The following is a 72,089-nucleotide window of genomic DNA, read 5'->3' as shown; positions in this document are numbered from 1 at the left end:
TAACCAATTTTGAGAACAGTTAGCAGAATGGCTGAATAATCAGCAACTGTGTCCAGCAGCTTTCCTGGGTTCAGAAGGAACACTGATTTAGCAGTAGAAAAGCATATGAAAATATATCTAAACAGTTGTCAGTAAAACACAGCAGGTTATGTATATGCTGTCCCAACACCCTCAAAAGATAATTGTGGTATCTGCTAACTGCTTGAAGATTACCTTTGAATGACGCTGACATTTGAGCACTGATAGAGGGGCACAAACTGAAGCTAAGCGAGGGTGAAGGTTCATCCTCTGAGCTTGTGGGTTGGTTACTGAATGTTTTCTTACCAGGCTAGATAACATCTTCAGCAGAGTTTAGGAGATGTCAGCATTCTTCTGTTTATAAGGGATTCAGGTTTGGGTGTGTCAAATGAGGGTCTGTGATGGGTCAGGTTTGAGCTGTCAGTGAGTCTTGTGATGGGTCTTGTGATGGGGAGGTTACATCAGGTCAGGGTCATTGAACTGCTGGTGATAGTGGGGGCTTCTGAAAGTTGGTTGAGGGTTGGTGCTGTATCTGGTTGGCTGTGCAGTTGATTTGTATTCTGAGGGGCTGTAGGTCAATGTGTCTGTTGATGGAATTGCTTGTGGAATGCCAGGCTTCAATGAACTTACTGACATCCCCTAAACTTTGCTGTAGATGTTACCTAGCCTGGTAACAAAACTTTCAGAAACCAACCCACACGCTCAGAGAATGAACCTTCACCTTCATCCTACACCTGAGCTACAGATGTTTTCCACAACTGCAAACAGAAAAGCTGGTGTTGTCAATAATGTTTATACTTATTCATGATTTGGGAAATTTCTCTGTCCTGGACCAAGCTGCAGTGTCCTTCAAAGATCAACAGTTGATTTTTGGGATCCTTCTGGATCAAGTATTGATGCTGAATAGACATATAACATTGGTGTCAAAAAGAATCTGTAACATTTTAGCTGATTAAAGTGTAGAGGGAAAAATAAATTTAATTTGATGTCTGTAACATCAAGATTTGATGGCTGTAATAGGATCTTCATGGAGTTGAAGATGGCCTAGTAGTTGAAGTTGGACTAGAATGAGTTGGCGCTTAATGCCCATTGTTGGACCAACTTTATTAATTGCCACTTTTCAGAGCTCAAATTATAGGGTTCATGATATTGTATAAATCCTCAAGTGTCTTAAAATCCCTGTCAAATATGTACTACAATCTTAGAGCACACACCTTTTGCAAGTTCCACCATGGATGAGGTTGACAGCAATGATTATTTTTTCCTTCTTAAGGATGGGGCCCATATTATAAAACAAATTGAAGCAAATTCCCCTGTGATTACCATGTAAGACTGCTACTTCTACAAATTTCCATCTTTCCTGGCCTTCCTTCCTTCCTTCCTTCCTTCCTTCCTTCCTTCCTTCCTTCCTTCCTTTCTTCCCCTTAGCTATTTTTTTTGCATTGACATGTATTTAGCTGCATAGATTGATCCATTATAATACATCATCTCATTTTGTGATATTTGCCATCCTTTCAAATTTCACACATTTTTAGATTTATCATAGTTATTTGAGGCACTTGCTCCAATATTAATTGTATTTTTCATTATTATTTTAGCAGCCTCCTCCACCCCAGGAGTAATTCAACAGCATATGAAGAAAATCAGAGAGTCCATAAGGAGAGGCTTTGCTAAGCTGTTTCAACAGCTTTGAAGTGAATCGTGAAATGTCAAGCTATAGAAATTTGTGCAGATAAATATGTCTTTCTCTAAATTAGTTTGCTATGCTTTTGTCCTTCCTAGACATTTTTAGTCAATCCTAAATGTGTTATGTATCTGGTTTAATACTGAACAGTTATCCTACAGCACCTGAAAGCCTAAATTAGCAGTTAGACTGAAAATGAAATATGGTAGGTATTTCCCCCTTCATTTTCTAAAAAAGGGGGGGTATTAAAGAAAAAAACTAGAAAGAGGCCATTTCTTTTCTTAGTATTTACTTTGATTCACAAAACAAATGAAAATTGTGTTGCCCATTACTATATCCTTTGATTTATTATATAATATTTGTACAGCCTTAATGTTATGCCCATTCAGAGTTATAACTGTACATTTGAGCATATTAAAATCAAGTGCCCTTAAAAAGTGTGTTTGTGTGTATGTGAGAGAGATGTTTGCAGTCCCAAAATTTTAAAATACAGAACTGCTGCTATGACATAAAAGAGGCATATGTGTTAATGAAAAAGTGAAACAACTATTAATATCAAAAGGAGATGTTATATATTTTTTCAGGTGATGTAAGATTGCTTTCATTAGATAAATAAATTTCATTGTCATGCATTTTTTTCCTGGTTTTTTTTTACTGATTTCAGTGAGTCCCCACCACAATGTTTCTTCTAAACTTTATTCAGGATCTCAGAATTACATCTTCATATTTCTAAGAATTTTATGGTTGAATGTTATACCATCCCATTTTATCAAAAGCATGGGAAGGAAATTAAGGAAATCTAAAACAGATATATACACGTTCAGAATAAATAAGTAAACCAACCGTAAAAGTAAAAATCTACTGTGAATATACGTGTCTCAGGATAATTCTGTGTTTTCCAAATAGTTGTGGCTTGCTTGCCTCCAAATTTTCAACAGACGTAGCTACGTAACCCTGGTATCTGACATATATGAACTTTTAAATAACTTTTTATTCACAGCATGTATGCAACTTTATGAAGGTAGTATTTAATCTATAATGTTTGTATTTCTTTTGTAAACTCTATTATTTGTAGTGTTCCTGCATAATGAAGGATTACATTTCAGTGATTGGAGCATATTTTTCATACAAAAGGTCATGGGTTCAAGGTCTGGAATCTCCTGCTTAAAAGGACTGATGCTATAAACATCCTGTTCTACAGATCTGCTTTAGATTTCATCTGGATTCTTGAACATCTCTCCCCTTTTAGAATAGGCAATTAAGATTTTTTCTTTTTTTAAAAAAAACATTAGACCAAAGAGTTGCGTATAAATCTGATTTCTCTCCATATAACCAATGCATATGCAGCATCTCATGGGATGCATCATAAAAGAATTATCTGTTGTTCTGGTTATTATAGGGACAGCATTTTTGGAACTGATTCCCACAATTGACAGGACAACACAACTGCACAAATGTTAGAAGTCACAATTCAAAAATTCAATCTTAAAAAAATATCAAATCAGGAATTCTTAGGGTCCCGATTTTCCATAATGTTTAAGTCTTAGGTTTTCTGATACTCCTTTCAGCCTGTGAGGCTACATTTGGCATGAAGCTTAACTCTCACACCAACATTTAAAGTTGGATGTCACTTATGTACTTCTAGTCTTCTCCTAAGGTCCCACACAATATGGAAATGGAGAAGTATGTTTGTTAATATGACAAAACATTAGTAAAGCAAGTAAGCTGTCAAGGTAGGACAATCAATGTGATACTGGAAATGAATGTGATCCTGTACTCATTTCTACATGTCCATCATCATCATCATCATCATCATCATCATCATCATCATCATCATCATCATCATCATCATCATCATTATTATTATTATTATTATTATTATTATTATTATTATTATTATTATTATTATTATTATTATTATTATTATTATTATTATTATTTCCAAAAACATAAAGTGACATTCATAACTTTCTTTGTTCCTCCTTTGGAAATTAACAGAAGACACCCCCCCCAAAAGACCCCACCTGGTGCTACACTTCATACCTCTTCTGATTTCAGATGGTATAGATCAGTAGATGTAATTTTCACAACCTCCAGAAACACTTTGTATGCTTGTGTGTTTCTTGTCATGCAGGAGCTTAGTAATGGGTCCCTAGAGTTACAGATTGTTCACATTCCATGCTTGGTGAATTAATCCCATAAATTCTAAGAAATAAAAGAGTTTTGAAATATCCAGAAAGCCACGGCTTCAACAGAGTAGCCTGTATCAAACTCTTGGGTTTTATGGTGGGGATAGTCTTAGTAGGAAAGTCTTCCGACTAGGATAATTTTGCATGAAGATGGACCAAGGCTTTAGGACAAAATGATGGGATTTTGTGCTTATTTTGCTTGATCCCATTACATTATACCATGCAATTTAATTATAACTTTTGAAGGAACTTCAGGAACAACTGTTATGCAACTTTAGTGTTCAGACTGTTTTGAAAAGAACAGATTTCACAAGCATCAAATCTGGGAAGGGAAGAGAAAGAGGAAGGTGGAAAGGGGAACTGGTGGGAAAGGGATATTAGTAGATACTTTTATCATGGTCACTGACCAGTGAATCTGAACAATCAGCATCACACAAAGATTACAAGAAGAAAGTGTGAGAAACCATGATATAGGAAAGAAAGCATAGACCTTATCTATAAAAACAGTAAAAATGAATTTATGTCTAACACATTTCTAAAACATCAACAGGAGTGTATATGATATTTGCTACAATACTGTAAGCATGGATGACCGGATATTAAAAATAGAAGCAAAGTGACTGAATTAATTTATATATTTAAGTGTAAAATATTAGAATTCTACCTATTGAGTATTATATGACACAGAAGGAAGGGAGGACCTGATTCTATGTGTTTGGAGCATATAAATTAGGTCTGCTAGAGCTGAGCTACAAAAATGTTAATTATTGCTATAGAACAGCAAAGAGACACAACAATATTTTTTTTCTAAATATAATGCATTGGAATAATACTGCATCCAGTTTTGGTCACCACGATGTAAAAAAGATGTTGAGACTCTGGAAAGAGTACAGAGAAGAGCAACAAAGATGATTAGAGGTCTGGAGCCTAAAACATATAAGGAACAGCTGCTGGAATTGGGTATGTCTAGTTTAATGAAGAGAAGGATGAAGGGTGACATGATAGCAGTGTTCCAATATCTCAGGGGCTGCCCCGAAGAAGAGGGAGTCAAGCTGTTTTCCAAAGCACCTGAAGGCAGAACAAGAAGCAATGGATGGAAACTAATGAAGGAGAGAATCAACCTAGAACTAAGGAGAAATTTCCTGACAGTTAGAACAATTAACCAGTGGAACAACCTGCCTCCAGAAGCTGTGAATGCTCCAATACTGGAAGTTTTTAAGAAGAGACTGGACAGCCATTTGTCTGAAATGGTATAGGGTTTCCTGCCTGAGCAGAGGGTTGGACTAGATGACCTCCAAGGTCCCTTCCAACTTCACTATTATGATTATGATTAATTCTAATATAAATTATTAGGGCAATGTTAGATTTTTCACAGCATCCTTGCAAATCCAATATCCTCAGTTATGACATACCGTGACACTTTTTACCTCTCAGCTACTATGCATAGCTGATTTCTGATGTCTACGCAAATGAAGGGAACAAAGTACAAAACTATGCTGTAGTAGTACTTGTTATTAACTTCATATTGTAACCATAAAGGCTTACACAAATAAAAATAAACTTGCACAAAAGGATATAATCCTATAATCACAGAGCTGGTAGGATCTTAGTGGTTACTGGGTCTAAATATATGTGCTCAGCACAGAATGCATTAAGCCCAGTGGTGGGATTTGCACCAGTTCAGCAGAACCGGCGGCCAAAATTGTGAAAACCTTTTGGGAAAAGTATACAGTAGAAATGCCACCTTTGGTTAAGTTTCCACCAATTTTTCTTCTAATTTCTTTATAACTGTAGCCTTGTTCACTTAATAATACTATTTTACATCACTTTCTGGGCAACCAGTCAACTCTTTGTACCATTACTTTAATTTTATTACATTTTACAAGAACACAAAAAACCCAACCAACTTGATAGCGATCACATAACCCACTGACAAATGTCCTCCTCTCAGCTTCAATACAAGACATCAATAACTGAGTCCTACTGTGATCTGATTGGCTCATTGCCAAAGCAAGATGACACCTGATTGGCTCTTTAAACATGTTCATTGGCTACAATCAGATGAAGGAAAGCTACCTGATATCAACCTAAGCAAGTTGTGCTTCCTTTTTCTCGTTATTTGACTATAACTTTTCATAGAATACAGTACAGATAATTGAACAAACCTTGTTGCATTGCATTCTTGATTAAATTATCTTTTCACTGATATATAATTTTATGGTACTAACTACTCCAAAAAAAAAAGTGGTGTTATTAGCCATCAAACCTCAAAAATACACTTTCCCCAAAAGGTTTCCACAATTTTGGCCACTACTGTAATTTTTTGTTGTTGTTGTTGCCCAGGCCCAGAACAGACTTCTGAAAGTGGCATCCACACAGAGAATGGGTTGTTCACATATTTTAATCCCAGGACTGATTAAGCCTCTTTGACAATATCCATCCAGCCTCTCCTTGAAAACCTCTAGTGAAAGAGAACTTAGCATGTGGTGTGTCATCCTGTTCCTCTGGCTGACAGCTTGTAGAATCACAATGTTCTTCTGGATTCCCACAAGTGAAGCATCAGTTGCTGCTGTCATCAGGAGTGCTTGAGCAGACTAAAAGATAAAGAGAGAGAGAAAAAAAAAACACACCACCCCTTTGCTAGGGAAAACAAAAAAGGGCTGTAGAGAAATTGCAGGAGAGGTTTTGCAAAACTTTACTTTAAACGTGAATGTTCCACAATTCAGTACTAAGATCAGAGGGGAATCTGAAGGATGAAAGTAGTAGTTTTGTGTCTTACATGTATCCCAAACCACAAGGTAGATACCTCTCTCACCTACCACAAAGTATTCCCAGATTTGTGACCGTTTTTGACTGCTAAATCTAGCTACTGAATCTTTTCAGAATGTTTATTAGATTTGGATTTCTTAAGAAATGGAGTCCTCTGAAAAAATGATTCTTTAGACGACATGCTGTATAGGCAAAAAACCTATTTAACATACCAAAGAGCATCTTCTCTGATAGATTCAGTTTTGTTAATGTTCAATTAATTAAAATTTGTGGGTGGAGTGGGGGGTAGATATTTTTTATTCTGCTAGCTATCAATATCCAGGCTTTTATTGCTAGTTTCATTATTATTGTTGTTGAAATACTGTGATATATATTTTTCAGAATCATTGCCTATTTTATCACGAAACATGGCCAAATCATAACCCAAACTACTATCAAAAAGGTGTCAGGCATCAGAAAATCCTGAATTGTATAGCTGGGGGAACTACTCATATCTCATAAGCTTCTTTATTTCCATAACAAAGGATTGTCTTTGCAACCGTTGCTTAACAGATGGAGAACTAATCATTTCCCACTGTGTAGAAATGCAATTTTGGCTGCAATTAAAAAAAATCTTTATGGGTTCATAATGAACAGGTTGAACATCACCCAAAAGAAAAATAACCAGTAACGGAAGGATTTCATATGCAATAATGCCATCAATTGTGATCTTCTTGTTCCAAAAAATATTTTAGCTTACACAATTCTATTACAAACACAAGCATTCATTCCTCCAATTGTGTTTCCTTTGAATTACTATAGTTTCTGCTTAATGAGTTAACTTTCCATGATGCTAAAGTAAAAAAAAAATACTAGAAAAGATAAATACAAGAAAGGGTGAAGATACATATTGTAGACCCTCCAAATCAGTTAAATATATTTCTGTTTCTATGTGGTACAGTCCTCATGTGCCATCTTTGTTGTCTGGAATGAGTTACAAAAGTGAGCAATCAGTTTTTTTATGATTTTTCATCTGCTTGAATGTCAGGAGTACAATTTATTTAACTTGACTGGCATCAAATGCCAAACCAGTTTCTAAAACAGATTGCTCGGCAAACATTAAATGAAAATTGACAATAAAAAGGCCTGTGGTTGTTTGTTTTTTCTCCTTTTCCTTTTTAAAAAAAATATGGTTATGTATATAGTTAATTTTATATTTATTTGTCCTGGAGAATTAAATATATATATATAGAGAAAAGCTTTGGAAATGCTAGGGAGGCTTTAATATAACCTTGGGCAACTATATTAAATGGTTAATTAGGAAGATGGCATCATAATCCCAAGCAAAGAATATATCATTCCAAATGGAAGCATATTTGCTGGTGGCTAGCATTTAATCATGAGAAAATGAACCGTATTTCATGAATTTACAAGCACGAGGATGGAAAATAAAAGAAAAAAAATCATAGAGAAGGAATAATTGTAATTAGCTGTATTAACACCTATATAAATTGTAAGGCCCAGTTCCCATATCAAATCCCAATTATATTTACTGTCTTGCATCTTTCACCTAGAAATTCTGCTTTGTAGAACACTCCTATTCAAGTTCAGCCAGCTGATCAACCAAGCATGTCCCCATGTCATACTTCCCATAGCCTTGATTTGCCCACTTTCCCCAAAGCAACATTCAGTAGAAATGGGTGAAAAACCGAATTTGTATTTACTATAAATTTAGTAATTCACATTTTCATTATTTTTTTACAAACTGGAATACATCAAATCCTTTCCTAGACTTTGGAGAATTGGAATTAATTGTTTATGTTCACAGGACTAGGGAACAAACCATCATATTTGATATTTGAAATATTTGGAAAAAATATAAATGATCCTAACTTTAATATCACAGATGGGCAGGAGAAAAAAAGCTACTATACAGTCATTAAAATGTTCTGCCCACTGAAATATATATGCTTTAAGGTGGCTCTCAGTAGCTTATAGCAAGATAAAACATGCAAACATCCAACTATTATAAATAAATTTAAAAAACAGATTAAAATTACAAAAAAATAAACAAACTAACAATGCATGGGTTTGAAGGGAAGAGGTGAGGGGGCCTTCTCTATTAATACACCAATCCTTTCAAGCTAGCTGCTTCTCTTTCATGACACCATGACAGCTGCAATAGCCAGGTTTTAAGACTTTTCCTAAGGGTGGCTGGGTCAGATTTTATCTCCTGTGGCAAGACGTTCCAAAGAGCAGGAACTGTGGAAGAAAAGGGTCTTCTTCGGGATCCCACCAGCCAAAGTTCTTTGACTGATGGGATCCCCAATAGGCCCTTTGTGCCAGCACAAGTGGGGCGGGCCAATCCAATTGGGGACAGACAGTTCCACAGATTTATTTATTTATTAAATTTATTTTGCCACTTATCTCATTTTAAAGCAACTCTGGGCACTTTATAGCATTAGCAGATATTCTGGACCCATGCCATTATCGGCTTTAAAGATAATAACCAACACAGCTTGAATTGGACATGGAATCAAATCATCAGCCATTGCAACTCACATGACACTGGTATTACCATGGTGGCACAGAGGTAAGAATGAAGTACTGCAGGCTACTTCTGCTGACTGATGGCTGCCTGCAGTTCAACAGTTTGATTCTCACTGGCTCAGGGTAGACTCAGCCTTCCCTCCTTCTGAGGTCACTAAAATGTGGACCCAGGTTGTTGGGGGCAATATGCTGACTCTGTAAATTGCTTAGAAAGGGCTGTAAAGCACTGTGAAGCGGTATATAAGGCTAAGTGCTATTACTATTACATGTGCCACCCTAGGTCCAGGACTTTCCACACAGTTGCATTCTGAACTAATTGTTGCTTTTGAATAATTTCAATGGCAACCCCATGTAGAGCATGTTGTAATTCCACATCCTTTCTTAAAGGGTGAAGTTAATTGAAGTTTTACTTCATGGCTTAAAGTAACAAACACACACCAAGGCCAAAGTAAACTTTGAGACAAATGTGACATTCTTTACTAAGAAAAAGCAAACAAGTTGTACACGTACAATGGGGGATAGTTATTTTGGCAACTAAGAAGGTGGAAAGCAAGTCCCCCTTGTCAAGAACCATCATGCGAATGATACAGCATCAAGAAACTGTATGTGTGTGTTCAAGACTTTAATGCCTCGAAGTAATAATGCTGTAGCTTTTTCCTCCATCCCACTTGCCAAGCTGAGGACACAACACACAGTGGTAATCAATCTTTATTAGGCGTGCCAAACATATATTCTTCTGAGGAAGCCGTGTGAATTTCCTTCAACGCAAGTAGCTAGGCCAGGCTTTCAGAATTTACTTTGTTTCAAAGTTGGATCAGAACTAGCCTTGCAACTGTGGGCATCAGCATGCTATGTGAAGAAGCCAAACATTGCTGGGGTATTCCCAGGCATCACATTGTTGGAACTGTAATATGGGAGCTGTTTGGCTGTTTTACTTGGCAGGGTAAAACATTGTCCTTATTCTAGAAAGAACATTATTGGTAGGCGCATATGGCTGGTGATGGCAGCAGTGAAGCTGGGCGGCCGATGCTTTAACTGATGCAGAGACTGAAGGAGAATAAATATCAGCTCTGTTCTTCCACGATTCTTAGCCATTGCCAAGTTTTGTTTAGTGTTAACATTGGCTTACAGCAGGCTCTTGGCACACGTGAAGTCCAGAAAATAATTTTCAGCATTAGAACTGTGATTTCAGTCATTTCTTACATGCATTATTTTTCAGCTTTCCCCCGACCATCCTTCATTTCAGCACTTTAATTGTGGTTGTTGCCGGTTTAATCATATAAAACCTTGCTGGTCTACCGGTGCCAATATTTCTGCAGATCGTGTTTTTGTCTCCTCTCTTAGTGTCTCTGAATACAAAAGAGGTCAACAGGCACTTGGCAAAGATCGTAATTCACAGGTGTCCTCTCTACATCATGGTAGGGACTGCATTCCAACAAATAGCCGGCTAAATTGCTCGGATAGCTATTGTATAGTTCTCAAAAGGCTTGTAGTTCTTCAATGAAACGTGGTGGATGATATTCTGAGAAGCCTCTATTGTGGCAGGTGGCCATTATATGTTGCACACAAAGAATATATACTGTGATCACCCACAATTTCAATAAGCAGCTGAAGTGTTTATACTGATAATATTTCTTTTCTTCTCGGGCAAGAGTTAACCCCTGTCCCTCTGCCCATGCCTCATGAGAAGAATTTCTAAGGGGGCACTATCTAGTCCTTTTGATTTATTCAATGGAGTATTTATCCAATGGAGCTAACCAAAACAGTTTTTTAAGAAAGACAGAGAAAGGGAAAGGGGAAACGAAAGAAAGAAAAAGAGAAAGAGAAAGAGAAAGAGAAAGAGAAAGAGAAAGAGAAAGAGAAAGAGAAAGAGAAAGAGAAAGAGAAAGAGAAAGAGAAAGAGAAAGAGAGAGAAAGAGAAAGAGAAAGAGAGAGAAAGAGAAAGAGAAAGAGAAAGAGAAAGAGAAAGAGAAAGAGAAAGAGAAAGAAATGCTTGAGGGATCCTTGGTGCTATCTAAGCTTGGTTGCTTTTTTGCAGACATTTCACTACCCAAATCATGTAACATCATAAGTGCCTAACAGATGATAGATCACACACACACACACACACACACACAGACACAAACACATCATTACACTGTACTTTCAAAGGCTAAGATAATTCAACATGTTTGGTGAAAATTTCAAGGACATCCTATGGTGCTAATTAGGACCTTCTGGAGAACTCTCAGTTGACTTTTGCCTTATCTTAGTTGGTAAGCAGCCTCTGATGATGGCATCCGTTCAATAAGACAGAAGCAAACTTTCCTGAAGCAACCTGGATCTGAGGTCTAGCGAAGATTAAAAGCAGGCTTAAACATTTGAACAGTGCTCTAAAATGGACGGAAAGCCTGTGAATTTCTTTCAGCACTGGCATTGTATCCACTGAACAATTTCAAAGTTATCTGATATCATCAAATAACATATTTTGCAGGGATTTTTTATTTTATTTTTATTTTAATTCCATTTATATCCCGCCCTTCTCCGAAGACTCAGGGCGGCTTACAAGCTTAGCAGTAGCCTTCATTCTATGTATATGCCTGCTTATTAGGGATTGCTCTGAAGATATTGAATGGTCCACAATACATATGAGGGGTGACACAGCAGAATTATAAAGAGACTGATAATATATATTTTTTTAATTTTTAGTTTATTTTAATTCCATTTATATCCCGCCCTTCTCCGAAGACTCAGGGCGGCTTACAAGCTTAGCAGTAGCCTTCATTCTATGTATATGCCTGCTTATTAGGGCTTTCACACACACCCCAAGCGGCATTATTACAAAGTCAGCTTAATTGCCCCCAACAATCTGGGTCCTGATGTGATACAACATCTTCTGGTGGAAAGGAAGCTACCAAATCACTCATGCCACCAGTGCACAACACCAAGAATTAGTAGATTATTCTGCCTGATGATGTTACCAACTCTCAGGAGGATCCAAAGAGTAAATCAAATAAATCAAATCAAATAGATCAAATTCAATCTGTCTTTACCTGTATGATACTGACCATATTGCTCCAGTGTAGAAAAACATAGAATCTGAAAAGAAATAGAAATAGTAAAATATAATCAATGTGGTATAAAAGTCTACATTCTTTTTGCATATATGTAAGAGGAAAATGTTACTGTATGTAAATCTAGCTCTATAATGTCTTTTTAATTTTTTCCTTTCTTTTTCTCTATATTTTTCTTTAAAAAAACAAAACCAAAGGCAAATGGACCAATAGCCACAGAATCTCAAGAAAAAACAAGTGGCAAAAGATTAAAAGCATTAGAAGACAAAAGTCTAATATGTCATTACCACAGAAAAATATTCCATTTTTTCCGGCTCTTTTTCACTCATTTTAAGCATTTTTAAATCTTGTTTGTATTTTTGTGTTTCATTCCTTTTGCCTTTTGATCTTTTTTCTGTTATTTTAAAAGAAACAATAAAAAATAATGTAAAAAGCATTAAAATATAAAACGTTCTTTGATAATTGCTAGGGATTTTATAACTATAATTATGTGTACTAAAGCAGAACTTTAAAAATCCAGGGTACCTAAAATGCTGCCTTGACATTTAAGAGCACACAATGGCAAATGAACAAATAAACTAATTTAGATCTTTGCGTGAAAAATCACTTCATGTGACACACACACACACACACACACCTCCTAATTTAAAAGAAAGAAAACAAAAGCAGAAAAGATGATTAGTATTTTCCTGTGATCAATATATAACTTTCCTCCTTCTTCCTGTTATGGAAATGGACCAAGTTGAATTGACTGGCCACAGATGGAAGGGGGGGGGGGGAAAGTTGGAATTCATTGCTGAAGTTGTGATGATGGCTACTAACCTGAGACAAGAGATTGATTCATGGAGATCTGATCTTTTTGTCACAGTAGATGAGAGGTATGTGACCTTCAATTTTTTGCAGACTGAAACTGGACTGCTGAAATTCAACAATAAATAGCCACCTTTAGTGCCATCCGGAAGCACAATATAATATATAAAATTCTTTTCTCAACATTTCCTGCTTCATTGGTACCCGCTGCTATCTTCTTGTCCTTATCTACTACCAATGTGTCTGACTGACTGCCTAATACCTGCTTGTCTGTCTGGATCTGGAACTCCCACAGGACCTTAATCCCATTCGTTAGAATAGAATAGAGCTAGAAGGGACCTTGAAGGTCTTCTAGTCTAACCCCCTGCTCGAGCAGGAGAAACTATACCATCTCAGGAAAGCCTTTTCTTAAAAACCTCCAGTGATGGAGCACCCATAATTTCTGAAGGCAAGCTGTTCCACTGGTTAATTGTCCTCACTGTCAGGAAGTTTCTCCTTAATTCCAGGTTGCTTCTCTCTTTGGTCAGTTTCCAACCATAGTTTCTTGTCCTGGCTTCAGATGCTTTGGAGAATAGCTTGACCCCCTCTTCTTTGTGGCAGCCCTTCAAATACTGGAACACTGCTATCATGTCTCCCCTATTTCTTCTTTTCTTTAGACTAGCCAAACCCAAGTCCCGCAGAGGTTCTTTGTATGTTTTAGTCTCCAGGCCTTTGATTACCTTAGTTGCTCTTCTCTGAATTTTTTCCCAAACTCTCAACATCTTTTTTGTGATATAGTGACCAAAATTGGCTCCAGTATTCCAGGCGTGGTCTTACTAGGGTTTCATAAAGCGGTATTAAAGCAATTCTCCACAATCTTCCAAGGAATCTCTCGTCTTGTCCTGTCTTGTAAAAATCTAGGTCGTACACTATGCAGATGTTCCTGTACGCAATGCCAGTCACTTGTGTATACTGTTCTTGTCTGCACCTTAGATCTTGCCACTATGTGTTGGGCTGTCTCTGGTATATCTATCTGTATATCTATATATCTATCATCTATATCTGTATGCATTATTCACTGCTTTATTTTTGGAATACAGTGCAATACGATAAAATGTACTAAAATCCATCTGAAACTCTTAAAGACCAAGTTCATAAGATTTGGTTTTCAAGGTATGTGACTTATTTCACTGGAGGTCATTTATTATTCATTATACATCTTCTGGTTTTGACATAAAAGTTGCAATCACTTAGCTAAGAAGCACGTGAGTTGTTAAGTGATATAAAACAATCCCTTTTTTGGAAGAAAGGTCTGTATTTCTTTATTTCAAAGGCATTGCAAATGAAGTTCTTCTAACATTGTTCATTATTTCTTCCTCAGCTATACAGTAAACAACATATTCACATTCAAAATCTCTCCTCAGTGTTCATCTCCCACGATCTGTGTCCAGAGGCCCTCTTTTCAAAGTAAACTTTGCATATAATAAAATATAAATTTGTTGAAAAATTGAGTTAATTTATAGGGAATTGGAACATAACAACATGAGAAAAATAATGGCCATATGCACCATTTTCACATATATAATTGGCATATGTCAAAACTTATGTCCTCTTTTTTTTTCATTTCAGTTGCCAATCAAGTTTTTTTTTCCCATTGAAAACTTTCTATTTCTAGAGTGTGTTTGTGGGAGACGGGTTGGCATTGCATAGCTGGGTGATCTCATAAATTTGTACAGTCACTGAAACAATAACAAGAAAAAGGGAGAAAATATATTTTGCAAAGAGAGACAATGAAAGAGGGTGGGGTTGGTCATTTTCTTTATTTGCATTGAATTATTTTTTTTCTTTTCTTTTCATCCATTATGTTAGTTTTAATGTGGAGCCTTGGTGGAGCAGTGGGCTAATGCCTCCTTAAGTAACCCCAGCTGCCTGCAATTAGTGCAGGTTCGCGTCCCACCAGGCTCACGGTTGACTCAGCCTTCCATCCTTCCGAGGTAGGTAAAATGAGGACCCAGATTGTTGGGGGCAATTAAGCTGACTTTGTAATAATGCCGCTTGGGGTGTGTGTGTGGAAGCCCTAATAAGCAGGCATATACATAGAATGAAGGCTACTGCTAAGCTTGTAAGCCGCCCTGAGTCTTCGGAGAAGGGCGGGATATAAATGGAATTAAAATAAATAAATAAATAAATAAAAATAATGTATTGTGTTCTTATAGCAAGTGCTATAATGTGAGTATACACTTACATTTTTCCTAAGCTCACGTTCTGCTGAGTTGTCCAGGAACGCTTATGGATTCTCTCTTTCATATAGTCACTCCAAGGATAAAATTGCAAAATTTCAATAATTAAAAATGGCCAAGAAATCAAGCTGAGAGCATTATTGGGGTTTTTATTATGTATTAATTGTTTTTTTTAGTGGGCATGTATTTAATTACTTTTTAACTTTTGTAATTCTGTGTTTTTATTCTTGCCCTGTACACCGCCCTGAGTCCTTCGGGAGAAGGGCGGTATAGAAATATTAATAAATTAAATTAAATTAAATTATAGGAGACTAAATTATATTCATTCAGAAGATGGAGCTATTCTCAAATTCAGCTCTTAAATCATTTTATAAGCATTGGATAAAACGGTATCTTACACGGACTCTTACAGAATCACAGTTGTCAAGAAATCAGAAATCTAAAGTCTGCTTAAGGTCCACGCAGGAAAGGGCAGAACAGCAATTACTCTCTCCTTTTAAACAAAGATTTATGATACCTATCTTCAAATGCTGGAGATTTTAATATTCTCATGTTTTCATGTGGTTTTAATTGCCTTGTGTTTCTGCTTGCTAATATTTAATTTCCTTGGGTCTTCTAGGTTCGGTAAATGGTGAAAAAAGTGCTCTCTCGTTTTTCTCTTTCTGTCATCTCTTTCTCATTGCTTTTTTTCCGTGTTTTCTTAATGGAGGAGATGTGGCTATTTATGGCGTAGTGATAATGAAATATTAGGGGACTTGATTTAATTTCTCTTTAGTTGATTGTAAATTTTTATTTTTCCTGTTTGCTGCCCAGAGTTCCTTAGGATATGAGGAACAGTGCCTGTTCCAGTTATAAAAATTATTTTGGAAATTTTTGTTAAACCACAAAGTCGGTAGAACTACTCAATGCTAGTAAGTTTTCTAACTTGATAAGAGAAACTTATTGGAGGGAAACTAACCATTGTGAATATAAAATAAAACTATTTTAAAGTTAGGTATTTATTAGATTTATTTTGTTACTTCTCTAGCCTACCTTTGTCATCTGACAAGCACTCAAGACAAATGGGATGGCTCTTTTACAGCATAAATAGGCATACAATTCTCTGCCTCTGAAAATGCAATTTAAAACATCTCTCAGTTAAAAACCTGGATATAAAATGTCTGTGTGCAGAGAAATTTAGATCTAGACTCTTAGAAAATAATATTTTAAATTTAAATGTAGTCTCATCTGCAACTCCTTGCTTTGAACCTAACCACTTCTTATATTATTGACAAGATATAGAATTGTTTGCTGAACCACCTAAGTCAGCAGATACAAACTTTTGTCATCTGTGTTAACACCATTGACTGTCAATGAGCTTGCTTTATTTGATTTGAAATGTTGCACCAGTTGTGACCTATGCATAACATTGCCACAAGAATAGAGTTGAGCGCTGGGTGGAATTGATTGCCCATCCTTTATAACTGTCTTTGCAGTTATAATGGCCTGATATTCTTGCAATGTGGCTTGCTTGGATGTTTTTTTTTTCCCAGGCAAAGGTTCTTATTAATTTTCTATTGATACATGGGTGGAAAAAAATTTAGCATAGGAAGAAAACATCTGAAGGTTATGATATGATGACCACCGAGAGTCTGTAGAAGTGAGGAGAAGTGGGCTTCAGATAAGGATAGCATTAAGCATGTCCTTCACTCAATGAGACCTCCTCCATTAATTTACCTGGGAACAGGTGCCGTACATTTTTGCCCACCGCCAATAAGGTCTATGTCAGTGGCCATTCTGCAAGGCTGCAGTACAAATAATAAAATAGCTTAGTCCACTCTCTTGTCTCTTTTAAGTGTTATTATTTATTAACGTAATCCTGTTGCAATTTGGATCTTCTTTATGCCATGTACAATTTTTTTCTTATTTCTTTCCTTCTTTCTTTTCTTTCAATCTTTCCTTTCTTTTTTCTTCTTTCCTTCCTTCCTTCCTTCCTTCCTTCCTCTTTCTTTCTTTCTTTCTTTCTTTCTTTCTTTCTTTCTTTCTTTCTTTCTTTCTTTCTTTCTTCCTTCCTTCCTTCCTTCCTTCCTTCCTTTCTTTCTTTCTTTCTTTCTTTCTTTCTTTCTTTCTTTCTTTCTTTCTCAGTTGCTTGCTTGCTTGCTTGCTTTCTCTCTTTCTTGCTGTCTCTCTTACTTTCTCTTTCCTCTCTGTATGTATATGTTTTTGTGTGTGTGAAGAGAGATAGAGACAGTATGTATGTATGTATGTATAAAACTCTCTCTCTCTCATCTCTCTCTCTCTTATCTATTTCATCTATCATCTATCTGTCTATCTATCTATCTATCTATCTATCTGTCTGTCTGTCTGTCTGTATCTATCTATCTATCTATCTATCTATCTATCTATCTATCTATCTATCTATCTATCTATCTATCATCTATCTATCTATCTATCATCTATCTATCTATCTATCTATCTATCTATCTATCTATCTATCTATCTATCTATCTATCTATCTATCTATCTATCTATCCATTTATCTAATCAACTAATTAATTTATATGACCACCTTGCCAAGCAAGGGTTAAAAATTCTCATTGATGAAATAAACATCCCCCCCCCCGCCACCCAGTATAACTTTAAAAACAAAGAAGACATTTTCAGGGAAGGCAGGGAAGGCATGACATCTCATAGGGAAGGCATGACTTGTTTCATTTATTTAGTTATAAGTTGGCCAAGTGCCAGTTCTCTCCAGCAGTCTACAACCTATCTGGCCTCCATTAAATCCCAGGAGGTGCTATGAGAACAAAGTTATTCTGATGGAACTTTTTCAGATAGCAAAATGTAGTCAGTCAGGGATGCTTTTCCACGATGGAAAGATGCCAACAACAAAATCAGCAGTTGCTCCTTCTACCACTTTCCAGCAATAAAGAGGTCAAAAAGAAGAAGAATGTTATTCTCAGAAAATAGAAATATAGAAGCTTTTTCTTGCAAAGAAATAAAGTTGAGAAGTTTTCAACATAGTGTTAGCTTTTTTCCTTACAGAGCTATCTCACTGGGATTCATACTGATGCCAATATGTATTTATTCACGACTAAAAATACCTTAACTTACCTTACTCTACCTTACCTTGCTTCTTCAAAAATTGCTTTTCTGTCTGATTTACCATGCCATGTAATTTAAATAATAACAACAACAACAACAACAACAACAACAACAATAATAATAATAATAATAATAATAATAATAAATCAGCTGAATGCAATATATATGGTCTGATTTCTTTTCTTCCTCTTCCTCGTTTATTTGTTTGCAGGCTAATGGCTGAAATAAACTGCAGTTGAATTGTATTCCTTATCAAATTCCAGATTTCACACCTTAATCACTCTCATTAATTTCTTTTGCACTATTTTCCCTCTTTTCCCCCCTCTTCCTTTGTGCCTTCCTTCTTTACCCAAAAAAAATCGGCATCTTTTCATTCTTTAAAGTTTAAAATGGCAGCAGAAAATACTCTGAGCCTGTACGGAATGGAAGAGACTGAATGACACCTGTACAGATTTTTCTAAAAAAAAATGTTCAACATATTAAATATTGGAGATCCTGGTGGTGTAGATTCACTACAGATACTGAAATTCTGTGATCCACTCCAGAAATCTCTACTGTTCAGTCTTAATTTTGAGGATCTAACATGTGTCATGTTGGACTAGCATAAGTAAAATAAGAAAAGAATCAAATGCTGGTCCTTAGCTAAAAACCTTATAAGCATTAAAAAAATGGACAAACCTGCCAGTTCAAAAATCTAACAAACACAAAAGGGAAGGTTAATTTATTTTGCCATCATCATGTTCTGGGATGAGCTGCCTTCCAAGGGTCCTTTTGTTTCTAGCCTGTAACAGAGGGAAGGTTTTAATTTTAAATAGTTATTAGAAGTAAATGTGAATGACTGAGCAGGAGTTTAACACACTTGTGTCTGTAATTTGGACCAGAAAGGTTGAGATCAAGACAGCCACCAGTGCAAATTCATTCATTTCTTTCTTTCTTTCTTTCTTTCTTTCTTTCTTTCTTTCTTTCTTTCTTTCTTTCTTTCTTTCTTTCTTTCTTTCTTTCTTTCCAATAAGTTATATTGAATATCCAAATGGAAGGAAGGGGATCCCCTTATGGCTTTGGCAAGCACTGTGAAAGTTGAAATGATAAAGCGGAGCAAAAAGAATAATATTGAAGGGGCTCTGAGAGAATTAATAAAAAGAGAAATACCAATCTCAAGCAGTGAGCAATCATAAACTTCTTCATATCTAAGATACTTAAATTTTATTTGAACTCTAATCCTTGGTGCTTTTTTCAAATGTTTTCTGAAGCTCAGTTATATTAGAAAGTAATGCCATATTGCTATTTTCCTACTATATAAATACTAAACTAAGTTGCAGTGTTTGACAGATTTATATTTACCACAGTGTATTTTGCAAAAACCACATGGCAGCCGGCATTTTAATCTATTCGGTGTAGCATGCCCTCATAAAATAAACTGTATTAAGAACTTGGGTCGGGTAGAAGGAATGCAGAGTTGTCTGAATAAGCATTTCTCTAACTACTTCTATCCATCTGTTTTTGAAATAACATATTGGACAGTTGATTGTATCTCCTATAAAACATATGAGAGCCTTTTCTTTCTCATTGCTACAAACATTCTTGGTCTCAAGTATAAAAAAAAATCTGGATTATATTTCTTTACTAATCATTGCATTGTATTACGTCAAAGTAGAGAACGTGCTTGCCTATTTTTATCTTCATTTTTCTCTGAACCTGGGAAGTCTTCAGAAAACTGCCTGAATCATAATCTTAAGGTTGCAGGTGTTCCATATTTATTTGTGAGGTTCTTTTCAGCACCATGTGATTGGACCAGGCAGCTATCAATTTCATTGCCTTTTTTGACTTTCATTCTGGAAATGTAAGAGATGGTTCCTGTCTGAGATACTTAGAGAGAGGATATTTAATGACCTTAAAACTTTTTGGAAATGGCAATACTCTCTTTCTTGGAATCATGATCCTGCCTTCAACTGTAATTCTCCCCCAAGCTCATGAGATAGAATGACTAACAAAAGACTACTAGGAAAATTTAAAGGACTGATGTTTTGAAGATAGAAGTCTAACAAATCTACTTATAGATGATATTACATGGTTCTTTTTCAAGACTGCATTACTCATCATATAAGACAGAGGAGCTGAGACAGAGTGATTGATCCAATCTTGAATATTTGTTGTGCCTGGTTGAACAGAGTATGATGCAGTACCATGATACACATGACTGGTTCATTTACTATACCAGGAGCCTGGTGGTTTGTGTGGTTAAGATGTTGGCTTGATAAACATCAAGCCTGCTTTCAAGACCCAAGTGTTGTCATGGGACAGGGTAAACTCCTGTCTCCTTAGTTCTAGTTTGCTTTTCTCCTTGATTAGTTTCCATCCATTGCTTCTTGTCCTGCCTTCAAGTCTTTGGAAAATAAATTGACCTGCCTTCTTTGTGGCAGTCCCTTAGATATTGGAAGACTGCTATCATGTCACCCTGCGTCCTTCTTTTCATTAAACTAGACATACCCAACCATTCTTCGTATGTTTTAGCCTCCAGTCCCATAACCATCTTTGTTGCTCTTCTCTGCACTCTTTAGTATTCAGATCAGACAACACTTTTTGGTCTTGTCTGATCTGAATACTAGACAGCAATGTATTTTTCAAGTGTTTCAGGCCCACTTTTAACACCAAGATAAGATATAGAACCCATATTAATCTTTCTTTTTCTCTTGAGTGAGCAGACAGAAATGAAGGAACAATGATAGTTATATTTCTGCCATGCAGTCATGTTTCTCTTGGGATTTCCTTTGCTATGAAGTGATCTTTTTAAGTCTCTCCTTCATGTTTCTATACCCTCTTCTTTTTCTTTATCTCAGTGAATTTAGCAAATGTCATAGAAGCAGATGGGGGGATTACTCTAAAACTGAAATACATTGAAACAATGCAAGGTGCCTCTAGGAACTAGCTCAATTTCTGATTTTGAAGATTATGGCCAGGATTTGAATTGTGCTTGGTAATGAACTAGGAGCTAGTGCAGATATTAAAAAAAAACCAACAGCAACAACATACCTGGATTTTTTTTCCATATGCTTGATCACTCTCAGCTATAGAAATAAATCAAGGATGAGCAGTGTCTTTACTGAACCAATGCCTGCACTTAATTTGTGAGTAGCATACTAGAGGCCACCCACAAAAAAGTAGTGTTGCATTCCATTCAATATCTCTTTGCTTTTAATTAAAATAAAATACAGTAAATATGATTGTCACTTAACCACCTTTGTATGATATTAGACAGCAGTTCAGGTCAGACCCCTTGTGTGCAGCTGCCAAGAAAACTACAGAGCTGTGTCATGAAGTCTGTTTCATACTAATTATCTTTTCCCATCAAGTAAAAATTGATATTTTGGTAGCAATATATGGAGGTCTCTACAGGGCAAAAACAAAAGCCTGAGGTCCAGAGAGTTTATTATAGTCCATGAACAGGAAACAAAGGTAATCAAAACAAGTTCATTACTCACTGGTATTGACTGAGAAGCTTTATTATTGGACACCTATGTTACAAGAATCTTGCCTGAGTGACTGCATTCCCTTGGGAACAATCAGATAAGGTTTTGGGTATTCCAGGAGAGGTAAAATAATAATAATAAACCTTTATTGTCAAAGTACAACATGTGTACATTGAGATTAGCTGAGCCTCCCCCCGTGCTCTCTCCCCCCAACACATAGTGATAACAAACCCTCCATCCCACCACACTATGTTAACCAACTACACCACACACCAGCCTCCCAAGTCAATTCTGCATAAGATTATGTCCCATTTAAAAGCCTAACAGCCCACGGATAAAAGCTATTTTTCAGCCTGTTGGTACGGCTGGCTATATTCCTATATCTCCTACCAGATAGTAGGAGAGTAAAGAGATACCGTCCAGGGTGTGAGTCATCCCTGAGAATCTTCCTCACTCTTCCAAGGCAACGAGCCCTGGCGATGTCATCCAGTGGTGTCAGGGAACAGCCCACAATGTCTTGTGCTGTGCTCACTACCCTCTGTTATACTTTCCTATCCGCAGCTGTCAGACCAGCATACCAAACCACAATACCATACGAGAGGACGCTCTCTATAGTAGACCAGTAAGAGAGGGTCATTAGCTGTTGTTCTACCCTGTTCTTCCGCAAGACCCTAAGAAAGTGAAGCCTCTGAGTCTGTGCTTTTTACCACAATGCAAGGAATCTAAGCTCAGCCCTCTCTTAACACCTCCCTCCCATGTAGCTGGAGAATCCATCACAACAGTCACCAGTGATACCTACAACACAATGAGACTGAGCTTCATTTTACTGACTTTGAGTCAATTCAGGAGGTAGAGAAACAATAATGCTCTGATTGAACCCATCATACTCTCATTTGACAGAGCAATTTAATACTAATTGTCCAGAAGTAGAGACCAAGGTAAGGTTCATTATGAATGGCCACATTTCCTGACAAAACATAAATACTTCACACACACACACACACACACACACACACACACACACACACACACACACACATCATTTAAACTTCAGTGCCAGTGACATTGTCAAAAATCAGAAAAAGCAGCTTTATTTAACAGCTTACATCCTGAGACAATATCTTCAACAGCATTGAACAACATTTGTCTACTCCAAGTCCTTGGGAAGGAGTTGCTAAATGGCTAAAAATGCCAAATCCCGTCTAAATTTCTGGCTGACTGTCATGGATATTATTATTATTATTATTATTATTATTATTATTATTATTATTATTATTGTTGTTGTTGTTGTTGTTGTTGTTGTTGTTGTTATTTTGGTGTGAAATAAAGATTAATTCTCATGATGTGATTTTCAACCATGCTACAAATTCAGTTGAAACTAAATGAAAAAACAATAGAAAATTGGAAATGTATTTTTATTTACCTTTCCCTCCCCCTTTTAATTTGGGACTTTTTGATTATGGGGAATCAAGTTTCAAGAGCGTGAGCAGTATGCAATGTGTATGAAAATAATTAAGGCTCCATTTATTGGGAGTGAAGTAGCTTAGCTGTTTAGCAAAGAATGGAAGACACTCTTACTGTTTTGCTTTCCCCCCCCCTTCTTCTTCTTCTAGGCAGTAAGACATACATTATTTCTACACAGTCCAACAGATCATAGCCACAAATATTTTATTGGCATGCACAGAGACAGTGATCACTGGGCTCTTAGCCAAAGCAATGCAGAAGAGCTCTGAACAAAGCAAGGTTACAGGTTACATACTGTATATCTTTTGACTTGTTATACAGGAAGATAAAGAAAATATTGTAAATCATGCCGTGAGCTCTACAGCAGGAATGTCTCTGATAATACTTAGAGGACAATATTACTGCAGTGCTTTTTGGTTCCTCTAAACTAGCAGGACTGTTGCCCTGCCTTAGATACTAAGACTGTGTACTGTAAACAATGGGACTGTCCCATATACTGTCTTCTCTGAATCCATGGAAAAGGCAATAGGCTGATTTCTGCTTTATCTGTCTCCCATTGAGAACTGGAGTTTCAGATTCCTATGTTTTATGATTGTGCAGATGCTTAAACCACCTTCAAATTTTTACATATCAATAAACCTTCACAATGTATCGGAACTTGCTACACAAATTTCATGTCCACATGTTCAAAAGCATGGAGCTTTCACTGTGACTTCAGAATGCATTGTTTTGACAGCTTGACATCACGAGTTAAAGATAGACGGATCTTGTCCCTAATATACAAATTGGTCTAAATATATAAAAGCAATTATACAATCCAGCATGTATAGGAACACATTTTGACCAGTTGTTCATAAATTCTGTTTCTCTCATCTATTTTCCAAAATTGTCCTTATGGAGAGATCATCCCTACATGTAATAATGGAAAACATAGAATTTTAGTTATAATTATTGGGATAATAATTTCTGGACAGATACAGCTTTATTTTATCAATATAGTAGACGGCTATATATGAATGGATGTGTGTGTGTTTGTATGTACACACACACATACATACATACATACATCAAATTGATGCTGGAATATTATAGTATTATGAATTTGTTGTGAAAAATTCTGTTATATTGAAACACTAGATAATTAATAGGACTGTTGTTTTGTTTTATGTTCTCAGCACTGAAATATAGTTATTTTTATAATTGTGACAAGAATGGCTCACATCAGAAACTCATACATACACCTGGACATATTTCCTAGCCTTTAATCTTCTTCCTATGCTGTTTTTGCTTATGCATTTTTATTAATGGTTTTGTTACTTTGTTCTCTTTGTCAAAGCTTTTAACATATCACAATAAATGGGGAAAATAATAAAAAAAACTTGATACCGGTTGGCAAGGAAATGTAGACAGTGCAGATTCTTAAGTACTTTCCTACTGTTCAAAAAATATCCCTAATGAGACGTAGGAGTTCAAAACTTTACACGTTTGCCGATTGTTCAGGTTACACATCATATAAAATAAGCAACAGCCACCAGATAAAGCAGTTTGAGAGTGAAGGAGAGATCTTGAATGAGTTCATTACCTTCGGAGCTATGAGTCAATGCCATGGTAAAATAGTTTCCAGTCTCTAACAAGAGACATCCACCTCTTCTCTGCCTCCAACCTTATGGCATCATTTGCAGCATAGCAGGAGACAGGCAGGAGCGTACCTAAGATGTATAGTAGGAAATGAAGTTCAGCACCTAGAAGGAGTGTGCAATGACATTGGCTATGTTTCGTGCTGTAATTCTATTCACTAAAGGTTGCATTCACATGTGGATTTGTTAAAAGCACCTAAACTACATTAGCTGTGAAGTTTAACATTACATTGTCCATTACAGCCACATTTGCTTTAATTATCACATGTGTCTTTTCTTTTCCTTGCCTTCCCACGCTGTGTTTAATGTTGCTTCTAGCAGAAGTTATCACACTGTTTGCTTTGGGGTAAATGTCCAGATGTTGCATCCTTCAGAGGCATTTTACTGCGGAGCAGATAGAAGCTGCCCAGAGACTAGGCAACCTTTTCTGTTGTTATACAATACAGATTTCCCATTTGTCAATGGGTTATGTAAATTAGGTAGCCATCTCTAGCTTTTTTGTATGGTAACAATATAGCCTTTGATCTTGCTTTCTATGTTATCACTCATGCTGTAATTAAATTGCAATATTGCCATGCTATATTAATCTTACTTTTGTACTTTTTTGCCTTATGTGTATTAAGATTTACAGAAGGCTACGGTGAAGTTTCTCTTCCAATGTAGCTTTCTGAGGAGGAGGAGGAGGAGGAGGAGAAGGAGGAGGAACCAAATTAATTCAGGAAAATAATTATTGCAACCCAATTTTGTGTGTTATTATCCGCTCACCTCTTCCCGCATTTTTTTAATGGAATGCAGCTGCTTGCTGTGAGTCACACCAATAATTCTTCATCCAAAGGAGAGCTGGAAATGGAATATTGATCCCTGGAAGTAGTAGCTTCCATACTAAGAAGACGCTTGGTGTATTAAAATTGTAGGAAATTAAATAATCCAATTACAGTTCTGAGCCCACCTCTGGATCCAACACACCTCTTATTTTTCCCACAATGAGTTGGGCTGAGAGAGACTGACTGGACCAAAATCACCCACCCATGCCTAAGGCAGGACTGGAACTCAGTGTCTGTACTTATTACTGTTGTAGGAGAAAACTGGAAGTCACTCCTTTATACCCCTTTTCCTCTCTGCACTTCTGAGTTATTTCTTTACATTTTTTAAAAAAATATTATCTCAATTGTTTATATTAAGTTTTTTTAGAGTAAATTATAAACTTAGTTGTTGGCTTATATTGGTGACTAAGCCTTATGACACCTTTTAATACCCACGTTTCCTGTTTGAATGCAGTATGAATATCTTGTTCAGCTTCTCCCATTTTAAAATGATACCTGATGGACAGTGAGGCAAGTGTGAGAAAAGAAAAAGACAATAAAATAAGGAACAGAAAAGGAAAAAGAAGTAATTTTGCAGTCTCCAATACTTAGAAAAAAATTATCTGAAGCTTTGCGGGCTCAAAAAAGGTTAATAATCCTGTTCCATCATGTTCTAGTGATGCCACTCAAAGAGCAAGGAGTTAAGAATTAGTCTGAAAATTATCTTTTTCATATAGATGATGGTTATTGCATGATGCTTGCGGTTATAACTTTCCTGCTTTCATCTTTATCCTTTGTCTTACATTTTAACTTCTTTTTCCCTGTGAAATACAAGGGATCAAGTCCCAAAACACGAATAATCTAGTAATTAGAAACTTATGATACAACCCTTTTGATAGGGGTTGGCTCTGATTTCAGTCATACATCTGCAATATTTCCTGAATTTAATGTTGAAAGGCTTATTTGGAAATGTTGGTTCTTTTTTAAAAATTTTGATTGTAGAAAGATATAAATGTGGGATAACTCTAATTTGAAAGAAAAAAAAACTAGCTAAAGATTTATGAGATAGTAAGGACACTCATGAAGTTTTAATAACTGAAATTAAATAATTTTTACAATAGTCATTTGGGTTGTTTAAAGCTGCAGACTATGGAGTGATTTCATTATTTGGTCTGTAAGCATTAACAACTTCTACAATTAACGAATTACTATTAACATTGAAACATGTTCTGGGTTATACAAAATCTATAGTACTCTTAAGATAAATACAGTTATTTACAGGAATGTCTCATATCAACAAAAAGTATTTAAAAAGTATTAAAATGAAATATCTATACATACAATGGTGACTAGTTCAGAGTTCAATAACAAGAATAATACAACAAGTTCCTTTTTTGCTATGACAAAATGCTCTCAGCCCCAGCAAAAGGACTTTGACTACTAAATAGTGTGAAGAAAACAATAAAAGACAGCTTTGATGAGTACATTTGATTTGTGTTGACTTTGGAAATCAAACCAAGGGATTTCTCAGACTATCAAAGCTATCAAAGAACTGGAGAAGTGAAACAAAGATTTTTAGAGTAAAGTGTCTATAATTGAAAATCTACTCAAGATTATTTAGCAGTACAGCCACAATCATGTTAAAATGTCACCAATATAACCTAATGGTTTCCAAGTTAATAACTAGTAAAGGAAACTTTCTATGTTTAACAAATTATTTAAACAAAAAAGGGAAAAAATATTTGTAGCCTAATTGAATGACTTTTGTCCAGATTTTTTTTTTCCTTTTTAAACACCGGATCCTCAAATTATTTATTAAATGCTATTGTTATTTCTATTTTAATATTTTTATTGTTTTATATTTTCTCTGTTTTATTGTAATCATTATAATGGTTTAAGTAAACGACTCTGAAATATGTAAATAGATGCTAAATAAATAAATATCAATATCTTACTTTTCAGGAATTGTGTTAGTTTTCAGCCTGTTATTCTGTATGACAGTTCTTCCATTATTTTAAGTTTTACATGCATTCTTCCATTTTTGTTGAGGGACACAGAGCTGCCACAAACATAGGAAAAAGTAGAAAAAGGAGAAGGTAACCCTGTGATGTTAAAATGGCAAAAATAGATTAGTTCAATGGCTTCAGCTAATCACACCAACAGGCATCCATCCACACCAACATAAAGAGAGATTACAAATATCTTTCTCTATGTGTAGCTTCAAAATATGATAGAGACTCACAGAAAGATTAAAGGGTAGCCAAGTGTCCAGTATGACAGACATAAATATATTAATCCAGAATTTGACAGGTATTATATTCCTCTGTCACAAGTAAGGGAAGGAATTCCAAATTGTTCAAGATGTCCTTTAGCTGCCTCTGACTTCAGGTGATCTCTATCAGCATCCTTTGAACTCAATATTATTTTGAATCTGTTGCTGAGGCTACTGTCAAAACTCTCAGTGATTTTATGTTATGCCTGAAAGGAAAGTTCCTCTTCTATCTTCTGACTCTAGGCATTTAAAGCAATCCGAAAATATAAAACCCATGAGGGATCAGCTTTGCCAGTGTAACTAAGAAATATTAATTCAGATGCTGTCAGTAAATGCCAGGATAGATAATCACCTGACGGTTTTGTAAATGCTTCTTGCACTTTCATTGAAGAGTCTATTTTGCCATTTATTTATTTTTTATAACAGATTGCATAGCATTTTCTCCCTTCCTGGGTTATCTGAGAAAGGAATGCAGATTGCAGTTGAGACTGCAGACTTCATGGAAAGGAATTATAGATATCATTGCATATTAATGTATTTAATGCAGGTGGACTAAGGAAGTTATAGAATGGGTTCCACTTAATAAAAAGCGTCCACAAAAGAGACCTAAAATAAGATGGATCGACAAAATCAGCTTCCATCGTGGGGCCCAATTGGCAAAAGAAATTGGTTAAAAAACAAGGGTTCTGTTTTCCTACTTCATTTTCACACTTCATTTTCACTACTTATTTATAAGTGGAAGTGATTCAGTCCCAAGGACATTTTCTTTAAGACTTTACACTATTGCCATGAGTGATGAATACAACTTCTGTTTTATTTTTTTTCTTTATGCTACATAGTTTTCTATTACTGTGTAAATTCTCTGGAGATCCAGGGTTTCTTGACCTGAAAACATGCACATAGGTACGCATGTGTCCTGATGTCTTCCTTAGAAGTTTTGATATATATGAGAAGTCAGAAGGCTACAGATCACTGGAGAGATAAATGCATCACAAAAGGTAAGAAACACATACACACCTCTCAGACAACTTGCAAATATAAGAGTTTCACTTCTACCCATGAGAATTCCACAGTAAAAATCTTTTAACCAAGATTAACAGAGCTTTAAATGTAGTTTATATTGAAGAAGAGTCTGAAATAATGCAGAATAAATGTTCAGCTTACTCCTAATTTAAGTAAATGAAATAACAGATTAACAGAATAACAGAGTTGGAAGGGATCTTGGAGATCTTCTAGTTCAACCCTCTGTACAAGCAGAAGGTCCTATATCATGCTGGACAAATAGTTGTCCAATCACTTCTTAAAAACCTCCAGTGATGGAGCACCCAGAACTTCTCAAGGCAACTTGTTCCACTGGTTAATTGTTCTCACTGTCAGGAAATTTCTCCTTAGTTCTAGGTGGCTTTTCTCCTTGATTGGCTTCCATTCATTGTTTCTTGGAGGATTAATATTACTTGGCATAGTTTAGATTACAACGAGCATATATTATATACAGTATGTCAAAGGCTATGAAAAACTTGCTCTTCCAGATCAAAATCAACATCGCTGAAAATGTCAATTAACATCTGGAAAACCAGTGGAACTGTTCTATAACTGCAATCATAGTCTTGAGAGAAGAATTGTTATAATAAAGGACAAGAGAGCAAGGCAAGACGCTGGACAGACAATAATGCGTTATTGACACATTTAATTCTACTTATGAATAGAATTAGGCCCTATTTTTTTTCTGGTGATTCTTTATTGAGTCACAACTATTCTTTTGAAAGGAAAAGCACTATTTTTTAGAATGGTACTGGCTAACCACACATATTGGTAAGAATCTTTAAGGCTACAGGGATTCAGAGTTTTCCCTAACCAGGCTTCTTCAACTGACTACCAATCTTAGACAATACTAATTTTGGCATTCAGGTGAAAATGTTGGTTCCATACCAAATTTAGTTATTTGAAATAATTAGAACAGCAATTTAGTTGCAGGCAGTAAGTGTACAAATTCAATAACTAACAACAATAGCAATTATTATTGTGAAAACCATTATTTGCAGAAGTGTATACAAAAGCAGAGGATCAGAGGTGATTACAAACTCAATATGCATTAGTAGTCTAAAATGGCTATAAAGAATGTTGATCCTATGTTTAATCCTGAACCAGATCTTGAAATACATACTAACTAATATTGAGAGAAACTGGAATAGGGACCAGGAAGGGCAACAAGGATGATTAAAGAGTAGGAATTAAGGAGGAATTAATCATTAATGGTAAATTTATAAAAAGAAAATTGAACATGTTTGAGGAGGTAAACTGGGTCAATTTTAATATTTTGTGTTTCCACTCCTAGTTTTTTTTTTCTGTCTGATTTTGGTGGACAAGAAACTATGGAGAGGAAAAGAATATACAGATGATAGAACAGAACCTTTCAAGAACTCAACTGCATATTTTGTCTTAAAAAAAAAATCAAAAGACGCGGAGTCAATATTCAGTAAATAGTTATTGAAATCTGAGATCTAAAACAGGGGTGTCAAACTCGCAATGTCATGTGACGTGTCGCGACATATCGTAACTTTTTTTCCCCATTGCCAGAAATGGGGTGGGCATGGTTTCAGCATGACGCATTCAGCACGCGGGCCGGCAGTTTGACACCCCTGATTTAAAAGATGCAAAATGGTGAAGGCTATGTTTACATGGATGCCATTAACTAATTCTTAAAATTTCCATTCTTTTTTTTTGTTCTAGATAATATTTGAAATGAAGTTATAGCTGACGTGAAAGGGCATTAATTTTGACTGGAGGCATGTGGGTGGGCAGACATTTTGGGCCCATATTTATTCTGCTGCATCCTGTTGACCTAATCAGAAAGTTGTCTGGGACTTTAATAATATTTATTCCAACTAGGAGCAAGAAAGAAATCAATCCTATTCACTTGCTGAAAAGACCTTTCTGTTCAAAACCGCTATTCAGCCAGCCTAGCCTGGTTATTGTTTGTTTCTACAATAACCACCATCACCACAAAGAGTCCATCTCCTCTTTTAGAGATGTCTCATGGGATCTGGGTGTGAATTCATTCATAAAATCTGCAGATTTTCTAAATCACAAAGAAAATAATGAGGCAACTCTGAAAGCCTTCCAGGACCCTTCCAATAATGCAGCCTCTCACAATTGCTAGCACAGCTGCTTGAGAAACTTGCCAAGGAGAGCTAGAAAAGAATGATAAAGCTGCTACTGCATATTTATTTATAATTTATTTATTTATTTATTTATTTATTTATTTATGCACACACACACACTCACACACACTCACAACCGTATAGTACACAAATACATTTTTTTTACGTGTTTTGTTTCATGTACTGTACCTTCGTACATTTAATCTTGTGTTCAAAGACAAAGGAAAGAACGCCAAGCTTCTCTGCTTTTATTTTAGAAGCATTAATGCATGCAAATTAAAACAGAGTTGCTTTAGGAAAACAATAACCAAAAGGTTTATTCAGCCTAAGCTTTGTCTCAATAAATTAAGTGTGAGTGAGTCATTGATTTCAATCAAACACCTATTAATTTATAGCTAAGCCAAATTCTCTCTGAAAATGAGTCAGGCTGTGTGAGCAAAGATAAAAGAGAATTTGTGAAAAATAAAAATCTCTTTAAATGTTTATCCCAACCTTTTTTTTCCCCTAGAGACCAAGTAATGTGGGGAAGATCTTTTAAATGTGTATGCTGTGTACTATGCAGTAATTTTTAAAGATGCTTCAATAAAATTCAGATTTCTTAAATAATCTAAAACTCAAATGTCGTGTGTGCTTAGAATTGCTTTGAAGAAAGCACATTTCCATAATTTAAATTCTTCTTGTTTTTTTTTTAAAGAAGAAATTTTTCCATTGATATGGAAAGCTCCTATGCAAAACTGATTTGGTTTGACCATTCATTTATCCCTCTTCACATGAATAAAATATGATTTGCCAGCAGAAGCAGAAGGAGTGTGCAAAATGTGACGAGCTCAAAAGCAGCCATTTGGCATGTTCAACTTTAAAACAAACTTCCGGAGTTCTGCTGTGGTACAAAACACATTGCTTCTATCTGTTGTTGGTCATTTTGACTATGGTGTGTTTGACAGCCTTTTCATTACATGGGTAAGGTTTGTCCTTCTTGAAATTATGACTCCCTGTGAGGGCTAAAGGGTTTCTGTGTGTGACAGACAATCTCCTGTGATACAAAAACTGATCAAAACTGTCCACTTCAATCAATGTCTCAGTTTGCCAAGTTGAGACTCTGCCTCAAGGCTGATTACTCTGATGGTCTAGCTTGAAGTGAGGGCTTGATGTTATTTAGTTCAATTATACGAATGACCAAAGATATAGGAACGGTTGTGTTGATGTCCAATATAAGGAACGGTTTCTGGAATTGGGTATGTCTAGTTTAATGAAGAGAAGGACTAGGGGGTGACATGATGATAGCAGTCTTCCAATATCTCAGGGGTTGCCACAAAGAAGAGGGAGTCAAGCCAGTGGTGGGATTCAAATATGTGAACAACTGGTTCTCTGTGTGATTGCCGCTTCTGGAAATCCATTCTGCGCCTGGGCAACAAAAAAAATAGCTATCAGTTCTGCTGCACTGGGGTGAACTGGCTGAATCCCACCACTGAGTCAAGCTATTCTCCAAAGCACCTGAAGGCAGGACAAGAAGCAATGGATGGAAACTCATCAAGGCGAGAAGCAGTCTAGAACTAAGGAGAAACTTCCTGACAGTCAAAACAATTAATCAGTGGAACAACCTGCCTCCAGAAGTGGTGAATGCTCCAACACTGGAAGTTTTTAAGAAGAGACTGGACAGCCATTTGTCCAAAATGGTATAGGGTGTCCTGCTTGAGCATGGAGTTGGACTTGATGGCCTCCAAGGTCCCTTCCAACTTTGTTATTATTATTAAAGAGCAGCAACATGAAATAGTCCCTCATGCTATCTGAAAGGCTGATAATACAGAAGGTGGCTGAAACCTCTTATCCCATAATTCAAGATATGGCATAATGGTCTTAAATTGCAGGAAATAGGATCTCATTTCCATTTTATGCAAAACTTCAGAACAAAATAAGCCATGGAGGGAAACCCTTATCTCCCCTACATTTGCATCACAGATTTGAAATGTAAGACTCTTTTGCCTTGGAGTTGATGAACAGAATTCATTTGTCTTCTCATTTATAATCCATTCATGTCTCCTTATGATCTCCTCTTTTTAATGTAGATGTAATTTAGATGTTTATAATGTCAAGTTGTTTAATTGAAGTTTTATTCTGAGCGTTTTCTTGACACATTCCTTTCATTTTCATTTGTTTAACTGCTACATGGGGGGGGCTGAAAATATGCTAAGTTTTATAAAGTCATTATATATATATACGTATATATATATATATATATATATATATATATATATATATATATATATATATATATATATTTTCGTAGATTCTCGCGGGTGTCTGTATGTGTAGGTCTAGAGTCTCGGGTTTCTTCCCGCGTTCCTTTCATCTTCAGAAAGTTGTGGCGACGTTTCGACGAAATCCCATCCGTCATCATCAGGCCGGAGTATTCCTCCTGCTGCTTTCAGGAGCAATGCGTGGTCTGTCTGTTCCTTTCCTTCCAACTGCCGGTGGGGCTGTGTTCCAACTGGGTGGAGGCGTGGCTGCTTTCTGATTGGGTGGGGGTGTCATCCGACTGGGTGGAGGCGTGGTTGTCTTCTGATTGAGTGGAGGCGTGGCTGTCTTCTGATTGGGTGGATGTGTGGTTGTCTTCCGATTGGTTGGAGGCGTGGCTGTCTTCTGATTGGGTGGGGTGTGTTCTGAATGGGTGGGGTTTTGTGACTACACAAGTCACAAAATCATTGATATACGACATTAATGGATACCAAGTGTAGACTACCTCCATGATGGTATGCCCTAGGGAAAGTTCTGTTCTTACACACATGGGGACTGAAATGGATATTACATTTCTCATGGTCAAAAAGTGACAGAGGCGGCCATTTTAACCTCCGAAAAAGAGAGGTGTCAAGACACAGAAAAGGCAGCCTACCCTGCCCTTTAGGGAAGATGGTGGAGAATAGAATCTCCACTGATTTAAAAAAAAGAAAAGAAAATAACTATAATGCAGAGTTTGGTGAGACTTCATTGTGTATCTACCTCTTGTCATCCATTAGTAAAGCCTTTCCAATTTTCTCAGGATGCTTAAGACTGAAAATGGTGTCTTCTGCATGTAAGACTGATGGTGCACCATTGAGCTACAAGAATACTTCCTCATCGTGAATTATTATCATTTTCCACCATTCAAGTGGAACCCCAATCATTTACTGGCAGGCAGAGGTGCTGATTTATCTGGGGCTATAGGCTATATCTTATACAGCACGATGTTTAATCAGGACCTGTGCCATAATTTATACAGCTCTACTCTGATTTCTTCTCCAGCATGATCTGATGAATTAACAATTCCATTTTTTTAAAGAAATGCTTTTAAAATATTAAGCCCTCATACAACCACATGAATCTATATAAAATCCACTTTTTAAAAGTTGGTTTCATTAAAGTATTTATTGCTATAGTCATTTGCAGTGGGTAATAAAATGTAATAAAATAATGCATATACTTGGTGTATTTGGAACTGTCGCTGTTTCATTGTTAGTTTCTCGAAAAAACAAGTAGTGAATAAAAATATAAAGAACAGACAAAAATGGGCAATGGTGTTCTAGCACAATTAATTTAATACGGTTTGTAGAAGAAGCTTCTGAGATGGCGTTATGAAAACTATTAACTCTACATGGTGAATATTGGGATTAGAATGTCCCATAGCATTAGGGGCAAATACAAATTGGCTAACAATGCTGGGGAATATATATATATATATATGACCAGAACAGGATATGACCAGAACAGGAAAAATATGATCTGTTGTTGTTTTCTGCCACCAGTGAAATTTCATCTGTAAATGCTCATCTGATATTGATGGTCCTTTCTGTATTCCTACATTTATACTAGAGCTTAAGTCTCCTAGATATTTTTCAAACCTATTTTTGCATTCTGCTGCTTTAAATTATCTCCTGAGACATTAATGCAGGAGAAATCCCTGATTCCTAAATCAGACTTCATTCCCAAGGAGCACAGCTTTGGAATCCTGTAGTTACAGAGTTGTAGTATTTATCTGACATCAGTCTGAGAGACTTGGAGCCTGTCATATCTTAAAAACAGATGTGCAAGTCTTGAAGAGGTGAAAGATATTTCCTGGGTCTCTGAGAACCCAGATGGTTTTCAGACCTGAAAGAAAAGGTCCTTCTCCGGATTTAGAAACGACTCCATGTATTTTCCTCTTATTTTCTTCACAAAAAAATGTTCAAGGGGTCATGATAATCCCAAACTAATAACAACACAACAAACAATTGTTTGCAAATGTACTATGGGGAAGAGATGTTTGCCAGTTTAACAATTGTCAGGATTTGGTTGCTTTTCTTCTGATGACTAATTAATCTTGGAGCATTCACTGCTCTCTCTGAAGGAGGGTGTCTATTGCAAATTTAAAAACAGTGGTCCATTTCTCACTAACTGAAACAGAAGTGAAGAATTGTCACTGACTCCCCTTTCTCATATCATGATAAAGTAAAAACAGTGTAATCCTTGGAAACATGTATCACAGAGGAAAACAAATCTTAGCGTCTAGTGACATGCTCTCTTGTTTGTTCACGGTGGCCTCAACTGTATGGTTAATATGTACTGAAATGGAAAATGAAATATTTAGTAAAGATCAGTATGAAAAATGATTGAACTCTCTTTCCCTTCATATTCTGAGCTGGCTATATAAAATGGCTACCTAGGACTGAAAGTTTGGATGTCCCAAAGAACACAAAATTAACTGTCATACTATTCTTGCATTTTGGAGAGAGAGGGGTACTTAGGATCTTATCACTGTATCTTGATGCCAAATCCCATCTCACTGGCAAGACCAAGGAAAAAGAATGACAAAGATGACAGGAATGTTTACTTAATATGAGTATGGGATAAATTTTCCTCCTATTTAATTTTAATCATGTCCAGTTCTCCTATGGACCAACTCTCTTCACATTTTCTGATCTTTCCTAATCCATCACCTTATCCAAGCCACAGACATTGGCTCTTCTTCTCTACTTTAATAAAACATTTCAACTTTTTTTTAAAAATACCTTTGACTGGTCATTGTACTAACCTATATCCTAATTACACACCTCTACATCTGTCTGTCTGTCTGCCTTGCTTATTTTACTGACCAAATGGATAAATGTGTTTGTAGACATTTGGAATTGCATTAAGTTAGCTCAACTAGGTATAAAAGTAATGGGGCTAAGAAGTCAAAGAGTAGAACTTGTTAAGAATTGAACTTATTAAAACAATGGCAACAGGGATAAACCTAGTGGAAACGTAGAATGTACCATAGAATGCTGTCATATTTTTCCTTGGAAAATTGATATTATTTTTAATGCATTGTTAACAATATAATTTCAAAACAAATTCCATAGTCCAGTTTTCTTGAACCTAGTTTGCCTGGCTTATAGTGTTTCAAAACTGCATGGCCCCATGTAGAGATTCTCTATTATCTAACTTTGACAAAGATCTTTTAAAATGATTTTACATGCCATCTGACACAATAATTCTTCTGGAAAGTAAGAAAAGTCTTCGAGAACAATATTATCTGCAGCGGAGAATTAAGAAGATATAGGGAATCAGGAAAATGTGCAGTGCAAAAAATGTAATTAGCTGAAAGGGAATAAACTCATCATAAAGTTAAGACAGAACATTTTCATTACAGGCTTAGAGAAATATAAAAAGATGCATGGAAGAAGTCAAATATAGGTTATGTTCTAGAGATTGCCATCATAGCTCTTTATGTGCTCACGTTAATTAGAAGAGGCTAAAAGAATGGGAGAAAAGATTATAATATGACTAGAGGACAAATTGTTTGTTGCACATTCTATAGTGATGAATGGAAGTTGCCATGATAATTGAAAAATAGTCTCAAATGGCAATGCTACCTCAAGGTTCAATAGAAGCTGTATTTATTAAGTGCAAAATCTAATTAGATCCACACCATATTCCAATATAGTAATCAAGCAGGGAGGAAAAACCACATACAATTAACTGTGTATCTTATTAGAGGTGAATCAAAGTACAATTACAAATTGTACTTTGGCAAATTCACAAATTGTGGTTAGCAGAGACTCTAACAATAATATAATATGACTTCAAATAAAGGGACAGCTTTATTCACTGGATAATAAAGGAAACAAAGGGAGGAAACAAAGAAATTATAAGACTTTAAGGTCAACATTTCTACTTTATCTGTTATTGAATTCAGTAAAATTTAATTTTGAACAGATGTATTCATGTCAACACCCAATTTCCAGTCTTGGGAAATATTTTTATGTATTTAGGCTTAAGGCAAGTCACCTTTCATAAATGTTTTACTTGTCAAAGGCTCTTATTAGCAATACCTTGAGTGTTTTATATCAAGTACCTAAATTAACATTTAAAACATATTTCCCCCCTTCCCAAGGGAAAAAAAATGAGCTAAGTCCCGTTAGCTATCATGTCATTTAAGACAGCGTGCAACTTATGTGGCATTGCAGAAATATCCATTCATAAAATAGATTGAAATAAAGTTATATTTAGGGGCTGTGTAAAAGGAAACAGAATGGATGTGAAACCAATTATGGCCAACTACCCACAGAACTTAGGACTGCCCCCGACCTTCGCTCATTTCGCTGGGACCTGAAAACTTGGCTCTTCGATCTGTTTGGTCCAAACTGTGGGGTTGTTAATTTAACTGGGTTTTAGATTTACTCTTGGGGCTTGAATTTAATTTAATTGTTTTAATTGTTTTTAATTGTTTTGTATTCATGGTTTTAACTGCCCTGTAAACTGCCCTGAGTCCTACGGGAATAGGGCGGTATACAAATCCAATAAAATAAAGAAAGAAAGCCACTAGGAAAAGCTTCCCATGTTTTCTGATTGCCAGCCTGAATACTAACATTTAGCAAGACTGGTGTAAATGCTTGGACTTTCTTTGCATGTAGACCGTTCTTTAAGAAATTTAGTTCAAAATTGCCTAGTTGTTTTTTTTTGTCCACATCCTGGCCCTGGCCCTCTTTCAAGGTGCCTGCCCTTGACCATGATGCTTGTTATGGGTTAACACTGTTTCCCGACAAGAGGCTCTTTGTGTGTTCCTTTTCCAACAACTGACCAGTTTGCTAGAGTGAACGGTGTCAAGCTGTGCTCAAAAGATGCATCCAATTCCTTCTCCATTGGGTGCAGTTGCCTTGATTGAACAACATTTTGTGCAACACGTATGCGTTTAAAAAAGAAAAGAAAGGGGGAAAAATAAATAATTGGTCTATTATAATTATTTAGAAATTAGTTCCTTTATTTATGAAAGGATAAGTTAGGAAGGGTTCTTTTCGATTTTAGCCAATGAAAGCCGTTGTCACATTAATTGTTGAGGAATTTGCTCATAGAATCAGCTCTTTCAAGATTTATTTTTGGGGAAATGATCTTTTTTTTAGAGGGATGCAAATGGGCTGGGCAAAGAGCACTAATTATTTAACAGTCACTGCTTCACCCCTAATAGATAGGAAATGGAAATTTTCAAAATGAAAAAAAAAAAAATATGGAGAACCTGAATACTGCAGATTAGTATTCTATCAAGATGTTACTGCTATGGATAGAAATAAAATAGAACCTTGCAAGTTGCAAAGTACTACTACTAATAATAATAAAGTACTACTACTACTAAAAATAATAATTTTTAATTGTAGTTAATTTATTTTGGGGCTGTTATTTAATTCGTTTTTTTTTAATTTTTGTATTGTTGTTTTTATTGTTGTAAGCCACCCTGAGTCCCTTGGGAGATAGGGCGGCATATAAGTCCCAAAAATAAAATAAAATAAATAAATAAAGTTGGAAGGGACCTTGGAGGTCATCTAGTCCAACCCCCTACTCAGGCAGGAAACCCTATACCATTTCAGGCAAATGGCTGTCCAGTCTCTTCTTAAAAACTTCCAGTGTTGGAGCATTCACCACCTCTGGAGGCAGGTTGTTCCACTGGTTAATTGTTCTAACTGTCAGGAAGTTTCTCCTTAGTTCTAGGTTGCTTCTCTTCTTGACTAGTTTCCATCTGTTGCTTCTTGTCCTGCTTTCAGGTGCTTTGGAGAATAGCTTGGCTCCCTCTTCTTGGTAGCAGCCCCTGAGATATTGGAACACTGCTATCATGTCACCCCTCACCCTTCTCTTCATTAGACTAGACATTCCCAATTCCAGCAACCGTTCCCTATATGTTTTAGCCTCCAGTCCCCCAATCATCTTTGTTGCTCTTCTCTGTACTCTTTCTAGAGTCTCGACATCTTTTTTACATCGTGGTGACTAAAACTGGATGCAGTATTCCAGGTGTGGCCTTACCAAAGCATTGTAAAGTGGTATTAGTACTTCACTTGATCTTGATTCTATCCCTCTGTTAATGCAGCCTAGCACTGTGTTGGCTTTTTTTGGCAGCTGCAGCACACGGCTGACTCATATTGAAGTGATTGTCCACTAGGACTCAGAGATCCCTCTCACTACTATTGACTGTCATTCAATAGTCAGTAATGGCATCCCTGGACATTATGGAAGTATTCCACACATGGCTTTCTTTGCTATTAACCAATCATATTTTCATCTCCAGGGCAAAGTATTTGGTTCTTATTTTTTTTGGACCCAACTGGCTTTCATGGCTAAGGTAGGACTAGAACTCACAGTCTCCCACTTTTCAGTCTGATGCCCAAACTGGTATTCAAAATTATTGTTAGCTTTTTCATTTTTTTCACTACAGCTAATTTTAAAATACCACAACCCTTATGGTACACAAATGCAGCCATCAGAACTAAAGGACATAGTGTAAGAAAAGATTATAAGAAAATTAGTGGCAGAAGAGTGTATTATAGTAATGTACTTAAATCATCAGGAAACCTTTAGTTTTGCAGAATATGGCATTTCATGTTACAGAAATTCTGGATTCAGTGTTTTCACTTGGGTAATAAGAGTTCATATTAAGAGCTCATTTGGTGTGCATGCTTTTTTTTTCAAGCAGCCAGGTGTATCCAAATTTTCATGGCTCACATCACACTTATTAGGAAAGCCAATTCAATATGTGACTAATCTTGAATGGGGGAAATATTAGCAGTTACAGTGTGAATAGCACAATTAAAAAGAAATAATCCAATCCTACCTATGTACTTAGGAAACAATTACAAAGTTGCAACAGCTGTTGCATATTAATCCATCATTATATTCAACAATGCATCAAAAGTTACACAATAAAATGGAAATCTCTCCAATGCCAATGAGAAGATCTATTTGAAATAACTTTAACTTCACATTCCCTTTACAATATGTGTTTGCTTATCCCTCCATTAATTCAGTGCACCTGCCAAATCTAAAATGGAAATGCATAAAATTGAATTGGCTTTGTGTTTTTCTCCTCTTTTCAGAGTCCATGTGAATGGATCTGAAGGGCTTCTTTACCATGTGTTAGACAAAACGTTAGGAAAAAAAATCCCTAACAGAGCATTACCACCTTGAAACCAATTAGACTAAGAGGTAAATGGAGAAAAGAGACACATCTAAGATACTTTCAACTGTATACTTGAACTTCAATTGTATGGCTCTCTACTGAGATATGCACACAAGACTTTTGAACTGAAGCATTTAAATAGGTGTTCAGTTCTGTTTGTGTGTGTGTGTTTGTGCGTGCACACACATTTATTTATTTATTTATTTATTTATTTATTTATTTATTTATTTATTTATTTATTTATTTATTTATTTATTTATTTATTTAGTTAGTTAGTTAGTTAGTTAGTTAGTTAGTTAGTTAGTTAGTTAGTTAGTTAGCTTTCTATACCGCCCTATTCCCGAAGGACTCAGGGCGGTTTACAGGGCAATATTTAAAAGACAATACAAATCAAGATAAAAATAGAATTAAAAAGAATTAAATTAATAATAGCCCAACAATAAAACAATGTTAAAATTTAAAACTAAAAACCCCCTCAGTCCAGGCCGGATAGATCGAAAAGCCAGGTTTTCAGGTCCCGGCGAAACGAGCGCAGGTCAGGGGCAGTGTGTCTGCATGTGTACTCTTAGTGGCTTTCACTGAAGCATAAGAAACAGGAAGACTACGGATTGTTAGAGAGATTTTTATACAGCGAAATAGGGGGACATCCGCATCTTTGATCACCTCATGAGTATATAAGCAAAAGAATACCACACTGTAGAATGTAGTGAGCATATCTTGAGAATATAATCACATTTTTTTCTCACCTTCATTTCAAAAACATTTTGTCTTTCATCAGAGAACTGGTAAAAAAAGCAAAAGGCTAGGACCCTCCCCTCCTCCCCCCTTGCAGTATTTAATTTCAAGAAGTTTATCTCTTTTCTGGAGGTCTACGTATCTCTCTTCTCATCTTTTCATTTCACTGAGGCAGTTTTCAAGGCCAGATCGCCTAACATAGAAACGATATTTTGTCTGTATAATTTACACATTTCCAACCACTTTTAGCACCGAACGGCCTTTTTTTAAAAAAAATCACCAACTTTGAAGTTCCTTTTGAAATCCGTATAGCATTTAGAATTGACTGCATATCATACTTTAGCTAGAGCTATCTGTATAAACATAAAGTCTACAGAAACACATGCATTCATTTATTAATATATTTACAAAAGTCAAAATGGATGGAGGGGGACACTCCCTCATGTAATTTCATAGCACTCTTGTGAAAGAAACTGCACTAAGAGATTTTAAGCCACCCAGAGTCACTCAGAGTAAGGGGGAGGTTATGTAAATTTTCTAAATAAATAAAATAGTGACTAAGAACATGCTTCACACGATTTTATTCATTGCTCTTGCTTTTCCACCATTGTTATTTATTGAAAAAGAAACATCTAATAATTTTAATTGCCAATTAACAGAGATACCTACGCTAAATTTTCAGATGTAGGAATGCTCCTGGTGAATTTATGAATACATATATTTAATTCTATAGATAATAATGCACAAATGTTTTGCTACTGCATTCTCTTCTGATTTATTTTTGAAGTGTTTCAGTCTAGCCCATTATTCTTTTTCTTTCTTTTTTTTTCACATCTGACTGTTTGTGATCCAGAGGACAAAATTTCAGCAGAATTATCCACTCATAATTGGTTATCTGACTCTCCATTGGTTTTCTTTGGAGAATTCTGAAATGGGTCCTTCTCAGTGGAATATATTTATTTTAAACCATAGTTTATGATCTGCCCATCCTAGGTGTAACTTATGAAGAACAAAAACCAGTTATAGATCATAATAAAATTTAGTACTACAACCCTGAAATTTCCAGATGCTCTCCTATCAAGTTATCTTACAATATAATGAAATATATTCAAGTTAGTCTTTGACCAGCCAACAGAAATAAAATGATAAAAAATAGAGACTATGAATATCAACGACTGTAACTTCACTGTCTAAATATTGTAAGGAAAATGACTATAGAATTAAACAAACATTTCCAGTCTGTAGCAAAACCAAAATATATAAAAAGCTGTTAACTATGTTTTTTTTAAAAAAAATAATAACTCAAATTCTAATATTATTTATAATATTAGTAATGTAATATGTTCAGCTGTCTGAAAAGCTAAAAGACTAAGTTGCAGCATAGAGGCAGTAAAAATTAATAACTGGAGGTTGAAAACCACAATAAAATACCTAGGCATGTGTAGCTGTTACTCAGTGCTTAGCAAATCTACACTGTTGCTGAGAAGAAGTTGGCAGTGTTATCTGTTGTATCGGATTGGAGTCAGCGTGTTTAGGAAGAATAAAATTGATCTGTGGGTTTTTGTAACCCTGGTAAATATCAAGTGAATAAGAATATGGCAGATGCATCTGTAAAATGAGGATGAGGGGAGGACATTTTATTGAGCATCTCAGGAATATTGATATTCAGGGTAGGATTGGAATATGTAAAGAACATTATCAGATGGTTGCATTTGTGTTGGTGAGCACTCTTCCACCTTTTATGTTTCTGGTTAATTTGCTTTTTTAATGTTTTAATTTGTACTTATACGAGTTTTGTTCTAGCAAAAACCTTCTAACACAACTAAAAAGATGGAATTGTGGTGAGCCAAAGTGAACTGGGATATCTAAACGCTATATTTCATCCAGCTATGTACCTTAGGGTTTCAAAAATGCAGAAGTATGGGATATTGACTAGTATGCATTTATTATTGGTATGTATTTACTTAATTTAAAACCAACAATATTGGTTTGCCATCCATTTAGAATTTCTTTTAATTACTTGCATTATTTCAGTATTATACTGTATGGTATTAGTTTCTAAGTCCAAGAAAGGTGACCAGCTGTTATGATTTGTTCATACAGGATGCAGGAAGTCAGCTATAGAAATGGGAGAAATATTCATCTGTGCTAAACTTGTAAAACAGGAGAAAAAAGTCTTAAAATAACCTATATGTAGTTATCTATATGAACAAAATATGTTATTTGCTTAAATACATTTAGAAAAGGAGGGCAGAATTATGCAAATGAATTCAAAATAATTAGTCAGAGCTCTGCAATTTAATTTTGAAGGACTTCACTAGATGCATTTCATATTATGAACCGAAATAAACTAATACAACCACAGTACGTTAGTTTAGCAAAACCTGGTGTTTATTCAGCTACTAAGCCCACCAGCTTCATTCTTATTAAAAAATAAACAATATTTCATGTTCACAGACTCTAACACATTATCCCATGTTAATAAAAACAAATTGCAACCCAAACACATCCACTGAAGATACGTTGATTACTCCGCTATACATTTATGGATGAAATAACTATCTTGTAACAGCTCGAAGGTGATCCGGCGGCACAAATTTTGGAATAACATCAGGTAATTCAAACCCTGTGTATGCTGTTAAAACTCATCAAATTAATCTACTGCAGAAATTCCTTTAAATTGGCATAAAATACTGCACAGCCTCTTCTTGGGAGGTAAAATCTATTTCACTTCAATCTGTTTATTGCAACCACTTTTATGGTTTGGAATAGAGTTTTCCAGATTGAAATGGAAATTTTATTGCATTGGACCCAAATGGAAGAATAACTATTCAACAATGGTCAGATCTAATGTTCACTTACAAAGGACATCAGCAGTCCTCTGTTAATATGATATTGTCTAGGGCAGGGGTAGGCAACCTCGGCTCTTTTATGACTCATGGACTTCAACTCCCAGAATTCCTGAGCCATCTTGGCTGGCTCAGGAATTCTGGGAGTTGAAGTCTATGAGTCATAAAAGAGCCGAGGTTGCCTACCCCTGGTCTAGGGTAATAAGTCATGTGGAGAGCTTTTAAGCTTTTCCAGTTATGCTCCCATTCATAGCCCTGTTCCTGCTATAGAATTTTAAAAGCAAGAGTGAGCGCTCTTCCTTTGTAATATTAATATTTCTTAATATTAATATTGGTTATATTAAATGGTTAATACCTCTTCTTTTGTCTCTTGATGGTAAATGATAATAAACTAAATCAAAATTGAATAAAGCACATGATTTCTCACAGTGTGTGTGCTTATCTCAATGCAATATGTTACGGCTTGGGTGCTATGAAATCCATTTTGGAAATTTCAGCAACAATTGAGTAATTCTTCATTTGATTTTATCATTATTTACGAGAACCTTATTGGATCGAACAGAACTCACATGTTTGTGTGTGTGTGTGTGTGTGTGTGTGTGTGTGTCTGTGTCTGTGTCTGTGTCTGTGTCTGTGTATTCATTCTATAAAGCATAGACCATTTAGAGACCAAATGGTGAATTTTTAAGCTTCACAAAGCTTGTTGACAGCTTTTGAACTTGTGTGTTTTTCTGACACAGAATTATTAATTACACCATTGGTAATTTTGTTGTTGTTTTTGTTTCATTTTGCCCAGTGAACAAATTAGCTTAAAAGCATCATGAGCACCTATGTTGCTTCACTATCCCCCACATTTATACTGTATATATGGATGGGGTTTAAAAGAACAAATAGAAGAATGAAACAAAACGGCTGCCATTGACGAGGGGGGAAAAATACATGGCTGGCCAGGGAATTGGCAAAAAAGAAAATATGGAGCTGTGAATCAATGTAGCAAATCAGAGAAACCACAAGGAGCCTCCAAAATTATTGTGATAAGTGTGTTTCAGAACAAGAACATGCTTCCTCTTGGGTCTCATTGGAACACTGTTACATAGCTCTTAGTCATCATGAGAAGATACAACTCTGAGAAGTGAGAATAACATTCCCCCAAGCTTGACTCTGGTAGACTGGAGGTCTCACCAATTTGACAGACCTAAGCACCATTAAAACCAGCAGAGAGGAAAACAAATTTCACATAATTGGGCCTGGGATGAAATTTACACTGGAGAACTTAACCAGGAAATGTTTGTGCTTTAGGAAATGAAATCCCTTTAATGCAATGTTTCTGGTTGGTTTATTTATTTAATACATTTATACATTGCCCATATTACTGTTAAAAGCTTTTTTTTACTACAGAAGGATAAATATAAAAAACAGTTAAAATTAGTAAGAATTAAATAGAAAAAAAGGTAAAAGTTTCCCGTCGTGTCCAATTCTAGGGCACGGTGCATATCTCTGTTTCCTGACTGAGGGAGCCAGTGTTGTCTGAAGACTATTTCCCTGGTCATATGGCCAGGATGGCTATATGCCAGAGACACATGGAATGCTGTGACCTATTTATCCTATGATGTGGCACCTATTTATCCACTTGCATTTGCATGCTTTCAAACTGCTAAGTGCGCAGAATAGAATAGAATAACAGAGTTGGGATCTTGAACCCAGGCTGTCAACTCTCAGCTGACAAGCTCAGCATCTTTAACTGTGGAACCATTGTGCCCCCTAAGAATTAAACAATAAATTAAATAGAGACTGACAATCAAGGGGAGGGACACCACAGGTGTGGGGTTTTCTCTTTTATTCCATCAACCACCTCCAGTGTAGAGGGTCCCCATTGGGCCCCCAAGTCAGCTCCTGAAGACCAAGAAGATGTTTGGGGGGGGAAACTCACCTCTTATGGCAGAATGTTCCAAAGAACCAATTCAGAAAATCATTCTCATTTGATTCAGGTGCCCAAATGAATTAACCGTTGGTTGGTTTGATTCAGATTTCTAAACACATACGCATGTACATAAAACACAATTATCAGTGCACGTACCAAAGTGTCCCAATCCATAAAACTGACCGAAGGCATTTCATTCAATTTTGACTTCCTGATTCAGAAAGCCATTTTCATACGGAAATATGGCTGCATTGCCTCGGTATTGTCTCAGTAGAGAGTGTAGTGATTTTATAATCATCTTAAACCTGATCAAGTTTGTCCACAAAATAAAAATGTAAACTCCAGCACGGATCTGTTTTGTGTATGCCTTCGCCTTTTCAGACACATTTCTGTTTTGTTGATTTGGATCACATTGCAGTTTTAAAAGTACCAATTTGCAAACTTACTTGCCAAATAAGAAAATAACAGATGGAAACAACAAATAGCAGCTTATTTTATAAATTAAATCAAGTGGCCGTGAAATTTGTTCCAGCTTTATTTGACATTTTTAAAGGTATGTTACAAAAGTTTTTGGCTTCTATTGTACTGAATATATTATTTTACGGTCAGATGATCCTTCCAGGAAACCAGGACACTTGTTTGGTGAAGGCTCATTTCTATAAGCAAGTCAGGCATTTTAAAAGTTCAAAATAAAATATTTGGCCATATCATTCATATACTGTATCATTCATATATTTATCACATACAATGATAAATCTACATATTTAAAATAAGCACAAGCACTGCCTGCCCTCATATTGGTGGGGAAGCATAAATTGAAACTATATTTACTCATACTTAAATGGATCCATGAGGAACAAAACAATATTTTTTGCAGTTATCTCTTCATTTAATGTATGTGTGTGAGTGTATGCCTCTTCATTTGTGCTTAATTGGTGAAACCTATATTGTATATGATTTTCTTTTCCTTCCTTCCTTCCTTCCTTCCTTCCTTCCTTCCTTCCTTCCTTCCTTCCTTCCTTCCTTCCTTCCTTCCTTCCCTCCTTCCTTCCTTCCTTCCTTCCTTCCTTCCTTCCTTCCTTCCTTCCTTCCTTCCTTCCATATAGGAAGGAAAAGTGTGTACTCAGCAAAGCTTCGGTTGGCTACGAAGATCTGCCACAGAAAATAGTAAAATCAGGAGTAACACCTTCCATTGTCTGCAAAAATATTTTAAAAAATATGGCCTAAAGATATGTAAAAGAAAATCTCTGAAAAACAGGAGTGTCCTTCGCAGGATTAAAAAACATTTGAGAAATTTCAAGGGAGCTTTCTGCACAGTGTGATTTGTAGGATTATTCTGCTATTATTGCTTCTACTTCTTCCCCTCTGCTTTCTTCATTGCAGCAATCCCAAGTTTATTCTTTCAATAACCTTTGTTCATTCTGCTTGGCAGCTCCAGGAAGGGACACTTACATCTGAGGGAAAATAGATGATGATAAAGGAGGAGGAGACCATTTCCTTTTTCTATTTTCCCGCTTTTTACAGCGTTTTAGCTGAATACTATTTATGCTAGTGACTGATTTCTGTTCTCTTTCCCAGTTTAATGTCAACCCAAAGATGTACAACGCTCGTATAATAAATATAAACTGACTTTATGATACTGTATGAATTCTCATACAGAAGCCTTTTTACATGAGTTAAAGTGACAGGTATGTAACACGTCCCATAAAATAAAGTCACAACATGACATAATATTTCATGGCACCCTGGAAATGACAAGGAGTACAATAATTACTGTCTGCGCCGAAACTGTAAATACCAGTTTCATGTATAGATTTCACTAAACATTTTTGATCTAATGATGTGCCTTTTGAGAGAAGTGTGGCTACAGAATTAGGAGGCAACACAATGATTGATTTATTCATCTTCCATAAGTACTGAATAATATCAATAACTAATGAGTTGAATTTAAAAAGCTGATGGCTCTTGAAAATCTGTTATATAACTTGGCTGCAATCCAAAGGCTCCAGCTGTGATCACAGAGCCATTGCACATGAAAGTGGTTCTCTTCATGTGCAATGGGAAATCCTTGTGCCCAGTTTCAGCATGTCCGCACAATGGGAGAAAAGGAAAATTGTGCCTCATATAGGAAACATGCTAAAAAAAAATGAATGGGGCCTTCAAACTCTCAACATTCATCTTTCAAATGATATTCCGTGTAGACAGAAGACAGAAACATAAATTGTGTAATTTGCATATTTATTTATATTTATAGGGACGCAGTGTCTCAGTGGGTTAGGATGCTGAGCTTGTCGATCAGAAGGTCGGCAGTTTGGTGGGTCGAATCCCAAGTGCCGCGTAACAGAGTGAGCACCTGTTACTCGTCCCAGCTTCTGCCAACCTAGCAGTTCGAAAGCACGTGAAAAATTCAAGTAGAAAAATAGGGACCACTACGGTGGGAAGGTAACAGCGTTCTGTGTGCCTTTGGCGTCTAGTCATGCCGGCCACATGACCACGGAGACGTTCTCGGACAAGCGCTGGCTCTTCAGCTTTGGAAATGACTAGCACGCATGTGCAGGGGAAACTTTACCTTTATTTATATTTATATGTTGTACAAGTGGGAAGGAGAATGGGTGGTGATCCCATATTTCTTTTTAAAGAAGTCACTGGTTACTTGAAGAGAACTTTGGTAAGAAGCCATGAAAGCTAGAACTGTTAGAGTTCACCCAATCAAGCAGATTTGAATTGGGAGAAGGGATATTCATAAGAAGTCCAAAACTTCTGATAAGTAAATGACATAGAAAAACCTGTATAATGTGGTCATCACAAAGGTGCTTTTTCAAAAAGCAATTGGACTTCCCTGTTTTGGAGGGGTTTTTTGAAAATATTTCCCTTCTTATCCAAGAAACTTTAATTCTTCAGTTTAATTCTTCTTAGATGAGAAGCAAAACTTTTTCAAGGGAAAAAAAAAACACAAGAAAGTCCAGTTATCTTTTGAAAAGCATCTTTGGGATGACCCTATTATACAGGCTTTCTCCAGGATGATCTGTCATTCACTTATCAGAACTCAAGTTGCCTTTTGAAAAGCATCATTGGAACAGCACCTTTGGGCTCTTATTTCTCAACTTAATGTCATAAACAGAGAAGAATATGGCAATTTTTTATGGATTATGTGGTCACTCATGAGTCATCTCCAATACACATGGATAGACAGTAGCATAAGTTAATTGTTTTGTTTCTATAACAGTGAAAGACTAAGTTCAAGATAAAAGCAAATCTGATCCCTGCAAAAACAAAAGACAGAAATAAACCACCCCATTCAAAAGAGAGGAAGAAATAGACTGTTCTGTGTGATAGGAAGGGAAAGGAAATGGAAGAAGATTCGAACCTTTTATGTCTTTGTGTGAAGTGTGTAGATGGGTGGATAAAATGAGCCAAAAAGTCAATATCAACTGGTATCAGCCACATATACCAGGATCACCATATGGAGATTCTTAAATTGTTTGGGTAAGTCTCCTCACCTGTGCATCCTCCTCTCTATGCTCATGCTATGCCAGCCACTTGGGAACCTCATGCACCCTCCCCAACCCTTGCCTCACCTCTGTCACGCACTCTCTTGCATACCTCTCCAACCCTTCTGCATTCCTCATGCATCCACTCATCCCCTCACAAACCTCTTCATTCCCTCACCCATCTGGAAACAGTTACTTATTTACCTGCCAGCCCAGGTCTTGCAACTTCTGGCCAGCCTCCCCACTGACTTTGGTTATGGGAAGCCGGCAGAAAGTTTCTCACTTAACAAGTATGGGATTTGATTAATGTGGTGTTACAGTGGTTAGAATGCAGTATTGCAGGCTAACTCACTGCTCACTGCCAGGGGTTCGATCCTGATGGGGCTTAAGGTTGATTCAGCCTGCCATCCTTCCGCCGTCAGTAAAATGAGGACCAGGATTGTTGGGAGCAAAATGCTGACTCTGTAGACCACTTAGAGAGGGCTGTAAAGCACAGTGAAGTGGTATATAAGTCTAAGTGCTATTGCTACGGCTATTAACAACAACTCCTGAGACTTAGTGACAGACATTCCACTCCCAATTGCCATCTAAATTGGTGGCTACCTGAATAGGACATGGAAATTTGGACCATCAAGTCTATTTGGTTGAACCCCTGTGATTTTTCTTTGTTATGCTACATCCTGTTCCTCTTCCTTTACTTCTTTAACGTTGTGGCCTGAAAAATATACAATCCTGCATCTGTATATGAAAAGACAATTATATATATATATATTTTTGCTTATTAGGCCGAAGTCTTTCTGAAAGAAGCCTTATGGTCTACAGTCACCAGTTCTATGATAATGGGAATTCACAGGGGAATAGAAACAAGCATCAATTAACTTTTTTCTCTTAGAACATTAATTGGAAGAATAGTTTTATGGTGCATAAAAACTGTGTGTCTGAAATGTTAGATATACGCTCCATTTCCTCTTTTAAATAGAGAGCATACATTTTCATGTCTGCTGTATGGAAATCTGTGAAACAGCCCAATTTATTAACATTTCAGCTATTTGCAGGAACAAGTATTTATACTTACATTAAAAGTAGGGTTCTCAGCCATTTCAATTTTTAATTTTAGGCAATTAATCAACAATGTCTTAATGGAAGGATTAAAATCAAGCGCATTTGCATATTATCAAACTTCCTCTTACCAACAATTTATGGATGAATATTTGGAAAAATGAATGGGATCTAGGGAGAGATTGATTTGTCTGATGTTACAAATAGAGGCTGGGTGGAGAAAATATAATTGAGGAGTAATAGAGGGAAAAGAAAAGGAAATTTCCACTGCAATGTAAAGCAGAGTTAGAATCAATGTCCGAAGTCCTTGGCAAAGGTTGGTACCACCATGAGGAATATACTCTGAACCACAGAGTCTCTTGGAATTGGTGCTTTCTTTGCTGATAAACCTTTTTATTTGCATCCTCTAAATAAGTGAAGCAACAAAGCAAACTTCATATTGTTTTTTTCTTGGATGTTGATGTGGATTGTAAGAAATGGAGATGACTAGGAGATTCTCCGTCATCCAGGTCATGGTTGTTCCAGAAGTGCTTTTTAAAGAGGCAACTGGACTTTTTCTTGTTTTTCTTTGAAGACATTTCGCTTCTCATCCAAGAAGCTTCTTCAGAAGAAAACATCTCCCCCCCAAAAAAAAGGAAATCAAGTTGCCTCTTGAAAAAGCACCTTTGGGACAAGAAATGGGGATGACACATAAAGGAGAGGGCGAAGGTGCATGGGTGGGGAGACTTACAAACAACTTGCAATCTTCCTTGCTGGCTTCCTTGTTGACTTTCTATGGAAGCCAGAAGAGAAGGTTGAGAATGGCAATCACATGAGTGTGGGGTGATGCAGCCAGTTGGAATTGCAAATTAGTCGCCAGATGCTCTTGGGTTATTCTTTTATTCATCACTTGTGGTGAGAATGTTCATACTTGCAAGTTAGCCATTACTGGCCACATTGTTCAATTTTCCTCTTGTAGGTACTTTAAAATATAATTTCCCAATGTTATTGTGTATTATTATTTCTGGTAATGACAATGGAAATTATTTATACATTTTGCCAAAATTCTTCATAAGGAGCTTATTTTTAACTTACTAATAGATGTCTTCTTCAATTGCATAAGTTCTCTGAGGAACTAAAAAGGAATACCCAGGGCTACTTAATTCTTTCTTATACAAACATAGAGATTCCAAAAATGCAGATCCCTCAAAGCAATTTTGAAGTATCAACCTGCTTTTAAATGTTTAGTGCTTCAATTTAAAAATGATAACACTTAGGTCCATGGAGAGAGCATTGAGTAAGTGTTTATTGTAGTCATAGACCAGGATGAGCAAAATAATTGTATCCCTACTGCTACGTGTTTACCAGGAAATGCAATAGTGTTCAACACACACAAGCAAATTAAAGATGATGGCAGGCAACTTTAACTCATTTCTCTATTCAGAAATGATGTTCAGAAAAATGACTCATCTGGTGCACAATACATTTACAAACCATACTGTCATTCAATGCGAGGCCTGGGAAAAAAATTCAGTAATAAACTCCAATCAGATGCAGACAATGGGATTTCTGTATGTCTTGTGTAACTTAGCTCCCCTTTCCTCAAATTCCATAATTATGGTTTTGTCCTCAATCCAAGGAGTATATAGGTATTTTTGTGAGAATATGCTACCTTATTTATAAGTGAGCCAGGTTTTTATGGACCTATCAAGTGGAATTGCATCCATCAATATCTGTCCTTTGTATGCTAGAAATTGAATTTTTCCAGTGTGATCATGTGCAGGGGTGAATTCACTATATTCTAAAAAGAAAAGTGCTTTATAGACCAGCTGTATTTGCTTGTGATGGTGATAACCTATATTACATTTGATGTCAACATCCCCAGAGAAAGTGGGGAACTTATTCCTTAATAACATTTGAGCTGTAGTAGGCAATTAGGAATAGAAATCCACGTTTCAATTCTTATCTCACTTTCAAAGAAGTGGAAGTCCAAAATGTAATACTGTATAGAATGTCATCTACCCAGTTGAATATTTGTGCTAAAACCTTGCAAAGAGATCTAAAAATGTGGGTGGGGAAATTGCAGGATATATAATTTGATTCTATGAGCTAAAAGGAAGAGATATCCAAGCCACATCTTCTATTGTTCTATCAAGACTCATTTTGAAGAACATCTAAGGATCCATCTCACCCTTTTGTCATCTAGCCAGTACAGAAGGGATTGAAGTTTGTCAGATCTGAACACAGCTTTAAAAAACTGAAAGTCTCTTGTTTTGTTGGTTGGCATTCATCAAGTTTATTCTGATGCTCTACAAAAGACTACAAATTGAACAGAAGAGGGCAACTTCTTCTATATCAAGTTCTCTGTGATATACATTTAATATACTGTGTGGTTTATTTGTAAGTGAAATGAGTAAGTTCTGGTTTTAATATTGCAGAAAGGCATTTGATTGAGAAAGACTGTCCTGAAATTAGAAGTTTTTCAAACCATGAGTAGAATTTCCTGACCATGAAACCAAATTCAAGAATTCAAAACTGCTCAAGGCACTTGTTTTAATTTCCATCTTCTTTATGTGTAATTGATCATCTCTAAACTAAATAATAGGGATGCGGTGGCTCAGTGGGTTAGGATGCTGAGCTTGTTGATCAGATGGTCAGCAGTTTGGCAGGTCGAATCCCGAGTGCCGCGTAACAGACTGAGCACCTGTTACTCATCCCAGCTTCTGCCAACCTAGCAGTTCAAAAGCACATAAAAATGCAAGTAGAAAAATAGGGACCACTACGGTGGGAAGGTAACAGCGTTCCGTGCGCCTTTGGCATCCAGTCATGCCGGCCACATGACCACGGAGACATCCTCGGACAAGCGCTGGCTCTTCGGCTTTGAAACGGAGATGAGCACCGGCCCCTAGAGTTGGAAACGACTAGCATGCATGTGCGTGGGAACTTTTACCTTTACCTTACATCCAGTTTATGATAATAAAGAGTCTAGTCCACATTAACAAGTCTAAATATTTAGGATTAAGGGTCCTAGAGAAAAAATCCTGGATACTCTGTGGTATAATTTGTTTTTCTATAAGGAGCAAAGTCCTAAAATAAGCTAGCAAGACCAGCTGCTTAAAAAATAGCATTGTCATATTTATTTAAGATGAAGATTAAACATTGCTATAAATTGATCAGATTGATTGGATCAAGCAATGCTTATGCATCAATAGTTATTCATACATTCCATTAAGACAAGTCATGGCTTGCATGCCACCAATAAGGTTTCCAGCATGCTGAGTGACACTCAAAACAAGCCACATTAATAAATAATGATCTATCTACATTATTAGTCTTGTTTCTTTTTGTCCTTCCACAATCCTATTACTTTGTTATTTTGTTGTTGTTTTTTATTGCATTATGCCACAAAGTGAGAACCTTTGGCATATGTTACATCTATTCCATCACTAAGCAATTGCTTTTCCCTGTGGGGGTTGCTTAAATTTAGGTTCTTATGGAATTGCCAGTTGGAATGATTAAGCTAATATAAGTGATAAATCACTACTTATGTGGCAAATATAACTAAGGCAGATGGTTAAAATTTGCTGCACCGTTCTAAATTGACATCTTTTTGATATGATGAATAAAACAGTTGCATGTGATCTATAATTTAATCACTGACATCCCTGCAGCATAACAGCTTTAAAATGGTCCCTAACAAAATCAGAAGGAGAAAAAAAAGAATAACAAGAAAGATACATTTCATAAACACTTGCCGAGAAGTCAGAAAACATAAAGGGAGATGAAAGACTTGCTTTTTTAAAAAAAGGAAAAGTGGATTAAAAACAATCTTTCAGAATTTAAAATATGAAAGCATAAACCTATATAAATGTGTATTCGAGAAACCGTAAAATGATTCATCTGTTTAATGATATTATCCATTTCCTAACTCTCTTAGACTAGGTGTATAAGTTTCTTTCTGAAATATGCAACTCTGGAAGTAAGGATTATTTTTTTATGGAGTGTTTATGCACATGGGCCTAGACAGAGAGATTCTCTAACCATTTACTTTTCCATGAGTCAGCTATCACTTAAAGACTAGAGTAAAATGGTCAAGAAGGCTATACTGACCAGTGTCAGTCATGATATATCTTGCTACTTTTGCTTTAGAGCAGGTGCCAATATAATGTTTCATAATCTAAAGCAGGCAATAAAACACTTTAAATAAATGGTTTGATTCAGATGCAACACATACACGTGTACATACATACACCCTGTACATTCATACACACACACATACACAATACATATATAAGGAGCCCTGGTGGTGCAGTGGTTAAAGTGCAGTATTGTAGGCTAACTCTGTCCACAGCCTGGAGTTCAATCCTGAAAGGGCTCAAGGTTGACTCCATCCTTCTGAGGTCAGTAAAATGAGGACCCAAATTGTTGAGAGCAATACGCAAATAGTGCTCTCTGTTGTAAACTGCCGCAGAGAGTGCTGTAAAGCACTAGGGGGTGGTATACAAGCCCCATATAATGCTATTGCTACATACTAAAGTTGTTGTTGTCCCACCCACTAACAGCTTATGAATCTACAAGAGAAATCTTAACCCTACGGTCCTCTGTTGCAAATAGATAATGTGGCCCAGTCTTGGAAGCTTTTTCTTTTAAAGAAGGGGATCATCCTGTCCTTGTAGGATATCTTCAGTATTGCTTGGCTTGGCTATCTGTCCCATTAGAAATTGTACATTTGCATGGGCTTCTTCTGATTGTATTTCTCTTTTGGAATGCTTATACAGATTGTTTTCATTATTTGGGATCTTTTGGCTTGTGGCCTCTGGATCTCAGTCTTTACCTCCATTGCTAAGCATACCTCTGTGAAGGGTGAGCACTAGTTAAAGGCAGTTCCATAGGTGGCAAAATATACTCATATTTTCGTTGAGCATGATGCTCAAAGCCTCCCCTTTTGTTCAGGTGAAATATATTTTCTCCTTTCCTCACATTATTTTTAGCATTGTGTAGAATCCTCTGATTTTAAGTATGCTGAAGTATGTTGTAATTTTTTTTGCAGCATACAGAGATGTATATTACATAAAACATCAGTGCCCAACCTTCTCAATCCCTGAGGCTGCACCTGATTTTGTGATAACTTTTTTATGCTTTGAAACAAATCAAAATACAGGAAATACAGAGAGGAAGAAAAGATACCAGAAGAATAAATATGTCATAAAGCAATTCAAAATCATAACCGTAATGTATGGAAATAAAAGGATTTATGGTTGGATCACAAGCCAAAATTCATTACTCCTGAAGTATATAATGAATGAGTATACACATTTCTTTAAAAAAAATGGAGACAGTTCTTATCCCATGTTTCTTATGCTTTGCTAAGTGCCTCAGTTCTTAAAGTAATATTGCCATCAATGTAAATTAAAAACTTGTATAATATTTTCCCAAGACTACATGACTAGAATTTTATGATAAACACGAGTATTATGAAATATACTTCCTTCCTTCCTTCCTTCCTTCCTTCCTTCCTTCCTTCCTTCCTTCCTTCCTTCCTTCCTTCCTTCCTTCCTTCCTTCTACAGTTTGACTTTTAAAAGCTACAGTTTTATTTGCATAAACACAGGGTGTACATTTTTTTAAACAACTACATTTACAAAATTGGGATCGATAATCAAACAGGGCAGCTCTTACTAAGTACTTGTGAAAATTAGAATTGTCAAAAAACACCAGTCATTAGGATATTGATGATTAGTTTCCTTTTGGTAAAGTCACATCAGTTTTTTGGTGTTTTTTTTTAGAAAAATGCATATTTTCCTTTCTTGGTTTTCTATAGTTATTTCCAGGTGAAGGCATATCAGTCATAAAAGAAAATTTGATTTTGTTTACCATGAATTTTTAATCTGCTTTTAGAGGTGTCTGCTAGTAGCTACCATAATTCACTATGCGGGCTGCAAAGCTTACCTCCCTTAGTATTCAGCACTGACATTGTTGTTCACATTTGGCAGCAATTCCTGAGAGTCATACCTTTTATACGTTTCTTCCCTTTATTTGTGATTTGAACACTGTCATACATCAGGCCAAGTTCTATACACTATTGACAAAATGAAGGGCTCTATAGACCCACATGAAAGAAAAGGCTTATGCTTAAATTCATTTGAAGTCGGCTTATTCCTTTGCTTTGTTAAAAGCAGAACTTGAATTGGAATGAAAAGTATGTTTCCTGTTTAGGTACAATTACAAGGTCGGCTATCTTACTACACTTTGGAGAACAAAAACAAAACAGATTTTAAATTGGAGTTCTATTAATTATTGTGTGTTTTCTTGAAAGACATATTTTGTTAAAATAAATAGGCCCAATTTTTTGGCGGGATGATTTTTGCCTCTTGGCAGTTTCCCAGAGAATACAGGAATGAAAGCTTCACAGTGTTGAAATTAAACATGATCTTGGAAAATCTTGAAAATATAAACAAGGATGGACCAGGTTGGAGATTTGATCAGGGATGGGAAGTGTACAGGTTGTACAATTGTACAATAAAGAGTGTCTTTGTTCCTGGAACTACTGAGCACTAGGTCCTGGCAGCTGCTAACAGTAATGTACATAGTCATCAAAGGGCAAAGTTCATTTCCCAGTAGAAGGTTTGAATAACATTCCCTTAGAATACCACAGGACTAGCAACATCTGACAAGTCCCAAGTGGGATGGAACCAGTCATACAGTCTCCTCCTCATGGGGGTCAGTGCAAATGAAAATACCCACACAGGCTACACTGTGTAAAAGTAGGTTCAGGGTGATATGAATCCCAATATTTACAGCAGGACGCAGGATGACATTCACAAAACATTATACCCATCAGAAATAGTTTCTTCTATTAGAGTCACACGTTTAAAAAATATAGTGTAGCAGTATGAAGATGTTGGTGCAAAAGAAGATGAAGATGTGCTGGCAAGTCACCAGCATTATTTATTTATTTTTTTATTTTAATTCCATTTATATCCCGCCCTTCTCCAAAGACTCAGGGCGGCTTACAAGCTTAGCAGTAGCCTTCATTCTATGTATATGCCTGCTTATTAGGACTTTCCCCCCCCCCAAGCGGCATTATTACAAAGTCAGCTTAATTGCCCCCAACAATCTGGGTCCTCATTTTACCTACCTCGGAAGGATGGAAGGCTGAGACAACCTTGAGCCTGGTGGGATGCGAACCTGCACTAATTGCAGGCAGCTGGTGTTACTTAAGGAGGCATTAGCCCACTGCTCCACCACAGAATAACAGTGTTACAAGGGATCTTGGAGGTCTTCTAGTCCAACTCTCTACTCAAGCAAGAGACCCTATACCCTTCCAGACATATGGCTGTCCAGTCTCTTCTTAAAAGACTCCAGTGATGAAGCACCCAAAACTTCTGAAGGCAAGCCATTCCACTGGTTAATTGTTCTCATTGTTAGAAAATTTCTCTTTAATTCTAGGTTGCTTCCATGACTGATTAGTTCCCATCCATTGTTTCTTGACTTGTCTTCAGGTACTTCGGAAAATAGTTTGACCCACTTTTCTTTGTGGCAACTCCTTAAATATTGGAACACTGCTCTAATGTCATGCCCTAGCCCTAGACTAGATATAACCAATTCCTGCAACTGTTCTCCAGAATCATCTTTGTTGCACTTTTCTGAAGTCTTTCTAGAGTCTATATTCTTTTTATATTATGGTGACCAAAATTGGACGCAGAATTCCAAGTGTGGTCTGACTAAGGCTTTATACATCTTGACTAATGTCTCTTTGAGTGTCTGTGTAAGTGTGTGTGCTTGTGTGCACGCACAGAACATTACAAAAGTATGGGATCGATTGACAGAGAAAAGCTGCAAGTTAAACTGTTTCTTGTGTCATAGCCTAATTACTACTATACCAAGCTCAAAGGTATTGTCTTGGTACAGATGCACTGTATTACTACTTTTAAAAAAATGCTATTGAAGCTTTCCAACAGTCTTTCAAGCAGCAAAAGTAAAAAAAAAAAGAACGATGCAATTTTGTGTTGTTATTAGTCTTCACACAAGACACTGAACAAGAGCTCTTATCCAGAAATTACTTTGGAGAGTGTGTATTTCCTGAAAGGAAAATGAAGAATTCAGACTGTGCTTCAGAGGCTAAATGGAATAAAATGAATATCCCCGTTATCTAATCCCACTGAACTGTCTATAAAACAGCACTATACTGTAGTGTTTTCAGGATGTTACCTAGAAATGAATCTTTAACTTTATCACATGTGCAAACACCCCTATACACAGAACTTGGTGACATGCCAGATATGCCAGATACTAGATGTTCAATTTTACCTCAGAAGAATCACAGAAATGCTACCATTATAACATTTCTAATATCAGCAAGCTAGTTTAAAAGAGATTAACTCATTGGCGGGATTCAAATATGTGAACAACTGGTTCTCTGTGTGGATGCTGCTTCCAGAAGTCCATTCTGGGCTTGGGCAACAAAAGATTAGCCTGCGGTTCTGCCGATCTGGTGGAAATGGGCTGAATCCCACCATTGGTTTTAGGAAATCTGCTATGGATGGAGAGTTATTTGTGTGCTATTCAGGAAAAGCAAGCAATGCTTCAACTTGATAGGTAGTAATAACCCCAACAATTAATCAAAAGACAGTTAATCAAAATTCCAATCCTGCTTGGGCAACGTAATCCTCTACATGATAAAAAAAAAAAAGCAAATCAGGGGAACTTGAAAAATAATTGAGTGGAACATTCCAGATGTCTTAAATTGACTTCACAGTTGTCCTCCTTAAGTCAAAGGTGAACACTTCCTAGCAGCAGTGTCTAAGGGACAGGAGAATGACTGGGCAGTGCCTGCAGATTTGAGACTGTTTGATCTTTTCTTCTGCTGGTAGAATCCCCTGATTCCCAGGTTTCAAAATCAAGTAGAGACTTATCAAGCATAGAGGTCTTCTTCATTTGGAAGGACAAAAAAGATCAAGCCTTTTTTGGAAATATTTTGGAACATATTCTATTAGAAAATATAAATCTGTGGTCCTCTCTTGAGCCTGATATTCTGTTTCTCCTTGTTGGAAGAAACAGTATTGCGATTGCAAATATCTGTAAATACCCACCCCTATTTTCCATTGCTTGGATCAGGGGTCTTCAAACTTGGCCCTTTTATGACTTGTGGACTTCAACTCCCAGAATTCCTCAGCCAGGCATGCTGGGTGAGGAATTCTGGGAGTTGATGTCCACAAGTCATAGAAGGGCCAAGTTTGAAGACCCCTGGCTTAGATGATCAGGATGATTTTTTTTTCTTTCAAGCTGAAGTTTAATCCTTCTTCCAATCTACTTTGCCACCCGAGTTTCACTATTCTCGGAAGAACTCAAGCTAGAGATGTCAACGGAGAGAAACAGCTTGGCTATTTGAGGGTTGATGGCTTATCTTTGCTTTGCTGACTCAACACATTGTTGCAGTCTATTTCTTAGGGGAACAAAAGGACTTCTTTCTCACTATTATTGAGGCAGAGCATCTATTAAGTATGTTACTCAAGATTAGAAGATTATTGTCTTTGCTTTTAATAATTGGGTAAGTCGTTGCAAAACTTTAGAAAAAGAAAAGGTGGTTTCCATTATGAGAAGGTAATAAAATGACATCAAAGCCTTTTGAAAAAGATAACTCAGAAATAGAACAGAACAGAACAGAACAGAACAGAACAGAATAGAATAGAATAGAATAGAATAGAATAGAATAGAACTTATCTATTCGAACAAGCCGGCCTGGCCTGATGGATTTGGGTTTTAAAATTATTTAACTAATGTATTCTTATTTTATTGCCCTGTACACCGCCCTGAGTCCTTCAGGAGAAAGGCGGTATATAAATCAAATAAATAAATAAATAAATAAATAAATAAATAAATAAATAAATAAATAAATAAATAAATAAATAAAATAATTAATAGACAAGATTAGAATAGAATAGAATAATGAATAGAATAGAATAGAATAATAATGAATAGAATAGAATAGAATAGAATAGAATAGAATAGAATAGAATAGAATAGAATAGAATAGAATAGAATAGAATAGAATAGAATAGAATAGAACAATTAGAATAGAATAATAATTAGAATAGAATAGAATAGAAGAATAGAATAGAATAGAATAGAATAGAATAGAATAGAATAGAATAGAATAGAATAGAATAGAATAGAATAGAATAGAATAGAATAGAATAGAATAGAATAGAATAGAATGATAATAGAATAGAATAGAATAGAATCTGGAAGGGACCTTGAAGATCTTCTAGTCCAGCCCCCTGCTCAAGCAGGAGAACCTATACCATTTTAGACAAGTGGCTGTCCAGCCTCTTCTTCAAAACCTTCAGTGATGAAGCGTCCACAATGTCTGAAGGCAAGCCATTCCACCGATTGATCGTTCTCACAGTTAGGAAGTTTTTCCTTAATTCCAGGTTGCTTCTCTCGTTGATTAATTTCCATTCATCGTTTCTTTTCCTGCCCTCATTATTGGAAATGTTGATTGGACAGACTTTTAGAATTTGGAAGGGTAAATTAAGTCCAACACAAAACTAAAGACCTTCGTGTCTTCCCAAGAAGCAAACATAGACTTTGCTGTTTAAATAACAGTCATTAAAGATGGATAATCTGAAAAACCATAATAGTTTGGGGAAAAGGATCCTGTGTATGGTCTACTTACAACTACATGAAGAAAGGGGGGAATTTTCCTTGCATATTACAGACATGCATAATTAATTTTGGTATTAATGCTTTAAACCTTAAGAATGTTGAGACCTGTAATTGACACAAATCGTTTAGATATGTGTAATATTTGTTTAGCAAGCAATCTATACCAAGTTAATTAGATAGTATGCTTAATATCTAATTTTCTTTAGTTGTGTGGCTAAATGGTAATTAAATTGCTAAACATTCCTCACAAGTGCAGTGAAATAATAGGAACTGAGTTGCACACTCATTTGGTTCTGCAAATTTGAATTAATTACATGGCAAGTAGATTTATCTTTTATAACTTATACCTCAATAGGTGCTCCTCCAATGATCAATTGGGATTTAATTTCCCTTCAACTGCTTTATTAATTCTCAATTAAATATGGTTGGTACTGTAACAGTTCATACTAGCAGTTTCTTTAATTAAAGATAGATTTTTTGCAAAATTAAGTACTTGGCTGAAGGACATCCTGGCTAGACTTCCTTTATACTAAAGTTTCAATAGGATGATTCAGTTTGATGGGATTCAAGTCAAATCACCACTCAGGAAGAGATTTCAAAAGCAATTTCCCCTTTCTAAAAGGTAAGAAAAATGGCCCCGTTCCTTTGTTTTCCTTTAGTCACTTCCAAAGCAAGTAAAACTCATCTGAGTAACTTTGTACTGGTCCATTTGTGCTAAAATATCCTCCAGAGAAAGGTGATACCAATGTGAATTATTTAACTAGTTTCCTTCTTCCCATGCACTAATCTTAAAAGTTCTGATCAAATAATCTGTTAAAATACTGCATCCAGTTTTGGTCACCACAATGCAAAAAAAGATGTTGAGACTCTAGAAAGAGTACAGAGAAGAACAACAAAGATGATTAGGGGACTGGAGGCTAAAACATATAATAAACGGTTGCTGGAATTGGGTATGTGTAGTTTAATGAAGAGAAGGGCGAGGGGTGACATGATAGCAGCCTTCCAATATCTCAGGGGCTGCCACAAAGAAGAGGGAGCCAAGCTATTCTCCAAAGCACCTGAAAGCAGGACAAGAAGCAATGGATGGAAACTAGTCAAGCAGAGAAGCAACCTAGAACTAAGGAGAAACTTCCTGACAGTTAGAACAACTAACCAGTGGAACAACCTGCCTCCATAAGTGGTGAATGAAATGGTATAGGGTTTCCTGCCTGAGCAGGGGGTTGGACTAGATGACCTCCAATGTCCCTTCCAACTTTTTCTTCTTCTTCTTCTTCTTCTTCTTCTTCTTCTTCTTCTTCTTCTTCTTCTTCTTCTTCTTCTTCTTCTTCTTCTTCTTCTTCTTATTATTATTATTATTATTATTATTTATTATTATTATTATTATTATTATTATTATTATTATTATTATTATTATTATTATTATTATTATTATTATTATTATTATTATTATTATTATTATTATTATTATTATTATTATTATTATTATTATTATTTTAAGGCAGGACAAGAAGCAACGGATGGAAACTAACCAAGGAGAAAAGCAACCTAGAACTAAGGAGAAATTTCCTGACAATCAGAACAATTAATCAGTGGAACAACCTGCCTCCAGAAGAGGTGAATGCTCCAACACTGGAGGTTTTTAAGAAGAGACTGGACAGCCATTTGTTTGAAATGGTATAGGCTTTCCTGCCTGAGCAGGAGGTTGGACTAGATGGCCTCCAAGGTCCCTTCCAACTTATTATTATTATTATTATTATTATTATTATTATTATTATTATTATTATTATTATTATTGTTGTTGTTGTTGTTGTTGTTGTTGTTGTTGTTGTTGTTTTGTTGTTGTTGTTCTTGTTGTTCTTGTTGTTGTTATTATTATTGTTATTATTGTTATTGTTATTGTTATTGTTATTGTTATTGTTATTGTTATTGTTATTGTTATTGTTATTGTTATTATACCAGATCAAATGAAATATAAAATCCAATATTAACAGACTTGCAAAGAGAAAAAGGACCACTATCAGCATTCACTTTGAGCTTGACTCGCCTTTTGCTCATGCATGCTGGCTGTGCGATTGCCCAGGCAAAGGGCTCCTATTTCAAGTAACCGGTGGTGGTGCAGTAGTTAGAATGCAGTGTTGCAGGCTACTTCTGCTGACCTCCAGCTGCTAGCAGTTCTGCAGCTCAATCCTGACTGGCTCAAGGTTGACTAAGCTTTCTTTCCATTCTTCTGAGGTTGGTAAAATGAGGACCCAGATTGTTGGGGGCAAATATGCTGATTCTGTAAACTGCTTGGAGAGGGCTGTAAAGCACTGTGAAGCGGTATATAAGTCTAAGTGCTCTTGCTAATTATTATTCAGACAAAGATGGACCAATGTTCAAAACTGCTCTGGGATTTTCTGCTTGATTTGTCTTTGATTATCAGCAGAGTACAGTTGTGGTATTACATAGTTCAAGGTCTTAGTGATATACTGGTTGCTCATTAACTTATTAAAAATAAATGGTAAGTTTCTTAACACAATCCTAATCCCAATGGAACTGATCAGAATAAATTTTCTACAGAATAAAAGATTTGGAAAGGACCTTGGAGGTTGTCTGGTCTCCAACCCCCAATCCATGGACCAGTACCGGTCCGTGGCATGCCAGCAACCGGTCCACACAAACAAGGAAAGCCCCATCCACAGAATGCAGGCAGCACACAATAACCTCCAGTCCACAAAAAAACCCTCTCTCCATGAACTGGTCCCTGGTGCCCAAAAAGTTGGGGACCTGTGGTCTAGTACAACACCCTGCTCAAGCAAGAAACCCTACATCATTTCAGACAAGTGGTTGGCCAATCTCTTCTTTAAAAAATCCTCCAGTGTTGGAGCACCCACAACTTCTGGAGGCAAGTTGTTCTATTGATTAATTGCTCTAACTATCAGAAAACTTTTCCTTAATTGTAGGTTGGACCTCTCCTTGATTAGTGTCCCTGGTCATTCGAGAAGAGCCTGAAGACCTAGCTTTGCCATCTACCTGGGGTTCAGACAGTGGTATAAAGTCCACAAAATGGTTCTACACAATGGATGTACTCTCATAATGACTATATTGTTCAATCATTTTAACAAATTGCATTGTTTGAAGGCTACTTTATTTTGCTTGGTATCTTTTAATTGTAAGCCACCAGAGTCACAAATGCGAGATATACAAATATTAATATATACAAATGTGCTAATGAACCTTATCATCATCATCATCATTATTATTATTATTATTATTATTATTATTATTATTATTATTATTATTATTATTATTATTATTATTACTACTACTACTACTACTACTACTACTACTACTACTACTACAAGCAGCATTATTATAATGTAACATCACATGCATCACACAAATCCTATCATTTATATTTTGGTCTTGCATGTTAAAATATTTATGTTCTGCTCATATTAAACTCATCAAGACGTTGCTTCAGAGTACAAGAGTAAACCCCCTTCCACACTAACAGTTAATCTGTGATTATCTAAATAACAATAGAGTTCCTCCTTATAGCTGTAAGCAATGTTTATACCCTTTAATAAGCATTCAGCTAGACTGAACAAGCTGAGGTATCAAATTAATGCAATGTGCTTGATTGCACGGCTGAAGTTGTTCCAATTTAATAAAGTCTTCAGCAACAGATGTTTATTTTACCGTTGCTTTCTCCTTGCAATTAATAATTACTACATTCTTTTGTTTGATTTTGATAGATGACTGTCTGATTCTAGTCATTTACTTGTGTGGTGATAGGGGAAAAAAGTCATCTTCTCATCTTAATATTAAAGAGGTGTGTTTTTTTTAAAAAAAGATAATTGTGTGCCTATGGTTAACAGCTGTGAGCACTTGTTCTGAATATTATTGTATTTTCTATATCTCCATTCCTTTTTAACATTTAGATGAAGCATTGGAGATCATCTCAAAGCCCATCTTCTTGAACTGTTAATGATACCCAGCTGCGTTTGTCATTAATGAGCCAAGACGTTATGCAGTGGCAAGGGGTGGCCCAAGGGGTGGCCCTGAAAAGGTAGGAATAGTCTTTGACTAATAGCAATAGCATTGGGACACGGTGGCTCAGTGGGTTAAGACACTGAGCTTGTCGATCAGAAGGTTGGCAGTTTGGCGGGTCAAATCCCGAGTGCCGCGTAGCAGAGTGAGCTCCTGTTACTCGTCCCAGCTTCTGCCAACCTAGCAGTACGAAAGCACATAAAAAGGCAAGTAGAAAAATAGGGACCACTATGGTGGGAAGGTAACAGCATTCCATGCACCTTTGGCATCTAGTCATGCCAGCCACATGACCATGGAGATGTCCTTGGACAAGCGCTGGCTCTTCGGCTTTGAAACAGAGATGAGCACCAGCCCCTAGAGTCAGAAACGACTAGTACGCATGTGCAGGGGAACTTTTACCTTTACCTTAATAGCAATAGCAATAGCACTTAAACTTATATACCACTTCACAGTGTTTTACAGCCCTCTCTAAGCAGTTTACAGAGTCCGCCTATTGCCCCCAACAATCTGGGTCCTCATTTGACCCATCTTGGAAGGATGGAAGGCTGAGTCAACCAATGAGCTGGTGAGACTCAAACTGCCAAACTGCTGGTAGCCAGCAATCAGCAGAAGTACTGCATTCTAACCACTGCACTACCTCACCACCTAATCTCTCCAAAATGGAATGTTTGGGAATTGTGGCTTAACATTTCCAGATCAATTCCATCTTTGACTCAGAACAAGGTCTTACTCCCTTGCTGAGAGGTGACCTGGAATTGGAAGTTGTCCTAGACTCCTAACTGTTTCAAAGAAATTGCAAAATACAGTCATTTCCCCATTGTGAGTCCTGATGTGTTATCCCATTCTACAGGTGGTTAGGATACTAGGGAGCAAAGGGAATATTAAGGAGAGATTCTCAAGGAGAAAAGCACCCTAGAACTAAGGAGAATTTTCCTGACAGTTAGAACAATTAATCAGTGGAACAATTTGCCTTCAGAAGTTGTGGATGCTCCAACACTGGAGGTTTTTAAGAAGAGATTGGACCATCATTTCTCTGAAATGTTATAGGGTTATTATTTTTATACATTAAAAATGCAATTTATAAATTAGAAAAACTTTTTACACACATCTTTTGGAAAAAAGATGTAATGCAAAAATGCTAGTTGATAGTTTTGCTTTTCATGGAGAAGAGGAAGAACGGACTAATTGATAGTTCCTGGCATACAATCCTAAACATAGTTTTGGTCACCAAAATATAAATCTAGAAAGAGTGCAAAGAAGAGCAACAAAAATGATCAGGGGACTGAAGAACAGTTGCTGTTATATAAAGAACAGTTGCTGGAATTGGGTATGTCTAGTTTAATGAAAAGAAGGACTAAGGGTGACATCATAGCAGTGTTCTGATATCTCAGGGGCTGCCACAAAGAAGATTGAGTCAAGCTATTCTCCAAAGCACCTGAAAGCAGGACAAGAAGCAACGAATGGAAACTAACCCAAGAGAGAAGCAAGCGAGAACTTTCCTGACAGTTAGAACAATTAACCAGTGGAACAACCTGCCTCCAGAAGCTGTGAATGCTCCAACACTGGAAGTTTTTAAGAAGAGACTGGACAGCCATTTGTCTGAAATGGAATAGGGTTTCCTGCTTGAGCAGGGGGATAGAAGACCTCCAAGGTCCTTCCAACTCTGTTATTCTGTTCTGTTCTACAGTTCCCACCTCTATCCTGTTTACTCATCAATCCTTTTATCCAGTTTGTTGTTAATGTTTTAATTTTTAATATTTCTAACTCTTTAATTGTCTATATTATTTATGACTCAACAAACTTCCCAGATATGTTTGATAGTGAAATATAAATATAAATTTAATAATAAATTAATAATGTGAATATCTGAATGGAAAATGACTGTCTTTATTGGCTCTAACTTCCAACTTGCAAGCAAGAGACTGCACAGTGGTGTTTAATGAGCTTTCCCACTTTGTTTTGAAAAGAAAAGAAAAAGTATGTTTTGCAAACTCAAAGATGATTTTGAAAATCTAACAGCTATTTTTCAGGGAGATATGTGCAAATATTGCAATATTGCAATTGCAATATTGTATTTGCATTTATTGTAAATACATACGCACAAAGGCACACTATGTATACAGGTATATATGTAAATTCTTGAACCTGGCTTTTGCAATGATTAATATTTGCAGTAAACATTGTCAAGCAGCATAGATAGTTTAATCACAATAACAACGATACTCTCCTTTGTTCCAATAAAATCTGCTCTGCTCAAAAAGAAATAAAGAATGCAAATAGCATTATTACAGTCATGCCTACTTAGTTAGCTTTCCATAATCTCTTAAGAACTGAATTGTTCTGGAGAACCCATGAAAGATGAAATGACACCTTCAATTGTTATCGGTTAATTGTTACTTGATATTATTCTGAGGTTTTCGCGGGTGTTTGTATGTGGATCTTTGGTTATTCAGGTTTTTCCCCCACGTAGAACTAAAGGTGTAGGCGCAACGTTTCAACGGAATCCCATCCGTCATCATCAGGCTGGTGGCTTTAGCTTCCTTCTTCTGGGAGAAGCATGTGGCTGTTTGTTCCTCTTTTTTAAACTGCCAGAGGGGGTGTGTTCTGTGGGTGGAGGTGTGCTCTGATTGGGTGGGGGACCAAGTGTGTTCTGATTGGGTGGGAGTGTGTTTTGAATGGTGGGTGTGTTCTGATTGGGTGGGGGTGTGTTCTGAGTGGATGGGCACACACACACACACACACTTTTAATTTTATATAATGGATGCTTAATTGAATTTTATTGCAATTGTTTGTACGGTTGGTTGCCATATGACTATTGCTATCTATCAAGTGTCTGTTAACAGAAGTAGGTATTAATCTACGTAAATAAATGAAAGACGATCATGACAATGTCATTTTATTTTAAATCTACACTTGCAAATTACAAATTCTATGTGATTATAGACTTTACAAATTCAGCAGAGACATCTTTATGACATTTATAGATTTCCCTACATCCTTTATCTAATTTTTACATTTTCTGCAATTATTTTCCATTAAAAATAGATGGTTGTGCATGCTTTTTTCCTCCCCGCCCCCCTCTCTCTCTCACACACACACACTAAGTATATACTGCATTGCTTGTATCTTTCTTTAAAATATGCACTGCTCTCTACTTTATCATTTGTTTTCATTCCTTTACATTCAACAAATCCAAAATTGACAATTGTATATATATCCTGATCAATTGGATTCTATGGATTAACACTCTGATATATTATTACCGTGATAGGATAGAAATAATGTTTATATATTTTATATATTTTATGGATGAATCACAAAAGAAATGTAGTAGAATGTCTCCTCTGGTTGATAAGAAGCCTTTGAATCAAGAAAACTTTTAAATTAAGGCTAATCCATGCACTATTCCAATGCTTTGCCTTCTCTTCCATGTTTCTGTAAGTTTATCTGGCATAAATCTCTGCTCCCTTCCAAACAGAATGTCTTCTAATCATCCTTGGTGAAATTAAACAGCCCTGAAGCTGTAAATGTTAAAATGGACAGAGTAACTCTGTGTGTGTTTATGGTTTGCATTGTTTATAAAATAAATCCTTATTGATTGAGTGCACAAAATTAATAAACTAGGAATAGAAACATATTGGGAAGATCAGGACTTTCCTTAACACGTTTGAGGTCTTAATGTGTGTAGTCTACATCAACAAAAGAGATGGATAGTTGGTGGGGGCTAGTGAAGGATGGTGAGATTGATCATTCATGATGTGCCTGTTGTAATATACCTTTCAGTGGTCATGGTAGAATCTCCAAGGGCTAATAAAAAGCATTTGTGGATTTGATGGTTGCATATGCTTCTGAAACACCATCATAAACATGGATGACAAATCACAAGGGCAAAAATCATGCTAAGTCAGAGGCAGACTTCCTGGTAGATTATACTGAACTGTAAATAAGGCCTTTGTAGGACTAAAGCTAATGAACACTTTGATGTACATATACATGCACAAATGTGCATATACAGAGAAAGTGACAGGTTTGGAAAGCAGTTTGAGTGATGAGCAGGTTAAAAAAGCCAATTCAAATGATTAGTTGTAAAATTTAGAACAGTAAGTAAAAACCTTACTTTTGGCCATGCTCTGCAAAAGGAACAAGTACACCTTCGACCCATATACATTTAGTTAAAAATCAAATTACAGGACTTATGGATTTTCATATTTCCTTACACTATATCCTGTGCAACCTTTTTGTAATTTCTTATGTGTCTTAATACAGTATTAAATATAGATTTACCATTTGAAATTCAGATGATTAGGGCTACACAAACATGCTGATTCATAACAATGCAAAAAATATGGAAACAGCCAATATCTTGATTCAGTTCATGATTTACTAGGTTTTTATGATAATTTGTAAGGAGGAAAATTGAATTAACTATACTGTGGAAGTATAGTTGGAGGGACTTTTTTTCTGCTAGATTAAACAGTGAACAGTACATTTAAAGTTTTGCCCTACTTTACAATAGAATATTGCATTTAACCATGAGCATGTACCTGAAGATAGCAAAGCTTTTAGAATAATAAATATTTTAAGATATGCTTGAAAGGCTATACTTGATGGAATCATTTTCAAATTCACATCCAAGAGAATATATAAGAACTAAACTACTGAAATGGCCCCAAGACCATCACTAGAGAAGTTTAAAGCTTCAGACTCAGCCTTTCAACACTCAATATCTAGCTGATTATCTTTAGTGCAACCAACACTCTAGTTGCTACTCAAGAAGAACAAGAAAACTAGGCAAGCTTCTGGAGAAGACATTCTGAATGTATGTTATCTTAAAAGTTAATGTTTTGCCTAGCATTACATTTCCCACATGTCTACATAACTAAGTTTGAAAGATTAGGAGGAAAAGAAATACATGAAGGGCCTACAGAAAATAATGCAAATATGTTGTAAAGTGTCTCTGTGGTTTATGTGTGTTTGTGTGTGCAAGATTCCCACACAGTCTCTATCTAATGACATTTTATCCCATTTTTTTCACTTCTTACATACTCTCCTTGACTAGTTTCCATCTGTTGCTTCTTGTCCTGCCTTTAGGTGCTTTGGAGAATAGCTTGACTCCCTCTTCTTTGTGGCAGCCCCTTAGATATTGGAACACTGCTATCATGTCACCCCTCACCCTTCTCTTCATTAAACTACACATACCCAATTCCAGCAACCGTTCCCTATATGTTTTAGCCTCCAGTCCCCCAATCATCTTTGTTGCTCTTCTCTGTACTGTTTCCAGAATCTCAACATCTTTTTTACATCGTGGTGGCCAAAACTGGATGCAGTATTCCAAGTGTGGCCTTACCAAGGCATTGTAAAGTGGTATTAGTACTTCATGTGATCTTGATTCTATCCCTCTGTTAATGCAGCCTAGCACTGTGTTGGCTTTTTTGGCAGCTGCAGCACACTGCTGGCTCTAGGTTGGATCTAGGTTGGATCTCTCTTTAATGGTCTTCCACCCATTACTTCTTGTCCTGCCCTCAAGTGCTTTGGAGAATAGGTTGACTCCCTCTTTTCTGTGATAGCTGCTCAAGTACTGGAAGACAACTATGATATCACCTCTATTCCTTCTGTTCATTAAACTAAACATGCCTAGTTTCCTTAACCTTTTATCATACAATTTAACCTCCAGGCTCCTTATCATCTTTGTCACTCTTCTCTGCACTCTTTCTAGGGTCTCAACATCTTTCTTTTTTTTAATCATGGTGACCAGGACTGGATGCAGTATTCCAAGTGTGGTTTCACCAAGGCAGTATAAACTCATATTGTCACTTCTTGTGATCTTGATGCTATCCCTCTGTTGATGCAACCTGAGTCAGTTCTCCTCCTCTGAACCCTTTTCATCAGTGGCAGACCAGAAATATGCAGCTGTATACAGATGAAAATATGTCCACATTAATCCTCTCAACATGGCATGGGTCCGGATTACTTACGGGAGCACCTGCTGCCGGCATCAACGTCCAGTGCGCTCCCACAGTGAGGGCCTCCTCAGGGTGCCGTCGGTCAGAGAGTGTCGGCTGGCGACCCCCAGGGGGAGGGCGTTCTCTGTGGGCGCGCCAGACCTTTGGAACCGTTTACCGGTTGAGCTCCGGACGGCTCCTGACCTTCGCTCCTTCCGCCGTGACCTGAAAACTTATTTATTTGAACAAGCCGGCCTGGTCTGATGGGTTTGGGGTATTTTAATATTAATTTTAATCAATTTTTATTGTAATTTGGGCTTTTTATTTAATTCTTATCTTAGCTTTTGTAACTTGTATTTTTATTGTATTTATTGCCCTGTACACTGCCCTGAGTCCTTCGGGAGAAGGGCGGTATAGAAATTAATTAAATAAATAAATAATTTTCTCCTCTTTGTTTTTGTGCTCTCTCTTTCTCTATCTCTTTTTCAAAAGGTTACCTCTGAAACAAAACAATGAGGACAAATAAACCACAAAAGAGTAATTGGATCTCTCTCTGTCTCTCTCTTTCAAAAAGTTACCTCTGAAACAAAACAATGGCGGCAAATAACCCACAAAAGAGTAATTGGATCTCTTTCCTTCTCTTCAAAAACAATGAGGGCAAATAAACCACAAAAAGAGCAATTGGAGATCTCTCTCTCTCTCTCTCTCTCTCTCTCTCACACACACACACACACACACATACACACACACACACAGAGAGAGAGAGAGAGAGAGACACGCACACACATCTTAATCTTCCTACTAGAAATGCAATCTGGT

This window comes from Vipera berus (assembly GCF_964194415.1).
Source record: "Vipera berus genome assembly, chromosome: 10".
NCBI classification, from domain to species: domain Eukaryota; kingdom Metazoa; phylum Chordata; class Lepidosauria; order Squamata; family Viperidae; genus Vipera; species Vipera berus.
This window is presented reverse-complemented; position numbering follows the sequence as displayed.